Here is a 72,089-nt window from a genome sequence, read left to right as displayed (position 1 = left end):
CTCCCACTCACTCGTTCACCCTCCCACTCGCCCTCCTACTCACTCGTCCACCCACCCACTCACTCGTTCACCCTCCCACTCACTCGTTCACCCTAGCATACACTCGTTCACCCAAACACTCACCATTCAAATAACTCGTTCACCCACCCACTCACCCTCCCACACACTCGTTCACCCTCCCAATCCCACCTACTCACTCGTACACCATCTAACTCACTCGTTCAAGAATCCACTCCCTCACCCACCCACTCACTCGTTCACTCTCCCACTCACCCTTCCATCCATTAGTTCCCCAACCCACTCACTCGTTCACCCATCCACTCACCCTCCTACTCACTTGTACACCATCCAACTCACTCGTTCACGAATCCACTCACTCTTCCTCCCACTAACTCGTTCACCCTCCCACACACTCGTTCACCCAAACACTCACCCTCCTCTCACACGTTCACCTCCCACTCACCCTCCCACTCACCCTCCCACTCACTCGTTCACCCTCCCACTCACCCTTCCACTCACCTTCCCACTCACTCGTTCACCCACCCACTCACTCGTTCACCCTCCCACTCACCCTTCCACTCACCTTCCCACTCACTCGTTCACCCACCCACTCACCCTCCCAATCACTTGTTCACCCTCCCATTCACTCCTCCACCCAACGACTTACTCGTTCACCCTCCCACTCACCCTCCCACTCACCCTTCCATCCATTCGTTCCTCCACCCACTCACTCGTTCACCTACCCACTCACCCTCCTACTCACTCGTTCACCCTCCCACACATTCGTTCACCCTCCCATTTACTCACTCGTACACCATCCAACTCACTCGTTCACGAATCCACTCACTCACCCTCCCACTAACTCGTTCACCCTCGCACATACTCGTTCACCCTCGCACACACTCGTTCACCCTCGCACACACTCGTTCACCAATACACTCACCCTTCAAATAACTCGTTCAATATCCCACTCACCCTCCCACTCACTCGTTCACCCTCCCACTCGCCCTCCTACTCACTCGTCCACCCACCCACTCACTCGTTCACCCTCCCACTCACTCGTTCACCCTAGCATACACTCGTTCACCCAAACACTCACCATTCAAATAACTCGTTCACCCACCCACTCACCCTCCCACACACTTGTTCACTCTCCCAATCCCACCTACTCACTCGTACACCATCTAAGTCACTCGTTCAAGAATCCACTCCCTCACCCATCCACTCACTCGTTCACTCTCTCACTCACCCTTCCATCCATTAGTTCCAGAACCCACTCACTCGTTCACCCATCCACTCACCCTCCTACTCACTTGTACACCATCTAACTCACTCGTTCATGAATCCACTCACTCTTCCTCCCACTAACTCGTTCACCCTCCCACACACTCGTTCACCCAAACACTCACCCTCCTCTCACACGTTCACCTCCCACTCACCCTCCCACTCACCCTCCCACTCACTCGTTCACCCACCCACTCACTCGTTCACCCTCCCACTCACCCTTCCACTCACCTTCCCACTCACTCGTTCACCCACCCAGTCACCCTCCCAATCACTTGTTCACCCTCCCATTCACTCCTCCACCCAACGACTTACTCGTTCACCCTCCCACTCACCCTCCCACTCACACGTTCACCCACACACTCACTCGTTCACCCTCCCACTCACGCTCCCACTCACTCGTTCACTCACCCTCCTACTCACTCTTCCATCCACTCACTCGTTCACCCTCGCACACACTCCTTCACCCTCCCATTTACTCACTCGTACACCATCCAACTCTCTCATTCACGAATCCACTCACTCACACTCCCACTCACTCGTTCACCATCCCACACACTCGTTCAGCCAAACCCTCACCATCCAAATCACTCGTTCACCTGTCCACACCGTCCCACTCACCCTCCCACTCACTCGTTCACCCTCCCACTCACACTTCCACTCACCTTCCCACTCACTCGCTCACCCACCCACACACTCGTTCACCCTCCCGCTCACCCTTCCACTCACCTTCCCACTCACTCGTTCACCCACCCACTCACCCTCCCAATCACTTGTTCACCCTCCCATTCACTCCTCCACCCAACGACTTACTCGTTCACCCTCCCACTCACCCTCCCACTCACCCTTCCATCCATTCATTCCCCAACCCACTCACTCGTTCACCCTCCCACTCACCCTCCTACTCACTCGTCCACCCCTCCACCCACCCACTCGCTCGTTCACGAATCCACTCACTCACCCTCCCACTCACTCATTCACCCTTCCACACACTCGTTCACCCTCCCACACCGTCCCACTCACTCGTTCACTCACCCACTTACTAGTTCACTCACCCACTCACCCTCCCACTCACTCGTTTACCCTCCCACACACTCGTTCAGCCAAACACGCACCCTCCCACTCACACGTTCACCCACACACTCACTCGTTCACCCTCCCACTCACGCTCCCACTCACTCGTTCACTCACCCTCCTACTCACTCTTCCATCCACCCTCCCACTCACTCGGTCACCCTCGCACACACCCGTTGACCCTCCCATTTACTCACTCGTACACCATCCAACTCACTCGTTAACGAATCCACTCACTCACACTCCCACTCACTCGTTCACCATCCCACACACTCGTTCAGCCAAACCCTCACCATCCAAATCACTCGTTCACCCTTCCACACCGTCCCACTCACTCGTTCACCCTCCCACTCACCCTCCCACTCACCCTCCCACTCACACGTTCACCCACCCACTCACCCTCCCATTCACTCTTTCACCCTCGCACACACTCGTTCCCCCAAACACTCACCCTTCAAATATCTCGTTCTCCCTCCCACTCACCCTTGCACTCATTCGTTCACCCTCCCACTCACCCTCCTACTCACTCGTCCACCCACCCACTCACTCGTTCACCCTCCCAATCAAGCTCCCACTCACAGGTTCACCCTCCCACTCACCCTCCCACTCACTCGTTCACCCTCCCATTCACGCTCCCACTCACCCTTCCATCCATTCGTTCCCCAACCCACTCACTCGTTCACCCTCCCACTCACCCTCTTACTCACTCGTCCACTCAGCCTCCAACGCACTCGTCCACCCACCCACCCACTCACCCTCCCGCTCCCTCGTTCACCCACCCATTTACCCTCCCACTCACTCGTTCACCATCCGACTCGCGCTCCCACTCGCCCTTCCATCCATTCGTTCCTCCACCCACTCACTCCTTCACCTACCCACTCACCCTCCTACTCACTCGTTCACCCTCCCACACACTCGTTCACCAATACACTCACCCTTCAAATAACTCGTTCACTATCCCACTCACCCTCCCACTCACTCGTTCACCCTCCCACTCGTCCTCCTACTCACTCATCCACCCACCCACTCACTCGTTCACCCTGCCACTCACTCGTTCACCCTAGCATACACTCGTTCACCCAAACTCTCACCATTCAAATAACTCGTTCACCCACCCACTCACCCTCCCACACACTCGTTCACCCTCCCAATCCCACCTACTCACTCGTACACCATCTAACTCACTCGTTCAAGAATCCATTCCCTCACCCACCCACTCACTCGTTCACTCTCCCACTCACCCTTCCATCCATTAGTTCCCCAACCCACTCACTCGTTCACCCATCCACTCACCCTCCTACTCACTTGTACACCATCCAACTCACTCGTTCACGAATCCACTCACTCTTCCTCCCACTAACTCGTTCACCCTCCCACACACTCGTTCACCCAAACACTCACCCTCCTCTCACACGTTCAAATCCCACTCACCCTCCCACTCACCCTCCCACTCACTCGTTCACCCTCCCACTCACTCTCCTACTCACTCGTCCACCCACCCACTCACTCGTTCACCCTCCCACTCACCCTCCCACTCACCTTCCCACACACTCGTTCACCCTCCCAAACCCACCTAATCACTCGTACACCATCCAAGTCACTCGATCACCAATCCACTCACACACCCTCCCACTCACTCGTTCACCCTCCCACACAATCGTTCAGCCAAACACTCACACTCGCACTCACACGTTCACCCACCCACTCACCCTCCAAATCACTCGTTCACCCTCCCACACCGTCCCACTCACTCGTCCACCCACCCACTCACTCGTTCACCCTCCCACTCACCCTCCCACTCACCTTCCCACACACTCGTTCACCCTCCCAAACCCACCTACTCACTTGTACACCATCTAACTCACTCGTTCACGAATCCACCCACTCACTCTCCCACTCACTCGTTCACCCGCCCACACACTCGTTCAGCCAAACACTCACCCTCCCACTCACAGGTTCACCCTCCCACTCACCCTCCCACTCACTCGTTCACCCTCCCATTCACGCTCTCACTCACCCTTCCATCCATTCGTTCCCCAACCCACTCACTCGTTCACCCTCCCACTCACCCTCTTACTCACTCGTCCACTCAGCCTCCAACGCACTCGTCCACCCACCCACCCACTCACCCTCCCTCTCCCTCGTTCACCCACCCATTCACCCGCCCACTCACTTGTTCACCCACCCACTCACCCTCCGATTCACCCTTCCATCCATTCCTTCTCCAACCCACTCACACGTTCACCCTCCCACTCACCCTCCCATTCACTTGTTCACCCTCCCACTCACGCTCCCACTCACCCTTCCATCCATTCGTTCCCAACCCACTCACTCATTCACCCTCCCACTCACCCTCCTAGTCACTCGTCCACTCACCCTCCTACTCACTCGTCCATCCACCCACCCACTCACTCGTTCACCCACCCATTCACCCTCCTATTCACTCGTTCACCCTCCCACACACTCGTTCACCTTCCCATTTACTCACTCGTACACCAACCAACTCACTCGTTCACGAATCCACTCACTCCCCCTCCCACTCACTCGTTGACCCTCCCACACACTCGTTCAGCCAAACCATCACCCTACAAATCACTCGTTCACCCTTTCACACCGTCCTACTCACTCATTCACCCACCCACTTACTAGTTCACCCACCCACTCACCCTCCCATTCACACGTTCACCTCCCACTCACCCTCCCACTCACCATCCCACTCACTCGTTCACCCATCCACTCACCCTCCCACACATTCGTTCACCCACCCACTCACCCTCCCACTCCCTCACCCTTCCATCCATTCGTTCCTACACCAACTCACGTGTTCACCCTCCCACTCACCTTCCACTCACTCGTTCACCCACCCACTTACCCTACCACTTATACTCCTACCCTCTCACCTTGCCGCTCAGTCGTTCACCCACCAACTGACCCTCCCATTCACCCACCCACTCACCCTCCCATTCACCCTCCCACTTACCCTCCCACTCACCCTTCCACCCACTCACTCACCCTTCCACCCATTCGTTCGCCCTCCCACTCACCCTCCCACTCACCTTCCCACTCACTTGTTCACCCACCCAATCACCCTCCCACTCACTCGTTCACACACCCACTCACCCTCCCACTCACCTTCCTACTCACTCATTTGCAATAACAACATCAACCGTCATTCGCCACTAAGTGGCGAATGGCGCTGGCACGAGGTCATGTGACAGACCCAGGTTCCACGCGTCGACTGACTGAGATGAGCGCCTGATGCACCACCGGTGCCCCCTACTGTGTCAACTTGCTGTGCTTTAGACACCCGGCGCTCCGCTCGTTGTTGTGATCGTCGCCACTCTGCCCTCCGTTGTTGTTGGAGGGCGATTGCCTCTAACTGCCAGTAGCGTGCTTCACGAGCTTCCTCCACAGAGGCCGATCTTGAAGTCCACTCAGCTCCACATCCTCCTGTGTCATATCACTCCATCTCTTCCCTAGCCTGTCCCGCGTCCATTTAGCCCTCTCGATCCGGCCATTCAAAAGCTGTTTAGGCATGCGGTGGCTGGGCATGTGGGCTACATGACCCAGCCAATGCATCCTTGCCTGCCGGAGGAGCTCACCAATGAGACTTTGTCCAGATCTTTCAAGGATTTGTGAGCTCCTCACAATCCAGCCTGGTTACACACAGGATGAATCGTAGACAGGCCAGTCTAAATTTTTCTCTCCGGCGAAGATGTTCCATTAGGGGGCTCCACGTTTCGCAAGCGTTGAGAAGGGAGGAAATGACTGTGGCTGTAATGACCTGAAGCTTCGTGCGGAGCGACAGACCAGGTAGCTTCCACACAGCGTTATGCAACCGATGAACTCTCCACTCTCTCCACAACTGCCCCAACATCAATTGGGAGCTGTGCGGGTGGAGTGTCCGATGGTACAAAATACCCAGGCAGGTGCTTAGTTTTGGTGGAGCTGATGGTAAGGCCCCACCTCTTAGTGGAAAGCTCCAGGTTCAGCAGCAGGGCTTCTAACTCCTCCTCTGAGTTAGCAGCAATTCCCAGATCATCGTCATACATAACATGGTTGAGCAATAGACCTCCTTTGCCAGTGTAGTGGAGTAGGAAGGTGCGTAGTGCAAACAGTGTGATTGCATGGAAACAAAGACAGTACGGCTTATGTTGGGTCAGCCTGTTGCGAAGGCAAAGTCATTACGGGTCATGTTGGGTTCGCCTGTAGCGAAGGAAAATACAATATAGGTTATGTTTGGACAACTAAGCTGGGGGAGCCAAGGACGGCTGTGATTGGTTGGTGTTGTTGTCAAGGCTTGAAGTCTGGCGAGGTAACAGTTGCACGGGCACGCGGAGTGCCGTTGGGACGCGGGTTAATTAATTGGGGTGTAATGAGAGCGGGGATAAGGTCGGGAGTTGGAGTCGGGAGTGGGGAGTTGGAGTTGGGGGCTGGACGAGGCAAGACGTGGAGCAGCTGAAGAGACGAAGGGGAAGACGGAGTTCGTTGGGGAGTTGGTTGGTTGGAGAGTTTGGAGACAGAGTTGGAGACAGAGTTTGAGACAGAGTTTGGAGACGGAGTTGGAGACGGAGTTTGGAGACAGAGTTAGAACAAGAGAGAGCGTAACGATAGCGGAGCTGAAGAAGAGAAGCAGCTCGCAGTAGAGAGAGCGTGACGATAGCGGAGAGCAGAGACGAAATAGTTAGCAGTGGAGAGAGGATAGCGACGGTGATAGCGTAGAGTGGAGACGAAGAAGTTAGCGGTGGAGTAAGCGCAGTGATAGTGGGGAGTGGACAGACCAAGGTGGCGAGCGAGTCGAGTGAAGCACAGCGAGCGAGCCGTGGCGACATGGAAACTGGAATATTGAGGACATGCGGAGAGTTGTAAATAAAGCGGTGTTCGAAGAAAGACAAAAGTTGTCCAAGTGAAATCGAACACTACACCAGTACCAAAATGTAATAATAGGTTTTCCCCCTTTTTTCTGGCAACAAAACTTAAACCTTTTTACAAGGATTCATGTCTGCATTAACCAAAATACCTGCAGTCAAAATGCAAACAAAAAACATACTTTTGGCGTCATCTGGTCGAGCACCAATTGGGTCGAGGCTCAAAAGAAAGCCATCCTTTGGTGTGGACCAATCAGTTTCCATGAAAATGCATATATTATCATTGTATGTTTTTTCTTTGCATTTTGACTGCAGGTATTGTGGTTAATGCAGGCATGAATCCTTGTAAAAAGGTTTCAGTTTTGTTGCCAGAAAAAAGGAGAAAAACCCTATTATAATTATTTAATGCTTTGTGAACTACGTGAAATAGACGTTAAATAATGTGGGAGCCAGAGGACATCCCTGTCACACCCCAAGGTGTACAGGGAATGGCTCCGACTCCGACCACGTAGTTTTACCCGGACCCCCTCACCATCATGAAGGTCCTTAATGATCGAGAGCAGAGGGTCAGGGACTCTGAAAGCACGAAGAACAACCCAGAGCCCAGACCTACTATGGTATCATATGCCTTGTCCAGGTCAATAATGCAGATATATAGGTCTCGTTGTAGCAAACGGACAGAAAATATGGCATCTGTGCAGGACTGCCCTTTCCTGAAACCGCATTGGGGCTCCGCAAGCCTCTCCTCAGTGTGCCTAGCAAGGCGATGGTGAATAATCCTTTCCAGGAACTTTCCTGGTACACTTAGGAGTGAGCTGCCCCTGTAGTTGTTAGAGTCTGTGCAATCCCCCTTTTTAAAGAAGAGGACCACCAGGCCATCCTTCCAATCCTGCGGAACCCATCCAGTGGTCCAGACTGTTATTATGATGTAATGTAGGGCAGTCTGTGCACAGACGTTACCCTCCCTCAAGCATTTCGCTTGGGGGATCATCTTTGCCTGGTGCCTTTCCTCGTCTCAGACTCCGGATCATCTTCAGTACTTCCTTAACAGATGGCACCTCAGCCAGGGGGTGAATTCTTCTTCCAATATATGAGGCACTGCAGTCTCAGCAGGGTCATCCACACTTTGTCCCACGATGTTTTCCATTTGGAGGGATTTCCCCTGCCCCAGGACTTCACGGCAATGCTCAGCAAATCTGCGAATCTGTTCCTGGGGGTCGGAGATTGGATCACCGTTCTTTCTCCTGATGATGGTAATAGGTATGGTGCTGCAGGTTACTTTTTTGATGGCGTTAAAGAGCGATTTGTGATCGCGGGCAATTGAGGCAGAATTCATATCCTCAGCAACCCACGACCTCGACCAAACCCTGCAGTACCTCACGGCTCTCCGAACCTCCGAGGAAAGGCTGCGGTAAGCCTTATTCTCCGACGTGGGATGCTCTAGCCGATGAGAGTTGGCCTGGCGCTTTGTCTCACTCAGCCTGAACACCTCCTCTGTCAGCCAGGGTCTCTGGGGAGGTCTGGACCGTGTACCCAAAGCAGCCATTGCAGCTGCAAGAGCCACAGTCCTAAATATCGCTGATTTCCCCTCGACATCTGGAGAAGTGGGGGACGATGACAACCCCAGCTGCAAGTGATGATGGAATTCTTGCTTGCAACTTTCATCAGCTAGCTGAGACTATGCCACTATGGGTTTAAATGGGATCCTGGGTAGTATACCCACCAACGGAGTGGAAGAATGGCAGGCGCATCTTACAGATGACAAGTCGATGGTCAGAGGGCAGATAAGCTCCACGGTAGGTCCTGGTGTCAAGGACATGGGCCCGCATCCACTGTTCCGTCACTATGTAGTCCAGCAGATGTTCTTGCTTAGTCCCGGCATGCATCCATGATGTTGTGTGGATGCGCCGATGCTGGAACAGCATGTTGCTAATGACAAGCCCATGGGCTGCACAAAAATCTAGCCACTTCCTGCCATTGTTATTGTTCTGATCTGACCCATGCCTTCCAATCACTCCAGACCAGGTGCCAGCATCATGACCAACTCGGGCATTGAAGTCACCCAACAAGATGACTCTATCCTGAAGGGCCACTTTAGCTAGCACCGATGACAGGAGGTAATAGAAGGCATCTGACTCATCGGCCTTGCCTGCATTCCTCCACGGATGTTCGTCTTTGGGGTGGGGTATAAGTAACCACGACCACCACTCCTCACCTCTGGATGATGGAAGGCGAGCCCAAAGTAGCCTGGGGCTTACAGCTTCCCACACCTCAAGAAGAGCCACTTCCTGTTGTTTGACAGTCTCCTGCCCCAAGTAGAGGACTGTCCACCCCTCATAGTGGCAGGAGCCAGAGCTGGTCCACCGGACCTCCTGAATACCACAAAGATCCAGGCAAGGTGGTACTGGTCCAGCTCCTGACAGAGGAGTTGCAGCTTTTCCTCCGCAGTGAGCGTTTGAACATTCCACTTGGCCACCCGTAGTGGTTTTTTGTTGTTTCTGGAGAAGCCCCGAGGGTAAGGTTTCGGCCTCCTGGCTCCGCTAAATGGGGTTTGGCCAGGAGACAATCCCCATTCTGTCCACCTGGGCCTCCGGCACAAGCTTTTTAAGTGCATTTTTCAGTCGTGGTTTGGTGGTAATTAATTGAAGGTGGAGGGGTTACCAGCCACTCGCACCTGTCCAGAGCCCCCGTTTGGCCGCTGTGGTGGTTACAAACGCCATGAGGGGAATGGCCAATCTAATATTGGCCCTCCCCCTACGGCACTGCCCACCACAGCATTGCCGTCCGGCACCAACGAGGAGGTAGCGGGTTGTTTTTGCCGGATATTCACACTCAATCTCCCACTCACTTGTTCACCCTGCCAGGAACTCGTTCACTCTCCCACTCATTCGTTCACCCAAACACTCACCCTCCCACTCACACGTTCACCCACCCACTCACCCTCCCATTGACTCGGTCACCGACCCGCTCACCGTCCTACTCACCGTCCTACTCACTCATTCACTCTCAAAACTCACTCGTTCACCCACCAACTCATCCTCTCACTGACCTTCCTACTCACTCATTCACCCACCTACCCACTCACCCTCCCACATATACTTCCACCAACTCACCTTCCCGATCACTAACCCTACCATCCTTTCGTTCCTGCTGCCACTCTTTCACCCTCCCACTCACCCTCCTACTCACTCGTTTACACACCTACTTACTCGTTCACCCTCCCACACACCCACCCACTCACCCTCCTAATCTCTCGTTCACCCTCCCACTCGCTCATTCACCCTCCCACTCGCTCGTTCATCCTCCCACCCACCCACTCACTCTGCCACTCACTCATTCACCCACCCACTCACCCTCTTACTCACTCGTTCACCATCCCACTCACACCCACTCACTCGTTCAACCACCCACCCACTCACCCTCCTACTCACTCATTCACCCTCCCACTCACTCGTCCACCCACCCACTAACCCTCCCACTCACACGATCAACCCCCACTCACTCATTCAACCACAAACTCACCCTGCTACTCAATTGTTCACCCACCCACTCAGCCTCCCACTCACTCACTCCCAGTTACTTACTCTTTAAATAATTCGTTCCCCCACCTACTCACTCGTTCCCTCCCGCTTACTCCCTCACTCAACACCCCACTCACTCGCTCACCCTCCCACACCCTCCCACTCACCCTTCCTTCTCACTCTTTCACCCTGCCACCCACTTGTTTGCCCACCTACTCACCCTCCTACTCACCTTCCCACTCACTCGTTCACCGACCCACTAACCCTCCCACTCACTCGTTAACCCAACCACTCACCCTCACATTCATCTTCCCATCCACTCACCCTCCCGCTCACTCGTTCACACACCCACTCAGCATCCCACTCAATCGTTCACGCTCCCACTCACTTGTTCCCCCTCCCAAACCCTCCAAATCACACTCCTACTCACTCGTACGCCCTCCCATTCACCCTTCCACTCGCTTGTTCACCCTCCAACTCACCTGTTAACCCACCTACTTACCCTCCAACTCACAAGTTCACTTACCCTCCCACGCACTTGTTCACCCTCCCACTTACTCGTTCACCCTGCCACTCACACTCCTACTCGTTCACCCACCTAATCACTCTCCCACTTACTCGTTCACTCACTCTCCCACTCGGTGGTTCACGCTCCCACTCAACCTCCCACTGATCCTCCGACACATTCACCCTCTCACTCCATCACCCACCCACTCACCCTCCCACTCACTTGTTCACCCTCCCACTTACTCGTTCACCCAACCACTCACCCTCGTATTTCACGCTTCCAACCACTCGATCACCCTCCCGCTCACTTGTTCACCCATCAACTCACCCTCCCACTCATACGTTCAACCACCCACTCACCCTCCCCACTCACTCGTTCAACCACCCAGTCACTCTCCCACTCACTCGTTCACCCACCCACTCACCCTCCTACTCACTAATTCACCCTCCCACTCACTCGTTCACCCACCCAATAACCCTCCCTCTCACTCGTTCATCCTCCCACTCACTCGTTCAACCACAAACTCACTCTGCTACTCAATTGTTCACCCACCGACTCAGCCTCCCACTCACTCACTCACTCCCACTTACTTACTCTTTAATTAATTCGTTCCCCCACCTACTCACTCGTTCCCTCCCACTTACTCTCTCACGCAACACCCCACTCACTCGCTCGCCCTCCCACTCCCTCCCACTCACCCTCCTACTCACTCTTTCACCCTGCCACCCACTTGTTTGCCCACCTACTCACCCTCCTACTCACCTTCCCACTCACTCGTTCACCGACCCACTAGCCCTCCCACTCACTCGTTAACCCACCCACTCACCCTCACATTCATCTTCTCATCCACTCACCCTCCCGCTCACTCGTTCACACACCCACTCACCATCGCACTCAATCGTTCACCCTCCCACTCACTTGTTCACCCTCCCAAACCCTCCATATCACCCTCCCGCTCACTCGTTCACACACCCACTCACCATCCCACTCAATCGTTCACCCTTCCACTCGCTTGTTCACCCTCTCACTCACCTGTTAAATCACATACTCACCCTCCTCCTCACTCCTTCACGCTTCCACTCACTCGCTCACCCAGCCACTCACCTGCCCACTCGTTCACACACCCAATCACTCTCCCACTTACTCGTTCACTCACTTTCCCACTCAGTGGTTCACGCTCCCACTTTTCCTCCCACTCATCCTCCGACACATTCACCCTCCCACTCACTCGATCACCCACCCACTCACCTTCCCACTCACTTGTTCACCCTCCTCCCTTACTCGTTCACCCAACCACTCACCCTCCCACCCCCTTGTTCACCCACTCACTCACCCTCCCACTCACTCGTTCAATCTCCCACAATCTCCCACTCACTCGTTCACCTATCCACTAACCCACCCACTCACCATCCCACTCAATTCTTCACCCTCGCACTCACTTTTTCACCATCCCAAACCCTCCAAATCACACTCCTACTCACTCGTACGCCCTCCCACTCACCCTTCCACTCGCTTGTTCACCCTCCCACTCACCTGTTAACCCACCTACTTACCCTCCAACTCACAATTTCACTTACCCTCCCACTCACTTGTTCACCCTCTCACTTACTCGTTCACCCAGCCACTGACGCTCCCACTCGTTCACCCACCTAATCACTCTCCCACTTACTCGTTCACTCACTCTCCCACTCGGTGGTTGACGCTCCCACTCACCCTCCCACTGATCCTCCAACACATTCACCGTACCATTCACTCCATCACCCACCCACTCACCCTCCCACTCACTTGTTCACCCTCCCACTTACTCGTTCACCTAACTACTCACCCTCCTATTTCACGCTTCCACCCACTCAATCACCCTCCCGCTCACTTGTTCACCCACCAACTCACCCTCCCACTCACTCGTTCAACCACCCAGTCACTCTCCCACTCACTCGTTCACCCTGTTGTATATGTGGGTGTGTGAAAATTGATGAAAAATAATTAAAATAAAATGAAATTCGAAATTTGCATAATTAATCCAAAATTATGTTAATTCGTGTAATTATGCGTATAACTATGCTAATTAGAGAGGTCATCGTATTAATTTATACGAGTGGGTGTGGTTGTGTTAATGATAGCCTTTATGATAATCAGGCCCCGCCTCGTTGACGAGGTGGGGTTATCAATCAGGATAACGCAATCAATCGTGTGCAGTTACGCTAGTGTCAATTCGGCCTCGTTGTCTAACTTCGTATTATTGATCAGCATAATACAATGATTCTCGCTTTAACACTCCCCGAGTGTTCATATTTTAGGTCCCAAGTTCATATCATTCGCTTTAAAGTTTAATGAGTGTGGATTGGTGTGTTTATAGTTTAGGTTCCCGAGTTCATATCTCGTCGCAGGATACAGATTTATGCAAAATTTCCAGGAAAGAATCACACGACCACTTCTGTATTAATCAATTTATTTTCTAATTAAACCTTAACTATAATATGTATGTGAACTCTCAATCTCGGAACTTCAACACGGTCCCACACGGTATCAAGACAGTATCATCCACGACTGTACGACTTCACTTTGATAACACATGGACCCCGCATAAAGCGATTGCTATTAGTGAGAGAGAGAGTCAGAACATGCAAATGCTATGCTACACAAAAGCTTATACATTATATTATGAACGATCATTATGCTTGAAATGGTCAGCACATTATCACAGGCGATTGATTAACATGCAACGGTATTCATATAAAAAGACAATCAAACAGTTATTATTTCCAAAGGCATAAATGTAACAACAGATCCACCGGACAGAATATAAGATTACCGAAATGGCTTAGTGTGAGGGTATGCGGCGGAACGTGTTATCTCACGGGAGATTAATTAATTAATTCGTGAATAAGATTGTATGATCAGAAAATCGGTTTAGCACGATTCCTCCCCGGGAGCGTAGCTCCGGGGCGAAGGTGCCAAGGGTTAATTCGTATTGTTGGATCGGTTGGTAACTTATGCGATTAGAAGTACAGTCCAAAACAAAATATTAAAGAGGGAAATTATGAATATACTTTTAAATGTCAGACTGTTATCACACGATCGATGCTTCCACAGCCAGATGGTTCACGGACTTGAGTGTTCGCCTCTGGTTAAGGACCCATGTATGTTTGAGTGATATGAATTGTTTTGAATTGTCAGTGTTTGGAATTAATGCTTTGCGTTGCCATACGCTGAAGTTGGCATCACTTGTAGAAGTAGCCTCGCTCCCTTTAGAGCGGTGAGGTGTGTGGGAGTTGTGCATCATACGTATCGGCGTTCCCTCCTCCACACAGCAGCCAGCCTCTGTCCACGGGGGAGAGTTGCTTGATCGCTCTCAGTTCTGCTCAGTGGACACCTCTCTCCACTGCTGGATGAGATGCGCGATCACGCTCGTGCTGGTTCGCTGACAGCAGTTTCTCTCCGCTGTTGGATGAGCTGCATCGGCACGCTCCCTCTCTCTGGGTGGAGAACTCGAACGTGCTCTTTGCTGGTTTGCTGAAAGCAGGTTTTTCTCCACTGCTGGATGACTCAAGTCGCACGTGCTCTTGCTCTGGTTTGCAGAAGCTCTTGCTTGGTGCGTCAGTCGCTCTGCAGCTGGACTCAATGTAGAATAATGTTTCAGCAATACTCTGTCTTTCAGCTCTTGGAAATCACACTAGGTGACGCCTCACTACCCTGCGAGTCTTGCCAACGTCAGTGGGTAGCGACGGGGCCACTTTGGCTTCTGCTCGCCGCCCCCTGCTCTGCAGCTCGCCGGCTGGCGACCTGTTGCTCTCGTTCCCGATTGGAACGGCTCCTGAGCCGACCCACTGGTCGAACTCCCCGCGTTCCGACCTCCTCCGAGTCGAACTCCCCGAGTTCCGACCCCCCTGGTCGAACTCCCCGAGTTCCGACCCCTTCGAGTCGAACTGTCTCCCGAGAGTCGACCCCCCCCCGGTCGAACTCTTCCGAGTTGTTCCTCCGAGTCAAACTGTCTCCCGAGAGTCGACCCACCGGTCGACTCTGGTGAGCCGACCCCCCCCGGGTCGAACTCTGGTGAGCCGACCCACTCCTGTCGAACTGAGGTTTCAATGCTCAGGATCCTCTTTTTATGCCCAAAAATCCCTTCACTCGGATCCTGCCCACAAGGCGGGGTTTCTTTCGATGTTTGCTGTGTCAGGATTTGTTCGTATGTATCTGCGTCCATGTGTGTCCGTACGTGTGTCAGTGTGTGTCCTTGTGCATCACCGACGGTATATTCCGTTGTCATACTCCTACCATAAAACCCACAAGTAAAACAATCAAATGTTATAAATTGTCTCGAAGGCGCCTCTCTGTCTGGGTGCACAACCTGGAGGGAGGGGCGATATTCCCTCCGACTTTCTCCGACGCACAAAGAAATGGTTAAAAAGTTTTAAGTTAACATTTCATTTCATCAGGGTTCCACAGTTATGATTCTGTATTAATCCAAGATCTGGGTCAGCTCCCCGTTGTGGTGTTTGACTCGTGTTTCCCCGAGCGTATACACACTACTACCCCGCGCTGCAGGGATACAAAGACGGCCGGGATTTCTCTTTCTCTCCGACCCTGGGTTTAACATCGCCCTTTGCTTACGTTGCAGTTTTGATGTGCGCTTGCATTTCTTTTCCTCTCTACTCTCACTTTAACCCTGCTTATTATTTGCGTATGGGTGGAGGCTAGAGCATTTATGTTGACTTAGGAAAACCTGATTGTTATAGGCTTCGGGTCAAGTCGTATAGAAATTATTAAAACATGGAAATACATTTCATATTAAATTAATAGACGGGTGATGGTTACATTGACGTAGCTATTGGCAGGGTTCAATTGAAGTTGGTGTGAAGATCAATAACTTTAGCCTACCCTGTCGTTGAATTCCGATTTTAAGTTACTTTAATAGTAATGTAGAACCAATCAGCTTTTTGACTGAACTATATCTAGGCTAACGCAAACTCCCAGTGACCCTGGCTTGGTGTGTTTACGTCAGCCCCTGGCAATTCGCTGTGCTCTGCTCTCTATCTGCTCCCTCTGACCCTGGGAGGGCTCTTAATGTCAAAATCGTGTTAGTGGGTCATGGTAAAGATGACCTCCACATGCCATGCTGAGGCCTGGTTTGGTGTTTTTATTCATTATTAAAATTAAAAGAAACAATAGAAATATGTATCTATATGTATTGAAAAATTACTTGTTAATATTAAGATGGAAAGGGGGGCATATACAACAACCCACCCACCCACTCACCCTCCCACTCACTCGTTCACCCACCCAATAACCATCCCTCTCACTAGTTCATCCTCCCGCTCACTCGTTCACCCACCCACTCACCCTCCCACTCACACGATCACCCTCCCACTCACTCTTTCAACCACAAACTCACTCTGCTACTCAATTGTTCACCCACCGACTCAGCCTCCCACTCACTCACTCCCACTTACTTACTCTTTAATTAATTCGTTCCCCCACCTACTCACTCGTTCCCTCCCACTTACTCTCTCACTCAACACCCCACTCACTCGCTCACCCTCCCACTCCCTCCCACTCACCCTCCTACTCACTCTTTCACCCTGCAACCCACTTGTTTGCCCACATACTCACCCTCCTACTCACCTTCCCACTCACTCGTTCACCGACCCACTAGCCCTCCCACTCACTCGTTAACCCACCCACTCACCCTCACTTTCATCTTCTCATCCACTCACCCTCCCGCTCACTCGCTCACACACCCACTCACCATCCCACTCAATCGTTCACCCTCCCACTCACTTGTTCACCCTCCCAAACCCTCCAAATCACCCTCCCACTCACTCGTTCACCGACCCACTAACCCTCCCACTCACTCGTTAACCCACCCACTCACCCTCACATTCATCTTCCCATCCACTCACCCTCCCGCTCACTCGTTCACACACCTACTCACCATCCCACTCAATCGTTCACCCTTCCACTCGCTTGTTCACCCTCTCACTCAACTGTTAAATCACATACTCACCCTCCTCCTCACTCCTTCACGCTTCCACTCACTCGTTCAATCTCCCACAATCTCCCATTCATTCGTTCACCTATCCACTAACCCACCCACTCACCATCCCACTCAATTCTTCACCCTCCCACTCACATGTTAACCCCTCCTACTTACCCTTCCACTCGTTCACCCACCCAGTCACTCTCCCACTTACTCGTTCACTCACTCTCCCACTCGGTGGTTCACGCTCCCACTCACCCTCCCACTCATCCTCCGACACATTCACCCTCCCACTCACTCCATCACCCACCCACTCACCCTCCCACTCACTTGATCACCCTCCCACTTACTTGTTCACCCAACCACTCACCCTCCTATTTCACGCTTCCACCCACTCGATCACCCTCCCACTCACTTGTTCACCCACCAACTCACCCTCCCACTCACTTGTTCACCCAATCACTCACCCTCCCACTCACTCGTTCAATCTCCCACAACCTCCCACTCACTCGTTCCCTCACCCTCCCACTCACTCGTCCACCCTGCCACACCCTCCCACTCACCGTATCACTCACTAGTTCACACACCCACTCACCCTTCCACTTACTCGTTCACCCACCCACTCACCCTCCCACTCACTCGTTCACCCTACCACTCACTCTTTCACGTTCTACTCACTCGTTCACGCTACCACTCACTGATTCACCCTCCCAAACCCTCCAACCCACCTTTCTACTCACTCGTCTACCCTCCCACTGACCCTTACACTCACTTGTTCAACCTCCCACCAAACTGTTCACCAACCTACTCACCCTCCCACTCACGTGTTTACTTACCCTCCCACAGACTCGTTCACGCTCCCACTCAATTGTTCACCTTCCCACACCCTCCCACTCACTTCATCACCCTCCCACACCCTCATACTCACTCGCTCACTCTCCCACACTCACCCACCCACTCACCCTCCTACTCACTCGTTCACCCACCTACTCACCCTACCACTTACTCGTTCACCCACCAACTCATCCTCCCACTCACTCGTTCATCCACCCACTCACCTTCCTACTCACTTGTTCACCCTTCCATTCATTCGTTCCCCCACCCACTCAATCGTTCACCCTCCCTCTCACTCGTTCAATCTCCTACAACTTCCCACTCACCCGCCTAGTTACTCGTTCATCCTCCTGGTCACTCGTTCACCCACCCACTCACCCTCCCACTCTGTCGTTCGAAAATTTATAAAATTATGCAAATGTATGAAATTATAAATTTAAGCAAAAATTATAAAATAATGAAACGTATGTATTTCATGTTAATTGATGTTAATTTAGGGTAAGTGTGATGTGATCACTCGTATGTGTGATTAAACGTGTGTAAAATATCACGTGGAAAAGTAGGTATATGATCTATATGTGTGTGTTTCGGAGTATTATTAATGTGTGTCTGGCAAGAACAACCCCCTACCTCCTCGTTGGTGCCAGACGGCAACGCTTTGGTGGGTAGTGCCATGGGGGGAGGGCCTTTTTAGATTGTCCATTCCCCTCATGGCGGTTGTCACCAACTACAGCGGCCAATAGGGGGCTCTGGACGGGTGCGAGGGGCTGGTAACTTCTCCACCTTCAATTCATTACCCCAAAACAACGACTGAAATTTTTAATTAAAAAGCTTATGCCGGAGGCCCCGGGGGGACAGGCGTCTATGACGTCTCCTGACCAAACCCCATTTGGCAGAGCCAGGAGACTGAATCCTTACCCTCGGGCCTCCTCCAGAAACAACAAAAAACCACTACGTGTGGCCACGTGGAATGTTCAAACTCCCACTGCGGAGGAGAAGCTGCAACTCCTCTGTTGGGAGCTGGTCTGGTACCGCCTGGATCTCTGTGGTATTCTGGCGGTCCGGTGGGGCAGGAAACTGCCAACAAACAGGGATTGGCTCTTCTTCTGAACAAAATAATGAAGGGAGCGTGCCGGGGAGGTGTGCGAAGCTGTAAGCCCCAGGCTACATTGGGCTCGCCTTCCCATCAACCAGAAGTGAGGAGTGTTGGTCGTGGTTACTTATGCCCCCACCGAAGACGAACATCCGTGGAGGGATGCAGGCAAGGCCGATGAGTCAGATGCCTTCTATGACCTCCTGTAAAAGGTGCAAGCTAAAGTTGCCCCTTGGAAAAGAGTCATCTTGTTGGGTGACTTCAATGCCCGAGTTGGTCATGATGCTAGCACCTGGTCTGGAGTGATTAGAAGGCATGGGCCAGATCAGCTCGATAACAACGGCAGAAGGTGGCTAGATTTTTGTGCAGCCCAGGGGCTTGTAATTACCAACATGCTGTTCCGGCTTCGGCGTATCCACACAACATCATGGATGCATGCCGGGTCTAAGCAAGAACATCTGCTGGACTACATAGTCATGGAAAAGCGGTTGTGGGCCCATCTCCTTGACACCAGGACTTACCGTGGAGCTGATCTGCCCACTAACCATCGGCTTGTCATCTGTAAGATGACAAGTCGATGGTCAGCCAGCCCTGTGAGTGGCTGGCTGAGGTGCCATCTGTTGAGAAATTACCAAAGGCGATCCGGAGTCTGAGACCAGGAAAGGCACGGGGCAGAGCTGATCTCCCAAGCGAAATGCTGAGGGAGGGTGGCGTTTGTGCACATGGCACATGCCATATTTTCTGTCCGTCTGCTACAGCAAAGACGTAGGGAATTCCAACAAGACCTACATCTCTGCATTATTGCCCTGGTCAAGGTCTATGATACCATCAGGCCTGGGCTCTGGGTTGTTCTTCATGATTTCAGAGTTCCTGACCCTCTGCTCACGATCATTAAGGACCTTCATGATGGTGAGCGGGCCCGGGTAAAACTACATGGCCGAGAGTCGGAGCCTTTCCCTGTACACCTTGGGGTGTGACAGGGATGTCCTCTGGCTCTCACATTTTTTAGCATCTATTTCAACCACATAGTTCGTGAAGCCTTCAACAACTGTACCGGAGGAACTTCCATCTGGTACAGATACAATGGGAGGCTGATCGATGCCCGGGTGTGGTCAAGGGATGGCTCCCTATTGGTCAACCATGTTAGGTATGCTGCTGAACTGGAGCGTGCCACTAAGCAGTGGGGCCTTACCATCAGCTCCACCAAAACGAAGCACCTGTCTGGGTATTTTGTAGCATCGGACACTCCTCCCCCACAACTCTCAATTGGTGATGAGGCAGTTGTGGAGAGAGTGGAGAGTTTCCCATGTCTGGGCAGTGTGCTCATGACCGGCTCTGGTTTGACAGCAGAGGTCTCATTTCGAATCAGTCGAGCGGCATTATCTTTTCATCAGTTACTGTACATAACGCTGTGTGGAAGCTACCTGGTCTGTCGTCAATCCCCCTACTGGAACATCTTCGCTGGTTAGAAACATGTAGGCTGGCCTGCCTACGACCCATCCCCGGTTTATCCAGGCTGGCTTGTGAGGAGCTCACAAATCCTTGAAAGATCTGGACAAAGTCCATTGGTGAGCTCCTCCGGCAGGCAAGGCTGTGTTGGCTAGGTCATGTAGCCCGCCTGCCCAGCCACTGCGTGCCTAAACAGCTTTTGCTTGGCCGGATTAAGGGGGCTAAATGGGCGTGGCACGGGCTAGAGAAGAGATGAAGTGATGTGGTATAGGAGGATGTGGAGCTGAGTGGACTTGCCGATGACTGGATCCATCGGTGTCAAGATCGGGCTCTTTGGAGGAGGCTCGTGAAGGATGCTACTGGGCAATTGGAGGCAGTCGCCATCCAACAACAACGGAGGGCAGAGGAGCGACGCTCGCAACAAGGAGCTGAGCGCCGGGTGGCTAAAGCACAGCAATTTGGCACAGTAGTGGGCACAGATGGTGCATCAGCCAGTCTTTTTTAGAATGAATCATCAGCCAGTCATCTCAGTCAGTCGACCCCTGGCACCTGGGTCTGCCCCGCAACCTCCTGGCAGCAGGTGTTCGACACTTCACGTGGCCTCAACGTGTACATAGCCTGGCAAAGGTGTCGTGGTGACGTCACCGCCACTTAGTGGCGAATGGCGGTGTGTTAGTTTGTATTACGATCAATAGGTGTGTGTAGTTACATGTATTATTATTATTGGCTCTTTCGTTGTCTTGGGGGTGTATTATGTGTGTCGTTATTTGTAATTGATGTGTGATTGTGAGGGTGGGGCTAGGCTTCATTGTCTAGGGGCGTATTGTGTGTGTGTGATTAACCTGTGTATCTATGTGTAATGCTTACCATCGTTGTTTAGGGGTGTATTCACAATTTTGATAATACAATAATTTTCATTTTAACTTTTACTGATTATGATTCTCGCTTAAACATTTACTGATCATGATTTTGTGTATTTATGTCTGGTCTCAGGACTGAGATCTCGCCACAGGATCTTATAATTAAGATAATTACGCATGAACTTAGGAAGGAAGCACTCACGATCTTCTGTGTAAGCAACTTTTATATCCAGGAACACTCTAATGTGAACACACTTATGTAGGTGGTGATACAATCTTGATTTGAAGCTTTTGTGACTGCGGGAATCTATACTCTTTGATTATTTCGGTAAAGTCACGTAGGTAGAAATAAAATAAAACAAATCATGATGTTTCGATCGCAACAGAAGCAATCTTCATGAGGTGGAACAACCACAGCAAGAAAAATGCTGAAGTAGGCGAGAGAGCTGCCGTGGCAAGAGGTTTTATCAGTAAGAAAGGCGAGAAGGGCAAGGGGAGATAGAGAGAGGGGGGAGGGGGTGTGGAGCAGGGGAAGGGGGGCTGTGTGAGCGCTAGGGGGAGAAGCAGTGAGGCTGGGGGGGAAGTAGGCGGGGCTAGAAGTGGGAAGCTGAGTGTGGGACACGGGGGGAAAGTAACTCGGAAAAAATATACTAGTGTAGAGTAGGAGTTAGTGACGTCATGTCACGCTTGCCCTCTGGTACGATGACGTCACGGATGGTGACGTCATGCACAGGGGGCGGGACGGTGACGTTATGTCCCCCTCGGGGATTTAAGCCGGAACCCGTCACGGGTTCAGGGTCGTCTGGAGAGTCCGGGAACGTGTACTGCACAGTCGGGACCCAGGGGGGGGGCGGGGGGGGAATTGGCACCAGGCTAGGGTAGCCTGAGGGTGTGCTAGGGACCTCCCCAGTAACTTTCCCCTGGGGTGTGGAGTGTAGGCACTGAGTGTGCAGTACACGGAGTCGTGTGCGGAGAAGTCTTTAATAAAACAACTGGCGTAAGCCCTTAATAAAACTGGCGTGAGCCCCTACACGAAGATCTGCCTCGGAGTCATCATTTACGCCTCACCAACTGACGTCAGGAGTGGACTTTTTCAAGGCGATGCTCTTGAAAAAGCGGAACCCACTTGTTGCGTCTTCCAACGACGCAGAGGCGGCGACCCGGGACCGGACGATCCCGGGCTCCGTGGCCCCGGTTGTTGCGGCCACGGCTGGTGTGTCTACAGCACCAGTGAAGGACATCGGGCGCACTGGGGAGACGCCATTACAGGTCCTCTAGCGACCACGTGGCAGGCCGCCGCCATCTTGACCATCGCGGTGGAGAAGCGGGCGGGACCGGCCATTTTGGAGGTGTCACGTGGTGCGCAGCCTGCTGCTGAAGCAGCTGTGGCACGGGAAGGAGCCGCAAGGAGAGGACGCCGTCGTCGCTTCGGGGGCCTGGCGGAGGAGGCGCGGAGGGCATGCTGGGTCCGCGGTGGGGCCGCCATTTCGGCAGCTGGCCAGGATGCTGTTCCCGCCAAAATGCCGTTCCCGCCGACGTCAACACCTGTGGAGGCGGAGCTCCACACGTTCGGGTGGCGGCCCGACTTCTGCTCGAGCGCGGGTGGCGGCTGCAGTCGCAAGAGGAGTCCGTGGTCGGCGTGCAAGATTCTTCACAGCGCTCCACCCTGCCGTCCTCCGCTCGTCACAGCTTGTCAGGCGAGGTGTGACGCGACACACACCGGCCCCTGTTGACACCTCATCCATCTTGCGTGCGCCTGGTTGTGAGTTAATGTTATTTTTTATTGTTTTCCCGCCGGGATGCTGGGTGTCCAATCGCTTTTAATAATTTGCGTCTGTTCGTGGCGTTCATGTCGGGTGTCCGCATATACCATTTTTGTTCATTACGGCGTCGGGATTATCTTAAGGAGCCAGTTAATGATTAATTCGGCTAGGTGTGGGTCTCGCGCTCCGTTAAGATCCAGTGGATTGCCGGGTTTATGATTTGTTGACACTTGTTGGTTGCCGTTGCGGAGTCGCGATTGTTTTGGGTATACAGTATGGAGCTTCGCTTGTGAGTGTTGTCAACGTGTGACTGTGGAAAACCCTGTTCATCATTGTTAATGTATAGCTGTGCTGTGATTGTTCAGTGTATAGACTGTATGAAGCATTGCTCGAGATGGTTGGCTGTATGCAGAATGCATAGACTGCATATACTGTATTACCCCATTTGGCGATTATTAGGCATTTTGTGTATACATTATTTTTTGCTCCTCAAATTGGAGTCCCATGGTAAATGTTGAGGGGGGGTTTTGAAATGCAAGGTTCAAATTGTACGTGTTTGTGAGGGTGTGAGATTGCGATTGTGCGGGGGATGATTGCCTTGGTTTGTGGCTCTGCCGTCATTGGTACGGAGCATTTAAATTGAGACGGTGACATGCTGCCAGTGGTTGGAATTGTTGTGCTGGCTGTCAAATTTCTTGGGGCACAGATCCTGACCAGGAGGGTCCAGGGGGTGTTGCGTGCCTAACATGGCAGTTGTGGTCCCGTCATGCTATGGCTGACGGCTTGACCTGGCTGCCCGGAGATTGAAACACTCCGTGGTGTGGATAGCCTAGTGGGCTGGGCTCTCACATGGCTTGGAGAGTGGGGTCCTGTCATGCTACGGCTGACGGCTTGACCTGGCGGCCCGGAGGTTGAGACCCTCCGTGATGCATCTGGAGCTGGAGGCTCGCCCTGCCAGCCTGGAGATTGAGACACTCCGAGGCGCGTTGCAACAGAGGGCTGGTGATTCGTGGTGTTCGGGCGTTGTTGTCCAGTTGCGTTTAGACTGTATCCGTCAGTTGTTAGGGTGCATGTCGTGCAGTAAGTGAGCGCTAGGCAGTTCTTCCATCTTCGCTCTATCACAATCTGGTGGATGGAACGGGGGCTAGGGGTCGGGGAACCCTGCCACCCGTGTTGTGTGGGTGAAGGTGAACGTACAGTTGTACACCGGAGATCAAACTTGATTCGTTCCAACACCAATTTGTTCCACCACCAATTTGTTCGGGTTCTGGTGCATTCCATCTCCGAGGTTCTACTGTATTTGGGTTCATCGCGGCGTTGGTTGTGCATCCAAGGCGTCTGAATTTGTGTTATTTTGTTCTTCTCCTCTCTCGCGCTGGCCGGAATCCCCTCATCTCCACTACACAAGGGCCGGGTGTCTATTGTGTCCGCTGAGCCGGGCAGCACGAGTTGTGATGGCGCGAGCGATGCCGTGCCTTTGTGTGCGCCTGCAGAAGCCCCGCCAATAATTCCACCAGCGGCGCCTCACCTGGCGGATTGGCCGGCGGATTGGACACCTGCCAGCACACCGCCGATTCTGACGCCGACGCGCACGGAAGAACCGGCCGGCGTCACGCACATGCTCGCGGGGCAAGCGGATACGGTGATGGCCAGTGAGGCCGTTTCTTCATCCCCTGCCTTCGTCAGACACGTTCCGGTGTCCCGTGTGGGGAGTTGTCTTCCCATTCGGGTTGCCGGGCTCTGCTCTCGTGATGGTTGCAGCCGGGTCGACTGATTTTTTTCACGGGGGGGTGATGTAGAGTAGGAGTTAGTGACGTCATGTCACGCTCGCCCTCTGGTATGATGACGTCACGGATGGTGACGTCATGCAGAGGGGGCGGGACCGTGACATCATGTCCCCCTGGGGGATTTAAGCCGGAACCCGTCACGGGTTCAGGGTCGTCTGGAGAGTCCGGGAACGTGTACTGCACAGTCGGGACCTGGGGTAGGGAGAAATTGGCACCAGGCTAGGGTAGCCGTGGGTGTGCTAGGGACCTCCCCAGGACCTTTCCCCTGGGAGAGCGATGGGACCCTGGGGTAGGGGGAAATTGGCACCAGGCTAGGGTAGCCGTGGGTGTGCTAGGGACCTTCCAAGTAACTTTCCCCTGGGGTGTGGAGTGTCGGAGAGGTCTTTAATAAAATAACTGGCGTAAGCCCTTAATAAAACTGGCGTGAGCCCCTCCACGAAGATCTGCCTCGGGGTCATCACTTATGCCTCAACACTAGTACCCGGCAGGTATGATGGAAACAACCACAACCAGTTAAGGCTTTACCTGGTTAATAGCATTCTTCCAATGATTGCTCAATTTGTATCCATCTTCTCGGTTGAAGTTATGTCTATGTTTATTTATCTGGATGGCTTCATGAACAAACCTTTGCTCGTTGCCCGAAGGTTTGCAGATCACCTTGGTCTCGGAAAAAACAATATCATGTGAGCCCACAGCGTTATAACAATGGTCAGCCACGGCAGAGGTATTGGTTCTGCCGTGTTTCAGATCTGCCTTGTGTTCGCAAACATGGTCCGAGACATGTCGTTTCGTTTCCCGAATGTATCTGCTACCGCAGATACAACTCAGTTTGTAGACTCCAGGATATTGCATGTCAGGGATTTCCTCCTTCACATATGGGATTAGATCACAGATTTTGTATATTGCATTGAATCGGACCTGGATCTTGTGTTTGTTTAAGATTTTAGAAATATTTTTGGTAACACCTGTTATGTATGGTAAAGTGATGGTTTTGATTGGCTTCTAACGGGATTGATTCTCTATTATTGGAGAAACAGTTTTGCGAATAATGCCGTCCGGGTACCCATTCATCTTGAGGGCCTGGTGTACATGTTCCAGTTCAATGGCTAGCTGGTGTTGGTCGGAAATGCAGTGGACCCTATGTTGTAGTGTTTTGATTAGGGAATTCTTCTGTGCTGGATGGTGGTGGGAATCAGGTTTCAGATAGGAATGTGTGGGTGGCTTTCCTGTGGACAGACTGTCTGTTCTCAAACAAAACATCCAGGAATGGTAGCTTACCATCCTTCTCCACTTCCATGGTGAATTTTTTTCCATGAAAACATTTGCTATCACTGGTGATAAGAGGAACCCATGGGGGTACCTTCATTTTGTTTGTAGAAAGTACCATTCCAGGTGAAGAAAGTGTTGGTAAGGCAGTGCCTACTCATTGGTTTTCTCAGTAAAGTTACGTATGTAGAAATACAATAAAATTATATTAAAACAAAAAACAATCACGACGTTTCTATCACAACGCAAGCGATCTTCATCAGGTGTCAAGAACAAATCATGGAGGTAAATACAACAAAAAGATGAGAGACGAGAATTCAACAAACCTGAAAAAACATTATGTGAAGCACATCCAGTCAGGCCAACAACACAATTAGACACGTCCTGGCGGACCACGAATTTCAGAAGAGTGTAAAAATTAGTGTTTAACCTTTGGATTGCACATACCAGCATAGATAGAATGAAAAATACGAGGTACACGGTCAGTAGAAATACATATACAAGTCCACCAAGAGGTAAGGAGGGAGGAAAGATGGACAGGGAGGCAGAGAGATGTGGGGGGGGGGGGCGGAGGGATGAACAGAAGCTAAAATAGGAAATACGGTTGGAGGGGAGGAGGGGCCAGAGCGAGAGCGGCAGCTCAAACACGCACATCTTACGCATATAAAACGGCAGCTCAAAAAAGGACCACCTCCTGTAAATACAAAACGGCAGCTCAAAAAATGACCACCTCTTGTAAATACAAAACGGCAGCTCAAAAAGGGTACATCTTACACATAATTACAACGGTAACTTCCCCGTAGAAGTGTGATAATAAAGTATTAAAGCTTTCGTCACTGCATAAAATTACCCATTGTTTTTTTCATTAAAGTCACGTATGTAGAAATACAATAAAATTACATTTCGAACCAGTTAAGGCTTTGACTGGTTAATAACATCCTTCCAATGATCGAAACGTCGTGATTGTTTTTTGTTTTAACATAATTTTATTGTATTTTTACATACGTGACTTTACCGAAAAAACCAATGAGTAATTTTATGCAGTCACGAAAGCTTTAATACTTTATTATCACACTTCTACGGGGAAGTTACCGTTGTAATTATGTGTAAGATGTGCCCTTTTTGAGCTGCCGTTTTGTATTTACAAGAGGTGGTCCTTTTTTGAGCTGCCGTTTTGTATGTGAAAGATGTGCATGTTTGAGCTGCCCCTCTCGCTCTGGCCCCTCCCCCCCTCCAACCGTATTTCCTATTTAAGCTTCTGTTCATCCCTCCGCCCCCCCCCCTCTCTCTGCCTCCCTGTCCGTCTTTCCTCCCTCCTTACCTCTTGGTGGACTTGTATATGTATTTCTACTGACCGTGTACCTCGAATTTTTCATTCTATCTATGCTGGTATGTGCAATCCAAAGGTTTAACACGAAATTTAACACTCTTCTGAAATTCGTGGTCCGATTTTGAGTACGGTTTTGAATCTGACCTGGATCTTGTGTTTGTTTAAGATTTTAGAAATATTTTTGGTTAATCTTGCGATGTATGGTAGAGTTAATGGTTTTAAATGGCTTCTCAAGGGATTGTTTCTCCATGGTTGGAGAAACAGCTTTGCGAATAATGCGGTCCGAGTACCCATTCATTTTGAGGACCTGATGTACGTGTTCCAGTTCACTGGCTAGTTTGTGTTGGTCGGAAATGCAGTGGGCTCTATGGTGTAGTGTTTTGATGAGGGAATTCTTCTGGGCTTGATGGTGGTGAGAATCAGGTTTCAGATAGGATTGTATGTGGGTGGTGATGTTGATGGTGTTAATGGTGGTGTTGGTGGTCGAGTTGGTGGTGGTGTTAGTGGTGTTGATAGTGGTGTTGGTGGTATTGATGTTGGTCGTCGAGCTGGTGGTGATGTTACTGGTGTTCGTGGTGGTGTTGGTGTTGATGGTGATGTTGTTGGCGGTGGTGTTGGTGGTGGCGTTGTTGGTGGTGGCGTTGTTGGTGCTGGTGTTGCTGGTGGTAGTGATGTTGGTGGTAGTGTTGGTAGTGGTGGTGTTGTGGGTGGTGTTATTGGTGGTGTTGGTAGTGGTTCCTACGATCCATCCTGGGTTTAACCTAGCTGGATTGTGTGAGGAGCTCACAGATCCTTGAAAGATCTGGACACATTTCCACCAGTAAGCTCCTCCGGCAGGCAAGGCTGTGTTGGCTGGGTCTTGTAGCCCGCATACCCAAGCAGTTTTTTTTGGCCGCATAAAGAGGGCTAAACGGGTATGACATGGGCTGTAGAGTAGATGGACTCATGAAGTACGGGAGGTTGTGGAGCTGAGTGGATTTGCAGAAGACTGGTACCAGCGGTGTAAATATCGGTATCTGTAGAGGAAGCTCGTGAAGGATGCTACTGGGCAGTTGGAGGCAGTCGCCCTCCAACAACAACTGAGGGCAGAGGAGCGACATTCACAATGAGTGGAGCACTGGGTGGATAAAATTCAGCAAGTAGGCACTGTTAGGGGTGCAACTGGTGTATCTACCAGTCATCTCAGTTGGCCAACCTTTGAAACTCTGGGTCTGTCCTGTGATGTCTTGTTAGCGAGCCTTCGACACTTCACGTGGCCACAAAGTGCACCTGGCCTAGCACAGGCGCCGTGGTGACATCCCCGGTAATTAGTGGCGAATGTCGGTTCTTGTTTTTTTGTTTCGTGTTTTGGGTAAGTGGTGATGATGCGAGTTTGTGTTGATGATGTAGGTTCATGGTGTGAATGTGAATCCGCGTTGTGACTTGACTCGTGTTGAGACGCGGTGCTGTCACGCCCCCTCGACTCTGTGTGATCCTCGCCTTCGTCTCCTGCTCCGCATGCAGAGACGCTTGAAGTTCTGTGCACCCTGCTCTGCAAGTTGCCACGATGGAGGTACGTGTGGCTCCTCCACTCGTGTGGTGAATTATGGATGGACGTGTGCTCTCCACTTTCTGTTTACCTACCTGTCATCTATACATATACCTGCATGTGCATCTGCTTGCCCGCCAGAGTGTGTGTGCATCTATCAGAGTATCTCCCCGAGATCCTGTCTGTGTACCTGCCTGTCTACACGTGAATGTTCTACAGTACTTTTATCTATCCACCACTGGATGAAGGCCTCCTTCCCTGAGACCCTGCTACCCCGCACAATCCTGTGATGTAATAATCCACCAAGCACCGATTTCGTCGCTCCATCTTTCTGGCAGCTGTCCTCTCAGGCGTGTTCCGATACTTGGCTGCAGCTCCATTGTTGTTCTTAACCATTGGCCATCGTTGTTCCTCCTGGCCGTGGCACGTCCTGGCCCAGCCCCACTCCTCTTAACAGTTTGAAGGATCCAATAACCTGCGTGTGTCCTCTAAATCCACACGTGTCTCATTGTAAATCCAAGTGTGACATCTGATATTGGCCAAATATCCCAACGCTGAGAACTGACGAAATCTCGGAAGAACCATCCTGGAAGTCGTGCCCAGGATCTCAGACATCCTGGCTCAGTGCCAGCCTCCTGCACTTTTCCTAACATCTTGCTAAAGCCTATGTGGTGGACCTTTGTCTTTGTTTGTGTGGAGAGGCGAGGAGTAAGGGCGAATCTTGCACCACGTGGAGTGCGCTGTCCTCAGAGGACACCGCCTCCATCTGCAGCAAATTGCAGCAAGGTAAGAACAGTCATGTGGGATGTCACAGAAGGCCATGGTGAATGGTGGAACATCACGATGGCCATGTTACATGGGGAAGTCACAGTAGCCAAGTTGCATGGGGGACTTAATGGCAACCATGTTGCATGAGGGACTGCATCATGGTGGCCATGTTGTATGGGGATCATTATCTGTGCTCTAGCCTTAGGACATCACGCTTTCAGATGCACTTCCGATATTAGAAAGCCACTGGAGCTATACACTTTTAAATCATCTAGATTGAAGACTCATTTCTTTAGAACTTCTTTCATGTTTAGTTTATTGTCCTTTCCCCACATATCCATTTAGCACAATTGGCTATGTATGGTGCAAAATAAGCTCAACATATATACAGACATAACTGGGATTGGCCAAAACATCCCAATCATTAATATATTTTGCCTACAAATTGCTTCAATTTTGGATCAAACAGCTGTTGTTATTCTCATGTCTGCACAAATCCTGGCTCTCTTTGGCCCTCACTTAACCAACTGTGAGAAGCGGGAACTCGCAGCCATGCAGCAAGTGTGGTACTTTGCACTCTACAACAAATCCTAGGGTGTCAACTACGGACAAAATTCCACTCTGGTGAAGCTTGCCACAAAACACCGGCTGTGGGCGTGGTCACAGGGCCCATCGGTAGCAGGGCTTGTGGCCTCTTATTATTGCACCTGAAGTACCAAACAGGGCTATCACACACGCACACACCAACGCACTTCAGAATCCCCTGAAATACTACACATGACTTGCTGAAAAAGATTGGAGGTCAAGGCCAGGTGATCCAGTGCCTTTATCACAAAAGGAACACCCTTTGAGGCCGACGTCTGTGTTAAGTCCGTCTCCACGGGCGGCCGTGCAATGTAGTGGTGACACTCATGCTTCGCAGCGAGGAGGGGGGCCTGGGTTCGACTCCTGATTCAGGCGCCGTCTTGTATGGAGTTTGCATGTTCTACCTCTGTTCTGCATCATTTCCTTCTGGGTTTTCATATCTTTCCTCCCTAAAGCTTAAAATACACGCAGACAGTGTAAACTGGTATTGGGGCAAAACATCCCATTGCTGAAAGATTACCTGCACTGTGTGGTGCCCCCCCCCCCCCCCCCCCCACCTGTAACGTGGTTAACTAGCTTAACAACCTTTCATAATATTTTTTAAGTGACCTGGCCACAAATTAAAGCTTAACAAAGTAGCATGTTGATTTTAAATGTGGAGGGGAAAACCAGTGGACCCACAGAAAAATCCAAGTGACCACGGAGAGAACATGCAAACCCCAAATGTACAGGTGTCAGGATCAGGATCGAACCTACGACCTCCTTCATACCACGTGGGGGAGATAACATATCGCCACCGCAGCAAGTTACTTTTGAGACGCACACGCCACCCATGCATTGTAATACTGTGGAGCTGCCATGTGTCACGGGTTCATTGGAGGCCAATTATCTTTTCTCCATTAGCCCTGTTACTTTTACCGAGCCACACCTCGACTCAATCAGCAGGGTGGCTACATGGCAGTGGTGATGCTTGTGCCTCTCGGCGAGAATTCCGAGCTTTGGTTCTCAATTCGGGCGCCTTTCTCTTTGGAGTTTTTATCTTCTCCCAAACGATAACCCTCCACCATCCGGCAACAAAGCCAATGAAATCAAGTTGTCAAGTGAGCAGATGTGCCAACTGATTTGGTTTATCTGCAAACCAACGACCTCAACCCACACGGAACTATGACTCTTAATATTGGTTGTGAATGTGCACGTACAATATTAACATGATTATCGTTATCAGAATCAGTGCGGCATTGCAGGGGATGGCACTGACGCTGTGTTTTTGTTGCTGCTTCTGCCTCTCTCACAGGGAGAGCCTTCATGAAGTGATTAGAAAAGCGGGGCTCCGGCGGTTGGACATGGTGATGGTGAAAACCTACACCAGGGGCATCCTCAATTCTTGTGCCACATTAATTCCAGGAAAAACGTCCACGCAAACATCAAGCCAGTGAGTGGACACAGCGTTTAGCCTTTATTTTGGTGCATAGGTGTATCTTTATTGGGGACTCGTTCCACAGAAAAAACCGGCCACATTGGTCACAGGATCAATATGTTCGCTCTGCCCATCTCACTGGAAGGAGGCAGGGTCACGCTATTTTTGGTGCAGATTATCCGGTATGAATTAAACTATAGTGTTGAGTCGTGTCGCTCTTGGGGATTCACCAGAGAGAAAACCGGCAACGTTGATGAGCATTGCCCCAAACTTTGGGAAACACGAACCGGAGCCGAAAAGAACGCATTTCTAAACGTGCGAAACGCGCGTTTTAGCCTGACAACTGCCCGTTGTCGAATTCCAAACTGTAAATGGAAAACGTCCGAAGACAAACGCGCAGTGGAAAGCCTCACGGAATCTGCACGCTCTCTTGTGCATGGCTTGTCTGTAACTCGTTAAAGGGCACTCGTGCAGCTGTGAAGCTCCATACAGCTCTCGTCAGAGCAATGGCAATCGGTTGTCGATAGAGCCACCCCCTTTACTTTGATGGTGCCTGAGAGTGCTTTGAATGTGATATCCATCTACTCACATCGCCAATCTTGACGCATTTGAAAGGGGCACCCCCCAGTGACAACTGTCAGAAAACAGCGAATGTTGCACTTGACTGACGCTTGTTGACAGCCCTATGCCTCATCTAGTTCCCCTGTTTAGCATGTGTCGTGATACGTGATCGGTCCACTGCTGACTGAATTATATCAGCATAACCTCTGAGTTTGAATTCATTCTACTCCTCCTCCAGAAAAATGTTCTCGTCAAGCACACTGTGACTGACACTGTGAGGGTCACGGACTTTGGCACGAGCTTTTTTGTGGAAAGTCCACGTGAGTGACCTCACCTGGGTGTGTGGGTGCCTTCGTGTGGGTGTCTGTATGACTGTCTTTATGCATGGGTGTATCTGCGTCTGTCTGAGTGTCTGTAAGTGTCTGTGAGTTTGTCTGTGTGAGTATCTGAGCGTCTGTGTTGGTGTCTGTGTTGGTGTCATTGTGTATGGGTGTTTTGTGGGGGCTACCGTCCCCCGCCATCACCAAATTGTTGGGGCCGTTGCCCCCCGACTCCCCCGTTCCATTCATACCACTACCCCTCGGTTGTTCTGTGGGGTTCGGGTTAGCGACCTCCACCTCCTCACCTCCCGGGGCCCCTGACTTTGTTGCCGACTGCGTAGGCATGGCTCAATTAGTGGGGCCACCTGCTCTACGCTTACGACGCGCTACGTTGTTCCGTGGCGGCGTGCCGCGGTGAGCGCGCTCGCAAAGTAAAACCCCATCCCGCACGTGAACAAACAGGTATGGTGCGCCGACGTGTGATTCCCTCACACACACGCTCTACGCGCTCAGGCAATAACAAACACGACGCTGCTACCTGCCGAGCCCCGTGCACCAATCCCACGCGAGGGAGTGGGGGGTCGGGGGTGGGAGGCCAGGGGCGTCTGCCGTGCGCGTGCTGCTGATTGGAGGGGGTCACTTCGCTCCGATTTAAAGGGCCGTTCAAACAGCCGTGCGAATACGCGCACGCCAGGCGCTTAGCTCGCTACCTCGCTATAAACAATCGCGCAGGCACACGACCGCAACACAGTCACACAGGCATGCGAGCGCTAAGCACTACTGTAAACAATCGCACAGGTACGCGAGCGCTAAATACCACCGAAAACAGTCGCGTAGGCACGCGAGCGCTAAGCACTACTGTAAACAATCGCACAGGTATGCGAGCGCTAAACACTACCGTAAACAGTCGCGTAGGCACGCGCACGCGCACGCTGAATACTCCGCCTCGTGGTAAACAACCGCGCATGCACGCGAACACCAAGCACGCTCTAACCTCCTCTTCACACTCCCAAAGACCACACGACACAGTTTATCCCCCTACTAGCTATTTTATTTACCGCGAGTAACCCGTTAAACTATGCGTGATTGTGTGGGTCAGTGGATGCCAGCCTATTCCCCCTGGGCTCCTAGGCTCAATTTATCCTGCCTATCGCTCCGCTCTCTACCCTCGATTAAATAGCTCAAACTCACCGCTCTCTCACTTATGCCTACGTCCACTCTGCTGTGCTGGAAGCTGTAGAAGGGCGATGCTGTGGGTCGTCTCCGTAGAGGGTTGAGCCTGGCTGCGTTGAAGCTCGTCACACGGACGTCTCGAACGGCTGACGCTAACACCTCGCTGCTCTCGATCTCTTGAAGAACTCTCCTACTGTCTCAATCACCTGCCTTTTATCCTACCTATCACAAAAGGCATTTCCGCGGACCTTGCTTGCCCGTGCCCTTTTGTACATTCAGACGCCTGGTTATTCTTGTCCCTTTGTTATCTAGATCCCTAATCCTGCCTATAACAAAGGCGTTCCGCTGTTCCCACACCCCGTGCCGCCCTGTCCATTCAGATGTCGGAATGCTCCTGTCCCGTTGTTATTTGGATCCGTAATCTCAACTTTATAACAAAAGGCATTCAGATGCTTGCTTCCGCACCCGTGCCGCCCTGTCCATTCAGAGGCCTGGCTATTCTTGTCGATTTATTATCTAGATCCCTAATCCTAACAAAGGCATTCCGATCCGTACCCCTTTGGCCTCCGTACTCGTGCTTATGTGTGTGCGGTTTCACTCGCGGTGGCTCAACGGCTTCTGCCGTGACCACGTAACTTTAATATCAGGTCACGGCGCTGAGGTGCATGTCAGCCTCGGGGGTAGATCGCCCAATTGCCCGGCCGCAGGAAACCATGAAGCTTGATCCCATTAGGGGCTTCTGGATAAAAACCTGTCGGCCAGGTGACCTTCCCTCCCAGCTCTACGTGGGGTGTGCGTGCATTCATGTGGGGGGTGGGGGGGGGGGTAGGGGTAGCGAGGGGCGCGCCGCATTGGCGCCGTCACTCCCCGGTGGCGGTGTCATCGCGGTGGGCACGGCCCCAATGAAGCGGCTCCGCTGTGGCGGCACCACACAACCCCTCGAGGTGTCAGTCCCCGTCCCGAGTTGACTAGAGCACCTCGCCTGGGTTGCCCCTATGAGGTAGCGCCGCGGGGTCCGCGGGACTCGTCCGGCTCTCGTGGCTGGCCTCGGCGGTGGTGGCTCCGTCTCTCGGGGTTCTGGCGGCGGTCTCCTCCTCTACTCCAGTGGCTTTCTCCGGTCCTGGGTACCTGCGGGCTGGGAGACAAACTCGGGGGCGGTAGGGTTCAGGGGCCGTCGTCCCCGTCTCTCCTGCCTTGGGTCGGGACCCCCTGGAGCCCGGGGCTCCGTGGGGCCCATATACTGTGCGAGGCCCCCGGGTATGGGGGTGTGGGGACCCCGGGGTTTCGGGGTGCTCGAACGGCGGGGTTCTCCCTCGCTGGGGCCGTCCTCCATGGGTTTAGCTGCTGGACATTGACCACCATCTCCCGGCCCCTCTCTCCCCGCTGAATCAGTACAGTCCACGGGGGGATCTGTTGCCCCACGGTCCAGGGTCCCCGCCAGTAGGTGGTTAGCTTCCCCACCTGTCCGGCCCCAACGCGAGGGGTGTGCAGCCACACCTTAGAGCCCGCCGAGTAGAAGGGGGGCTCTATGCGGGGTCGGGCGCCCTGTTCCTGCCGCTGGTGTGCGGCCTCGCCTTGCGGGTATGCCCGGACCCTAGCTCCTCGTAGGGTCTCCATCAGGTGCTCCACGGGGCGGCTCCCTTCCTCCCGTTGTGGTGGAGGGACACCGAACAGTAGATCTGCGGGCAGGCGAGACTCGGGTCTGTCCTGTAGATGTGTGTACTGTGGTGGCGTAGGCGAACAGGGCATAGGGGAGGTGTTCGTCCCAGTCCCGTTGATTCGCGGCCGCCATGTGTTTAAGCTTCCCGGCTAGAGTCTGGTTCATCCTCTCTACCATCCCATTTGCCTGGGGGTGATACGCCGTAGTTCAGTCCTTCTGGATCCCGAACTCCCGGCACAGCGCCTGGAATAGCTCTGCCTTGAACTCACTACCCTGGTCGGTGATGACTCGTTCGGGGATCCCTTTCTTAAGTACGTAGTGTTCCACGAATACTCGGGCCACTACGAGGGCTGTCTTATCGGGAATGGCCACCGCTACGGGATAGCGTGTGAAGTACTCCACCGCTACGAGAATATATCAGTTGCCCCGGTGGGATCGCGGGAATGGCCCTTGCAGGTCAATCCCAACCAGCTGATTCGTTCGACTGACGCGGAACGGCTTCAGGGGTACCTGATATCGCGGTGGTTTTGGCCCGCATTGCTGACACACGTGGCAGCCCTGTACCCAGGCGGCCATGTCTTGTGCTAACTTGGGCCAGAGATATTGGCGATGCAGGATTTCCCGAGTGCGCCGTTCCCCGTCATGGCCCCCGAGCGGGTGGTCGTGCACCAGCCTTAGCAGCTGGGGTCGCACCTGGGCGGGAACACAGATGCACCCAGGCTGGCCGGCTTTGGTCAGCTCTCGTACCACCCCGTTCTGCACGCACAACCGGGCGTACAAACCACTCCAGGGTCCTGGTAAGGCGTCCTTCTTCTCCCGTAGGGCCGCTTCCACCACCGCCAGATCTGGATCCTGCAGCTGGGTCCGTCTCAGCTGCTCGTCGTCCAGGCCCGGGAAGGCGCAGCCGACGTCCTCTTGGATCTGATCGGGTGGGGTTGCGCGACCCGTCGGGCCCCGGGATGTGGGCTCCGTGCCCACCGGGTGGTCCTCTGGGTCCCTGATCTCTCCTGCCGGGGTCTCCGTGGCACATACTGCACTGTCTCTCATTGGAGGAGGGTTAGTCTTGGCGTGCTCCTGGGGGCCTGCCACCTGCTGGCAACGGCCCCCCGTGAAGCACGGGCAGACTTCCTCCGCCCTTGTTTCGGCGCACACCGCGGGTTGCCTCGACAAGGCGTTCGCGTTTGCGTGTGTACGCCCCGCTTGGTACTCGATTTGCAGGTTATACTCCTGCAACTGTGCCAACCATCGGGCCATCTGCCCCCGTGGTTCCTTGCTCGTAAGGAGGAACTGCAGGGCATAATGGTCAGTGCATGCCCGACATTTCCTGCTGTACAAATACGGTCATAACTGTTTACACGCGAAGATCACGGCATACAGTTCTTGACGGGTCACGCAATAATTCAGCTCGGCCCCACTCAGGGTCCGACTGGCGTATGCGATGACCCGCTCCATCCCACCCTGCACTTGTGACAGCACCGCGCCCAGCCCACTGCTGCAGCGTTGGTGTCTAAAATAAAATCAGTGGTGAAATCGGGGAAAGCTAGGGTGGGGGTGTGGGTGAGGTGGTCTTTGAGGGTGGTGAAGGCCGTCTGGCAGGCCTCCGTCTACTGATAAGGGTTCTTAGGGGAGGTGAGTTGGGTGAGGGGGCTTGCAACCTCGCTGAATCCCTTTACGAATCGGCGATAATAGGTGGCGAGCCCCAAGAATGATCTGATTTCCGTCAGGTTCCTTGGCCGTGGCCATTCCACTACGGCGCGCACCTTCTCTGGATCGGTGCGCACCCCTGCCTTGCTTACTCGGTGTCCGAGGTACCCCACCTCGCGCTGCGCAAGGTAACACTTACGCGGCTTGAGCTTGAGATGAGCTACTCGCAATCGTTGGACACCTCTCGCAGCCTAGACCAGTGCTCAGACAGAGAACTGCTGAACACTATCACGTCGTCCAGGTAAATCAGGCACTGTTCCCACTGCAAGCCCCGAATTACCAACTCGATCAACCGTTGGAACGTCGCGGGCGTGTTAGTGAGTCCGAACGGAAGCACTCGAAACTCGAACAGTCCCATCGGGGTGGTAAATGCGGTTTTTGGCCGATCCTCCTCCGCCATCTCCACCTGCCAGTACCCGGACGCCAGATAGAGGGTGGAAAAATACCGTGCTCCTGGGAGGCTGTCAAAGGTGTCATCGATGCGCGGTATGGGGAAGGCGTCGCCGAGGGTGACTGCGTTCAACTTTCGCTAATCAACGCAGAACCGGGTCGACCCATCCCTTTTCATCACTACCACCACTGGGGCAGACCAGGGGCTCGCCAAGGGCTGGATTATGTTATCACGTAGCACTATCCGCGACTGGCTCCTTGATCTGGGTCCGTTCAGGTGCGCCCACTCGGTATGCGGGGAGTTTGATAGGTCGGGTTTCACCTGTGTCAATTTGGTGTTTAACAAGGTCTGTCCGGCCTACATCTGAATCGTGCTCACCGAACACGTCGGCGTACTCCTGCAATAACCTGCGCAGCTGGTCGGCCTCCCCCTTAGGTAAATCTGCCCAAGGTACATGTAACGCATCATGTAGGGGGACGATCTCGGCTTGGGGAGTGGGGCTGACTCGCCAGGCCAGGTCCTGGTTGTCCTCGGGGCGGCCAGGGTCCTCTGCCCAGAGGGCAAACACCGAGTCGTTAGAGTGTCGTGCGTGCAGGGGGTGTATGGTAGCTACTGGGGTGCGTCGTCATAGCATCGCCGGGGTACTGTGTGGGTTAAACACCCGCATGAACAGTCGGCCCCCATCTGCGTTTACCAGCGTGGCTGACCCTACAACTCCGTACCGTGCTGCCAACTCCGAGTGAGGAGTTAGCATTACCTCGCCCGATCGTCGGTGTGTGGGGTCGGCGGAGGGGGTTGCCACTCGCACCAGCATCTCGGCGAGCGGCCCGATGGTGACGGCCGACACCAGTGTAGCGGCCACGGGTGTGAAGCGAGGGCGATTCGGCTCGGGTCCCAGGAACGGGATCCGCTCCCCACTGCCCTCCACGGTGGCGCATCGCTGGCGGGGCTGCACGTTGAGCCCCAGCTTTTCCAGCAGGTCCGTACCTGCAATACACTCGTGGCATAACACACTCGAGACATAGAATTCCTGTGTGCACACCTGGTGTCCGAAACGGACCTCGAGGGAGATCCTTCCCAGCAACCCCATCCCGGCTCCGCTCGCTGTGTGCAGCGGGCGATCCGGGGCCTGCAGGCGGCTCACGTCAACCCCGAGCACGCTGCAGTGTGCGGCGCTCACGAGTGAGGCTACGTCCCCCGTGTCCAGTAGGATCCGGGTGCGCTGCCCGTTCACCTGTCCTTCCACCAGCGACGTGGCCCCCGTGATTCCTGCCACCAGCTCCCGCAGCCAGTCGCCCGTCCTCACCGCATCCTTGGGTGTTGGGGTCGGAATCTGCGTGGGGGTCACTCGCTCACCATTATTATTATTATTACTCCTAGGTGGTCCACTCTCTAGGGGGCGTTGGCGCTTAACCCTGGCACGTTTCTAGCGTGGGTGATCTGAGAACAGTCTCTCACTAGATGTCCCCTGTGGTCGCACAGGTAACATGCCCGGGGGGCGGTTCCGTAGGAGGTCCCCTGTCCACCCCCTTTCCCCCTTCCCGTACGTAGCTGCCCAAGGTCGGCTTCTAACTGGGTCACCCGTCCGGCCAGTCCCCCTACTGTGGAGCGTAGCTCACCCATTTCGGATTGAATGGTTTTTACATTTTTGTTCGCTTCGTCCCGTATATCTTTTATACCCGTCTGTATCCCCGCTACCCAGCCCGGGGTTGTCTCGCAGGGCCCCGTAGACTCTCTTGCTCGACCCTTTATCGTGCGGGTGAGTCCCTCTTGCTCCTCCTCTTCCTTTTCCTCTGGGCCCAGGCTCGCGATGGCTCGCTCTCGTCCTGGGCCCCGGAGCTGCGCGCGTTGGCTGGAAAGTCTTTCACACTTACGCGCGCGCTCAACTAGGGCATTAAAGGAAAGGCGGATGCAGCTTAGATCGGGGTGCCACCATGAGGTGCGAGTCAAGTATTGTAGGATTTTCTCGGAGGCAAGGTCCTCAACTGCCTCCGCCGTGTACCCTGGGTGTGCGAGCTGCATTAGCGTACGCACGTCCTCGGCATAGTCACACAAATCCTCGTTGGGTTGGCGGCGGCGTGCCTCTAAGGCGGTCTTTGCCTCCTCCTCATTGCTCACGCCGAACCCAAGTCAAGTTGGCGCATTAGCTCTGCTAGCTGGGTTTGTGTGCTCGCGGGTAGGGTTTCTGTGAAGTCAGCCGCCCGTCCATCTAAGTGTATGGTTAGTTGCTCCTGTGCGTCTGTCCACCCATTATTTTTTTTAGCCCCTAAAACGTTGCGGGCAAACGCCTTCAATGACGGGGTCCCCTGCCCAGTAAATATATGCCTTATTTTTATGTGGGGTTACGCGGGGGTTCGTACCGCTTCTGACGCCAAACTGTGGGGGCTACTGTCCCCCGCCATCACCGAATTGTCGGGGCCGTTGCCCTCCGACTCCCCCGTTCCATTCATACCACTACCCGCCGGTTGTTCTGTGGGGTTCGGGTTAGCAACCTCCACCTCCTCACCCCCCCGGGGCCCCTGACTTTGTTGCCGACCGCTTAGGCATGGCTCAATTAGTGGGGCCGCCTGCTCTACGCTTATGATGCGCTATGTTGTTCAGTGGCGGCGTGCCGCGGTGAGCGCGCTCGCAAAGTAAAACCCCGTCCCGCACGTGAACAAACAGGTATGGTGCGCCGACGTGTGATTCCCTCACACACACGCTCAGGCAATAACAAACACGATGCTGCTACCTGCCGAGCCCCGTACACAAATCCCACGCGAGGGAGTGGGGGGTCAGAGGCGGGAGGCCAGGGGTGTCTGCCATGCGCGGGCTGCTGATTGGAGAGGGTCACTTCGCTCCGATTTAAAGGGTCGTTTAAACAGCCGCGCGAATACGCGCACGCCAGGCGCCTAGCTCGCTACCTCGCTATAAACAATCGCGCAGGCACGCGACCGCAACACAGTCACACAGGCATGCGAGCGCTAAGCACTACTGTAAACAATCGCACAGGTACGCGAGCACTAAACACCGCCGAAAACAGTCGCGCAGGCACGCGCACGCTGAACACTCCGCCTCGTGGTAAACAACCGCGCATGCACGCGAACACCAAGCGCGCTCTACCCTTCTCTTCACACTCCCAAAGACCACACGACACAGTTTATCCCCCTACTAGCTATTTTATTTACCGCGAGTAACCCGTTAAACTACGCGTGATTGTGTGGGTCAGTGGATGCCAGCCTATTCCCCCTGGGCTCCTAGGCTCAATTTATCCTGCCTATCGCTCTGCTCTCTTCCCTCGATTAAATAGCTCAAACTCACCGCTCTCTCACTTATGCCTACGTCCACTCTGCTGCGCTGGAAGCTGTAGAAGGGCGATGCTGTGGGTTATCTCCGTAGAGGGTTGTGCCTGGCTGCGTTGAAGCTCGTCACATGGACGTCTCGAATGGCTGACCCTAACACCTCGCTGCTCTCGATCTCTTGAAGAAGAACTCTCCTACTGTCTCAATCACCTGCCTTTTATCCTACCTATCACAAAAGGCATTTCCGCGGACCTTGTTTGTCCGTGCCCTTTTGTCCATTCAGAGGCCTGGTTATTCTTGTCCCTTCATGATCTAGATCCCTAATCTTGCCTATAACAAAGGCGTTCCGCTGTTCCCACACCCCGTGCCGCCCTGTCCATTCAGATGTCGGAATGCTCCTGTCCCGTTGTTATTTGGATCCGTAATCTCAACTTTATAACAAAAAGCATTCAGATGCTTCCGCACCCGTGCCGCCCTGTCCATTCAGAGGCCTGGCTATTCTTGTCCCTTTGTTATCTAGATCCCTAATCCTAACAAAGACATTCCGATCCATACTCGTGCTTGTGTGTGTGCGGTTTCATTCGCGGTGGCTCAACGGCCTCTGCCGTGACCACGTAACTTTAATATCAGGTCACGGCGCTGAGGTGCATGTCAGCCTCGGGGGTAGATCGCCCAATTGCCCGCCCGCAGGAAACCATGAAGCTTGATCCCATTAGGGGCTTCTGGATAAAAACCTGTCGGCCAGGTGACCTTCCCTCCCGGCTCTACGTGGGGTATGTGTGCAATCATGTGGGGCGGGGGGGAGAAGGGGCAGCGAGAGGCGCGCCGCGTCGGCGCTGTCACTCCCCGGTGGTGGTGTCACGGCGGTGGGCACAGCCCCGATGGAGCGGCTCCGCTGCGGCGGCACCACAGTCTCTGTGGCTGTGTGCAAGTATTCGTCTCTAAGTGTCCGTCTGACTGTCTCTGTGTATCTGAGTGTCTGTACTTGTGACTGTTTATGTGTGTAATGTTGATGCTGTTTAAGTCAGTGTGTTAACACACATATGTATGTTGTTCTTGTGATTATTGTGCAGCTATGGATGTTCATGGGACCCTGGAATACTTTTCTCCGGAACTGTTGCTGGGCTATAGCTTGACCTGTGGAGAGGATATGTGGGCACTGGGCTGCACGGTGGCGGAGTTGGCGACGGGCAGGGAATTTTTTTGGTCCGACAGCCACGTGATCCCCCTCTCTTTCCTTGGAGTCGTGGGCCATGGGGGGGGGGCGGGGGGGGGCGGGGGGGGCAGGAGGGTGGGTGGCCACTTTGTGATCTGTGAATAATGGCCGTCGTATGTTGCGTGTGGATGTGTGTACACGTGTGCATCTTGCATGTGTGGGGGTGCGGTAGTGTAGCGGTTAGCCTGCTGTGCTAGAAACTGAGTTCGAGTCCAGCTCATGGCCAACACCAGTGACGATGATCTAAAGTGGTCCTGGGCCTCCCCTAGTTCGAGTCAGTCTCAACTGAGTACCTGGTGGAGTGTGTGAAGTACCTTGGTCAACGTGGCCCGCCACCCCTGTCTTTGTGTGCTGCTGCTTTTGCTATTCAATACTAACAGCACTTGCCCCATACAGTGTGCCGAAGCTATACGGGTGACCTTTGTCTTCATATCAACTGTGTGCAGATTCTGGGGATGCCTCCAAGGTACATGGTGGATGCAGCTCCCAACAGAACGCAGTTCTTTGGTGAGTTGAAGGGTGGTGCGAGTGACGGACCGGATTCTGTTTTAGGGAGTGGCCTCGGTGTGTTATATTTTTTTGGAGGGAGCCTCTTTGTATTTTAAATTATTTGGGTGTGTGGGTGGGTAAATTAGTATGTGGGAAAGTGGGTGGTTATGTGGGTGAGTAGGCGAATAGGTTGGTGAGTGGGTGGGTCGGTGTGTGGATAGGCGGATAGGTGAGTGATTGGGTAGGTGGAAGAGTGGATGGGTGGGTGGGTAATGTGTATGCGTTGGTTGATGGATCGGTCAGTAAGTGTGTAGGTGGGTGACGTGGTGGTTGGTGACTTGGTCTCTCCCGCTGTGCATGGCTCCTGCAGACCATCGGGGGAAGATGTTCTGCCCAGGCAAGAAAAGGGTGCCGGGGTGCTTCCAACTTCACAGGGTGCTCAAAAGCGATGACCCGGAGTTTGTCGAATTCAACAGCTCATGGCTGCGGTAAGAACCACCTACCACTCCCACCACCTCCCCACTAAGTTTGCTCCCCTCCATGTGATCGCGACTGCTCTCCACCGATCACCAGAAAGATGTGGAGCCGAGTGGACCTGCCAATAAGCGGTACCACCGGCGTGAAGTTAGCCCTCTGTGGAGGAGTGGGAGGTTTGTGCAAGATGCTGCTGGGCATCAGAGGACTGCCACTGCTACTGCTGCTTCCGCTGCTGCTGTGCGTTCCTGGACCTCTTGGGAGAAGGGAAGGAACATCAAAGCTCTCACCATGACTCTCTAACCACGTGGCTGCGTGTGTCCCCCATGCGTATTTCAACAGATGGGATCCGAATTGTCGCATGACGCCAGCGCAGGTGCTGGCTCATAGCTGGCTCGGGACCGTGGCCACCAGCACCACCACCAGCAAAGCCACCACCACCACTGCTGCTGCTGGCAGTGTGAAGAGCTCTTGAGCTGCTGAGCCACGGTAAGCCACTACCTGCTTGTCTCGTGGTCAAGGAAGTCTATAGGGGCGTGCGGGGCCTGGGGCTAATCACAACGTGTGGGCCTTCGAATTGCGGATAAATCCTCTTTCGGTCTTAATTAGAATGATGCATGTGATGTCATTACTTGTGAGACATTCCGGTGCGATAGCCTACGTGTTAAACGGAAGTAATGTCTGACACTGTGACACCGAAGCGCAGGGCCCCCCAAAGCATGAGGCCCGGTGTAGTCGCCCCCATACACCGTACCTGGGGAACGACTCTGCTCCTGTGTGTGTGTTTAGTATCGATTTCTTTTTATGACTACGACTACGCCTATTTAGCCAGCACGAGCCTCACTCAGTCTCAAGAGTCTTTTTCAGGAGGGTCCTGCCAAGTTGTTTGCAGTACAGAACAAATTTACTGCTACTGCTGCTGTGTGATCCGAATTGAGTGATTTGAAGATTCAATTTCCAACATTGGCGGGGATGTCCATCCAACACTTGTTGCACAGCGTGTGTGTGAGGCTTCCACTGCCAAACCCAAAGGAATGGAAGTGAAATTTTAATGTGCAATTTTATTGATGGACTTTGTGTTGTCTTGGTGTGGTCTGGGGCAGTTTTTTATTGTTTTTTTTTTGCCTTACCCAAGCTTGCATTGAGTATTGAAAAACTGACAGGATTTGATTTAAACAATTTGTATTTATATGCTTTTATTTTTTGTGTGACTTCCTTACACTTTGCACTTCTTTTGGTTTTGTTTTGTTGTTGTAATCTGCTCAACACCCACTCACCAATCACTCTCACGCCTGCCTACCCACCCACTGACTCTCACACCCACCCACCCACCACTCACTCTCACACCCACCCACCACTCACTCTCACACGCATATACCCACTCTCACACACACCACTCACACCGACCCACCCACCATTCACTCTCACGCCCACCCACCACTCTCACGAATCACTCACGCACACCCGCCCACTCACTCACTCACACCCACTCACCACTAATTCACGACTCTCATGCCCACCCACTAACCCTCACCCACACCCACCCACCACTCACTCTAACACTCTCCCACCCACCCACCCACTCACTCTCACACCCACCCACCACTCACTCTCACAACCCACCCACCACTAACTCTCACACCCACCCACTCTCACGCCCGCCTACTCGCTCACCACTCACTCTCACATCCAGCCACCAAACACTCACCACTCACTCTCACGCCCACCCACCACTCACTCTCACACCCACCCACTCTCCCGCCCGCTCACTCACCACTCACTCTCACGCCCGTCCAATCACTCACCACTCACTCTCACACCCAGCCACCAAACACTCACCACTCATTCTCACACCCACCCACTCTCACGCCCGCTCACCCACCCGCCACTCATCCTCACACACACTCAACACTCATTCTCACACCCACCCGGTGTTTGCGGTCGCGTGCGTATTTACCGAGCGCGTTTTACGCAGGGGGTTTACGTGGCGGCGATCGCATTAAGGGTTCGGCGTGGTGCGTAATTCTGGCGTGTGTGCAAGTAAGGCTGCGCTGCGCACTAACTCATTACCTGCGCCAGCGCTCGCGCAGCAGCCGCGCTATTTTTAGCGCGTGCACGTGGTGGGCAGCAGGTCCGGTTGTGCGCGCGCCCGCAGCACCCGCAGCGTGAGTGGTGGTTTACGTGGGGGGTGGGAGGCAGAATAACGTGAGGCGGTGGAGAGCCAGCAACGAGCCATGCCCGACAGAGAGGATGCTGGTGCGGGGAGGCCGATGACTCGATCGGCGGCAGCCCGGCGTAAAAGAGAGGAGGTCCAAGGGGGAGAGGAGGAGGGGGGCATCAGCCCTTACACACCATCTAGCCATTTCTAGCGTATATACGGTGCTCAGCCGCCATCTTGTGTGGGGAAGGCGCCCAACCACCAGGCGGCCACCCACCATTATTTCACGTGGAAGGCGTCCAACCGCCATCTTACGTAGGAAAGGCGCACAAACGCCCTCTTAGGTAAGGAAGACGGCAAACCGCCATTGTGCGTGGGGAAGGTGCCCAACCGCCATTTTACGTTGGAAAGGTGGCCAATCGCCATCTTAGGTAGGGACTTTGCCCAACCACCATCTTGCGTGGGGAAGCCGCACAACCGCCATTTTACGTGGGGAAGGCGCCCAACCGCCATTATGCCCACCCTAGCTGGGCATTATGAACCCACTCTAGCTGGGCATTATAACCCCACAAACGCCCTCTTAGGTAAGGAAGACAGCAAACCGCCATTGTGCGTGGGAAAGGTGCCCAACCGCCATTTTACGTTGGGAAGGTGGCCAATCGCCATCTTAGGTAGGGACTTTGCCCAACCACCATCTTGCGTGGGGAAGCCGCACAACCGCCATTTCACGTGGGGAAGGCGCCCAACCGCCATTATGCCCACCCTAGCTGGGCATTATGAACCCACCCTAGCTGGGCATTATAACCCCACCCTTCCTGACCATTATAACCCACCTTACCTGGCCATTATAACCCCACTCTACCTGGCTATTATGACCCCACCCTACCTGACCATTATAACCCCACCCTTCCTGACCATTATAACCCACCTTACCTGGCCATTATAACCCCACCCTACCTGGACATTATGAACCCAGACCCCCACACGGCACTGACGATCGAAGGCACCAAACCCCACGAAAAAAAACGTCTGCAACGTTTTTCACATACTGGTGACTTCATATATAATTATAACAATCATATTTACAATAATAATATACAAAACTACACACGTACAATGCAATTTTAACACACCACGTGTTAGGGTTGTAGCCTGAGATAAGGGGGGCCCTGGGTAAGCTACTGGTGAGTGTGTGGTGGGGTGAGCGTGTGGTGAGTGCAGTGAGTGGCTGTGTCCAGTCCATGTCTGGCGGCCGCTCTTCAGTCGTCTTCCACAGCTGGTCTCCACGATAGTGAGTGTGGTGAGTGGGTGTGTGGGGTGAGTGAGTGTGGGTGGCTGGGTGTGTGTGGGGTGACTGTGTGTGGGTGGGTGGGTGGTGCGGTGCTGCTGCTCGTGGTGGTGGTGGTTGGCACCGACTCCACCACCACCCCCCCGCTACTCTGCCGTGGGCTGCCCACCACACAGCAGCAGGCGGCGGAAGATCGAGGAGAGCGCCCTGCCCATATGGGCCAGACCCCTTTGCTTCTTTTTCTTCTTCTTCTCCTGCTGCTGTTGCACCTCCTCCTCTTCCATCTGCTCATCCTCTTCTGTCTTCTCGTCCACTTCCATCTGCTCCTCGTCTTCTGTCTTCTCCTCCACTTCCATCTTCTCCTCTTCCTCTGTCTCATCCTCCGTCTGATCCTCGTTCTCCTCCTCCTCCACCTCCTCTGTCTCATCCTCATCCAGCGATGATGACAAGGATGATGATGATGATGGGGGCTTTTTCTCCGACTCAGCTCTGTGGAGAGAGAGGCAGCAGCACCACAGCAGCACATCATCATAATCATCGTCATGCTGGTACTACAGCCAGAGGTCGCGATCGGTCCCCACGGCCAGAAGTGGACCTGGCCATCACAAATGAAAGCAGCTCAACCAAGTGGCTGATGTCATCATCATCATCGTCACGTGGGGATTCATAGCGGCAGACCAAATACTAAATTCATATAGATGCATCGAGACCCATACTCAGAGACCCATACAGACTCACAACGACCCATACTCAGAGACCCTGCACTGAGCATACAGAGGGAGTCTCACCGTAGATCCGCAGCTCCAAAGGCCTCGCTGGTGATGGGGGTGGCCTCGATGGTGGTGGGGGTGGCCTCGCTGGTGGTGGGGGTGGCCTCGATGGTGGTGGGGGTGGCCTCGATGGTGGTGGCCTGGATGGTGGTGGGGGTGGCCTCGACGGTGGTGGGGGTGGCCTCGACGGTGGTGGGGGTGGCCTCGACGGTGGTGGGGGTGGCCTCGACGGTGGTGGGGGTGGCCTCGACGGTGGTGGGGGTGGCCTCGACGGTGGTGGGGGTGGCCTCGACGGTGGTGGGGGTGGCCTCGACGGTGGTGGGGGTGGCCTCGACGGTGGTGGGGGTGGCCTCGACGGTGGTGGGGGTGGCCTCGACGGTGGTGGGGGTGGCCTCGATGGTGGTGGGGGTGGCCTCGATGGTGGTGGCCTGGATGGTGGTGGGGGTGGCCTCGATGGTGGTGGCGGTGGCCTCGATGGTGGTGGGGGTGGCCTCGATGGTGGTGGGGGTGGCCTCGATGGTGGTGGGGGTGGCCTCGATGGTGGTGGGGGTGGCCTCGATGGTGGTGGGGGTGGCCTCGATGGTGATGGGGGTGGCCTCGATGGTGGTGGGGGTGGCCTCGATGGTGGTGGGGGTGGCCTCGATGGTGGTGGGGGTGGACTCGATGGTGGTGGGGGTGGCCTCGATGGTGGTGGGGGTGGCCTCGATGGTGGTGGGGGTGGCCTCGATGGTGGTGGGGGTAGCCTCGATGGTGGTGGGGGTGGCCTCGATGGTGGTGGGGGTGGCCTCGATGGTGGTGGGGGTGGCCTCGATGGTGGTGGGGGTGGCCTCGATGGTGGTGGGGGTGGCCTCGATGGTGGTGGCCTCGATGGTGGTGGCCTCGATGGTGGTGGGGGTGGCCTCCATGGTGGTGGGGGTGGCCTCCATGGTGGTGGGGGTGGCCTCCATGGTGGTTGGGGTGGCCTCCATGGTGGTGGGGGTGGCCTCCATGGTGGTTGGGGTGGCCTCCATGGTGGTTGGGGTGGCCTCCATGGTGGTGGGAGTGGCCTCGATGGTGGTGGACTCGATGGTGGTGGGGGTGGCCTCGATGGTGGTGGGCGTGGCCTCGATGGTGGTGGGGGTGGCCTCGATGGTGGTGGGGGTGGCCTCGATGGTGGTGGGGGTGGCCTCGATGGTGGTGGTCTCGTTCTGGAGCCAGCCGTGACTCAGCGCCTGCTCCGGTGTCATGCGGAGTTCTGGATCCCACCTGGGGAGGCGGGGGGGATGGAGACAGGGGAGGTGAGGATTTGACATTCCCATCTGTACGTGTGTGTGTACGTGTGTGTGTAATGGACAGCGGTGGTGTTATGAACCCGGCAGAAACCCGAGTTAGATTCCTGCACACGGCCAACACCAGTGACAGCAATTATATTATCTGAACTGGTCCTAGGCCTCCCCTAGGTCGACTCAGCCTCAAATGAGTACCTAGTGTAAACATCGCCACTGGGGAGACAAAGGTGGCCGGACGTGGTGGTGCTAGCCACCCACCTCCTCTGTGTGTGCCACAGTGCCGGAGGCCTTCATAGGCGGTGCTGCTACTCGCTACTACTAACAGCACTTGCCCCTACAATCTGCTAGAGTCTACACGGGGGATCTTTGTCTGTGTATAGGCGCTGCTACTCGCTAGTACTAACAGCACTTGCCCCTACAGTCGGCTTGAGGCTACACGAGCGGTATGTGTCTGTGTTCTTACTGCAAGCAGCTGCTAATGAAGGCCACAAGCTGAGCTCCACATCCCCGCAGCACCAAACGCAGGGGGACACTTGCCGGGAGTCGTTTCCTGGCCGGGCAGTGAGGCTGGCCGGCCTCATCTGTAGGACAGAGACAGAGAGAGATATACATACACACAGAGAGGGAGATAGAGACAGAGAGATACACAGAGAGACAAACAAAGAGGAAGAGAGACAGAGAGAGAGACACATACACAGACAGAGAGATGGAAAGAGAGACACACAGAGAGAGGCACGCACAGTGTCACCAACCACCTACCCACCTACCCACCCACTCACCACCACACCGCTACCCCTACAACACCACCACCTCACCCCCACACCACCTCCACTACCACCTCTACGCCACCACCAAAGCACGACCACCACCTCACCACCACACCACCACCACCTGACCACACCACCACTACCACCATACCACGACACCGCTACCCCTAGAACACCACCACACCACCACCATCGCCACCACCAACACCTCACCACCACTACCTCACCACTACCTCACCACAACCACACCAAAACCACACCACCACCTCACCACCACACCACCACCACCTCACCACCACACCACTACCCCTACAACACCACCTCACCACCACCACCACACCACCACTATCCATTGCCATACCACCACCTCACCAACACCACCACACCACCTCCACTACCCCATCTACACCACCATACCACCACCACCTCACCACCACCACCACCACACCATCACCACCTCACACCACACCGCTAGCCCTATACCACCACCACATGACCACTACTTCACCACCATTATTGCCACCTCTACACCACCACACCACCACTACCACCATACCACCACACTGCCACCTCTACACCACCACCACACCACCACCCCGCCACCACCACACCACCACTATCGCCACCACTAACACCTCACCACCACTACACCTCACGACCATCACACCACCACCTCACCACTATCCACTGCCACACAACCACCACACCATCACCTCACCACCACCTCACCACTTCCACTACCACCTCTACACCACTACCACCTCTACACCACCACCACCTCACCACCACCACCTCACCACCACCACCACCACCACACCATCACCACCTCACCACCACACCGCTAGCGTTACACCACCACCACCACCACCTCACCACTACCTCACCAGCACTTCACCACCACCACACCACCACCTCACCACCACCACACCACCATCACACCACCCTTCAACTCACCAAAGTATGCCGCTCTTTTGCGAGCTTTCTCCACCATTTCTTTTGGAGGCATGCCCAGGATCTGCGCAACCATTTCAAGACAGACACACAGAGGGACACACGCATGTTACACGAATGTTACACGCGTGTTACACACGGGGACCCATACAGAGACCCATAGAGATCCAGAGACTTATATAAAACCATAGGGACTCACAGAGACCCATATGGATCCACAGAGACCCATAGAGAGACCCATACGGACCGACAGAGACCCATACATAGACCCATAGAGGTCCAGAGACTCATATAAAACCATTGAGACTCAGAGGCCCACACTAAAACTGAACTATTTTGATTTCACCAGGGAAGGCCCCACTGAGCTACGTGGCTGTTTTTCATTGGCTGTACGACGAAAGACCTGAACGTGACATTATCGTTGTTGCTCAGCGCATCTAGCATCATGGGTGAGTAGGTGGGTGGGGGGAGGGTGAGTGGGTGGGTTAGTGGATAGGTAGGTGGGTGGGTGAGTGGGTAGGTAGGTGAGTGGGTGAATGGGTGGGTAGGTCGGTGGGTAAGTGGGTGGGTGAGTGGGTGAGTGGGTGAGTGGATGGGTGAGTGGGTGAGTGGATGGGTGGATAGGTCAGTGGGTGTGTAGGTGGGAGGGTTACTGGGTGGGTAGGTGGGTGAGTCAGTGAGTAGGTGGGTGGGTGAGGGGGTAGGTGGGTGGGTGAGGGGGTGGGCGAGTGGGTGGGTAGGTGGATGAGTGAGTGGGTGGGTAGGTAGGTAGGTGGGTGAGTGGGTGGTTACGTGGGTGTGTAGGTAGGTGGGTGGCTGGGTAAGTAGGTGGGTGAGTGTGCGGGTAAGTAGGTAGATGGGTGGGTGGGTAAATGTGTAGGTGAGTGAGAGGATGCGTAGGTAGGTGGGTGGGTAGGTGAGTGGGTGGGTGGTTGGGTGGCTGGTTGGGTGACTGGCTGACAGGGTTGGGTGACTGAGTGACTGGCTGGGTGACTGGCTGGCTGTGGGCCAGGTCGTCGCTCGAGGCCCCCCAGGGAGGCTCCCCAGTCACCTCGATGCAGCAAGCCAGGTGGTCGTCGCGGCTGAACGAGAGGAAGAGTTCCCTGTCGGTGGCCAGCTTGGCGACGGTGCAGCCCAGCGACCATGTGTCCACAGCGCAGGTCGCCGGGTAGCCGAGAAGCACCTCGGGGGCCACGTAGGCGAGGGTTCCTCCCACGTGCGAGGCTGTGCAGACGACAACAGCAGCGATGATGATGAAGATTGTAGACTAGGTACGTGTGTGTAGGTGGGTGGGTAGGTTGGGTGGCTGGGTTGGGTGGCTGGGTTGGGTGGCTGGGGCAGTGGCTGGGTGGGGGGTGGATGGTTAGGCGGGTGAGTGGGTGGGTGGATGGATACATGGATGGGTGAGTGGGTGGGCGGGTGGGTGAGTGGGTGGGCGGGTGGGTGAGTGGGTGGGTGGGTGGGTGGATTCATGGGTGGGTGACTGGATGGGCAGGTCAGTGGGTGAGTGGGTAGGTGGCTGGATGGGTCGGTGGGTGGGTGGGTGCATAGATGGATGGGTGGGTGGGTCAGTGGCTGGGCGGGTGGGTGGATGGCTGGGTGGGTGAGTGGGTGGGTGAGTGGGTGGATATCCGGCTGGGTGGGTGGGTGGGTGGCTTGATGGCTGGGTGGGTGGATGGCTGGGTGGGTGGGTAGATAGATGGATGGGTGGTTGAGTGGGTGTATGGGTGTATGGGTGGATGGGTGTGTGGGTGGGTCGCTGGATGGGGGGGGTCGGTGGGTGGGTGGGTGGATGGGTGGGTGGATGGGCGCGTGGGTGAGTGGGTGGATGGCTACCTGGCTGGGTGGATGAGTGGGTGGGTGGGTAAGTGGGTGGATGGCTGGCTGGCTGGCTGGGTGAGTGGGTGGGTGGGTGAGTGGGTGGATGGCTGGCTGGGTGGATGGGTGAGTAGGTCGCTGGATGGATGAGTGGGTGGGTGGATGGCCGGGTGGGTGGTTGGGTGAGTGGGTGGCTGGATGGCTGGGTGGAGGGGTGGATGGGTGGGTAGATGGATGGCTGGGTGGGTGGGTGGATGGCTGGGTGGGTGGATGTATGGATAGATGGATGGGTGGGTGGGTGAGTGGGTGGTTGGGTGAGTGGGTGGCTGGGTGAGTGGGTGGCTGGGTAGCTGAATCAGTGGGTGGGTGGGTGAGTGGGTGGATGGCTCGCTGGGTGGGTGCGTGGATCGCTCGGTGAGTGGGCGGGTGAGTTGGTGGCTGGATGGCTGGGTGGGTGGGTGTCTGGATGACTGGGTGGGTGGATGGATGGGTGGGTGAATGGCTGTGTGGGTGGGTGCATGGATGGATAGATGGATGGATAGATGGATGGGTGGGTGGGTGGGAGAGTGGGTGGGTGGGTGGGTGGATGGGTCGGTGGGTTGATGGGTTGATGGGTTGATGGGTGGATGGGTGAATGGATGTGTGGGTGGGTGGGTGAGCGGGTGGGTGGATGGGCTAGTGGGTGGATGGGTGGGTGGGTGGGTGGATGGGTGGGTGGGTGAGTGAGTGGGTGGCTGGATGGCTGGGTGGGTAGATGGATGGGTGGATGGCTGGGTGGGTGGGTAGGTGCATGGATGGATATATGGATGGGTGGGTGAGTGGGTTGGTGGATGGGTCAGTGGCTGGGTGGGTGAATGGGTAGGTGGGTGGCTGGGTGGGTGGATGGGTGGGTGGATGGATGGGTGGGTGGGTGGATGGGTCAATGGGTGGGTGGATAGGTGGGTGGATTGATGGGGGGGTCGGTGGGTGGCTTGATGGGTGGGGAAATGGATGGGTTGATGGCGAATGGATGTGTAGGTGGGTGGATGGGTGGGTAGATGGGTGTGTGGGGGTGTCAGTGGGTGGATGGGTGGGTGTGTGTGGGTGTCTCCACTCACTTTTGCCATCCACAAAGAAGCTTGAGGCGAAGTTCCTGACCCTGACGATGCCATCCGCGATGTTCGCCAACAGAACGTTGCTCTGGATGGGGAGTGAGCCGCAGGGAGGGAATTCACACCCAGCATGGTAAAGGCGGTGAGCGTCGTTTACGACCGAGCGTCTGTGCAGGGGGACTGCCTCCGCTCACAGACGTTCAACTTACGAAGTTTCAGAGATATGCGCAAAAAAACAGTGACATCTACATCTGCAGAACGTGAAGAACCTGTGGCATCTACATCAACAGAACATGAACAACCTGTGGCACCTACAGAACGGGAAGAACCAGTGGCATCTACATCAACAGAACATGGAAAACCAGTGGCATCTACAGAACGTGAAGAACCAGTGGGATCTACAGAGCATGAAGAACCAGTGACATCTTCATCTACATAACGTGACGGAACAGTGGCATCTATATTTACAGAACGTGAGGAACCAGTGGCATCTACATCTACAGAACGTGAAGAACCAGTGGCATCTACATCCGCAGAACATGAGGAACTATTTGCATCTACATCTGCAGAACATGAAGAACGAGTGACATCTACATCTGCAGAACGTGAAGAACGAGTGGCATCTGCATCTGCAGAACGTGAAAAACCAGTGGCATCTACATCTACAGGACGTGAAAAACCAGTGCCATCTACATCTACAGGACGTTAAGACATAGTGGCATCTACATTTGCAGAACGTGAAGAACCAGTGGTATCTACATCTGCAGAACATGAAGAACACCAGTGACATCTACATCTGCAGAACATGAATAATCAGTGGCATTTACATCTGCAGAGCGAGCACCAGCACCCCAGCGTGTACAACAACCGCCATTCGCCACTAAGTGGCGGTGACGTCACCTGGCTGATGCACCACCTGTGCCCCCTACTGTGCCAACCTGCTGTGCTTTAGCCACCCGGCGCTCCGCTCGTTATTGTGAGCGTCGCTCCTCCATCCTCCGTTGTTGTTGGAGGGCAACTGCCTCCAACTGCCCAGCAGCGTCCTTCACGAGCCTGCTCCACAGAGGCCGATCTTGACACCACTGGTACCAGTCATCGGCAAGTCCACTTAGCTCCACGTCCTTCTGTGCCACATCACTCCATCTCTTCTCTAGCCCGTGCCGCGCCCATTTAGCTCCCTAGATCCGGCCGAACAAAAGCTGTTTCGGCATGCGGTGGCTGGGCATGCAGGCTACATGACCCAGCCAACGCAGCCTTGCCTGCCGGAGGAGCTCACCGATGGAACCGTGCCAAGATCTTTGAAAGATTTGTGAGCTCCTCACACAATCCAGCCAGGTTAAACCCAGGATGGATCGTAGGCAGGCTAGCCTATATGTTTCTAACCGGCAAAGATGTTCCATTAGGGGGGTCCACGTTTCGCAAGCGTAGAGAAGGGAGGGAATAACCGTGGCCGAGAAGACCTGAAGCTTAGTGCGGAGCGACAGACCAGGTAGCTTCCACACAGCGTTACGCAACCAATGAAAAGATATTGCCACTCGACTGATTCGGAGTGAGACCTCTGCTGTTAAACTGCAGCCGGTCATAAGCACACTGCCCAGGTATGGGAAACTCTCCACTCTCTCCACAACTGCCCAATCACCGATTGAGAGTTGTGGGGGTGGAGTGTCCAATGGTACAAAATACCCAGGCAGGTGCTTAGTTTTGGTGGGGCTGATGGTAAGGCCCCATCTCTTAGTGGCACGCTCCAGTCTCAGCAGCAGCATCTCCAACTCCTCCTCTGAATGAGCAGCTATTACCAAATCATCGGCATACATAACGTGGTTGAGCAATAGGGAGCCATCCCTTGACCGCACCCGGGCATCGATCAGCCCCTCATTATATCTGTACCAAATGGAGATTCCCCCGGTACAGCTATTGAAGGCTTAACGAACTACGTAGTCAAAATTGATGTGAAATAATGTGGGAGCCAGAGGACATCCCTGTCGCACCCCAAGGTGTACAGGTAATGGCTCTGACTCCCGGCCACGTAGTTTTACCCGGGCCGGCTCACCATCATGAAGGTCCTTAATGATCGTGAGCAGAGGGTCAGGGACTCCAAAAGCACGAAGATCAAGGTCAATAAAGCAGAGATGTAGGTCTTGTTGGAATTCCCTACACCTCTGCTGTAGCAGACGGACAGAAAATATGGCATCTGTGCAGGACCGCCCTTTCCTGAAACCACATTGGGGCTCCGCAAGCCTCTCCTCAGCGTGCCTGGCAAGGCGATGTTGAATAATCCTTGCCAGGACCTTTCCCGGCACACTGAGGAGTGAGATGCCCCTGTAGTTGTTACAGTTTTTGCGGTCCCCCTTCTGCCAATCCTGCGGAACCCATCCAGTGGTCCAGACTGTTGTTATGAAGTCATATAGGGCAGTCTGTGCACAAACGCCACCCTCCCTCAGCATTTCGCTTGGGAGATCATCTCTACCCGGTGCCTTTCCTGGTCTCAGACTCCGGATCACCTTCAGTACTTCCTCAACAGATGGCACCTCAGCCAGCCACTCACAGGGGGTGACTTCTTCCAATATTTGAGGCACTGCAGCCTCAGCAGGATCATCCCCACTTTGTGCCACGATGTTTTCCTGGCTGATGGATTTCCCCTCCCCCAGGACCTCACAGAAATGCTCAGCAAATCTGCAAACCTGTTCCTGGGGGTCAGAGATTGGATCACCGTTTTTTCCCCTAATGATGGTAATAGGTGTGGCGCTGCAGGTTACTTTTTTGATGGAGTTAAATAGAGATTTGTGATCGCGGGCCACTGAGGCAGACTCCATCTCCTCAGCAACCTGCGACCACCACCCATCATTGCAGCGCCTCACGGCTCTCCAAACCTTCGAGCGAAGGCTGTGGTAAGCCTCCTCATTCTCTGACGTGGGATTCTGTAGCCAATGACAGTGGGCCTGTCGCTTTTTCTCAACCAACCTCAACACCTCCTCTGTCAGTCAGGGTCTCTGGGGAGGTCTGGACCACGTACCCAAAGCAGCCATTGCAGCTGCATGAGTCACAGTCCTAAACCTCGCCCATTTACCCTCGACATCAGGAGGAGTGGGGGACAATGCCAACCCCAGCCACAAGCGATGATGAAATTCTCACTTGCAACTTTCATCAGATAACTGAGACCAGGCCACTTTAGGTTGGAATGGGGTCCTGGGTGTACACCCAACACCGGAGTGGAAGAATGGCAGGTGCATCTTACAGATGACTAGTCGATGGTCAGAGGGCAGATCAGCTCCACGGTAGGTCCTGGTGTCAAGGACATGGGCTCGCATCCTCTAGTCCGTCACTATGTAGTCCAGCAGATGTTCTTGCTTGGACCCGGCATGCATCCATGATGTTGTGTGGATGCGCCGATGCCGGAACAGCGTGTTGGTAATTACAAGCCCATGGGTTGCACAAAAATCTAGCAGCCTCCTACCGTTGTTATTGAGCTGATCTGGCCCATGCCCTCCAATCACTCCAGACCAGGTGCCAGCATCATGACCAACTCGGGTATTGAAGTCACCCAACAAGATGACTCTATCCTGAGGGGCCACTTTAGCCAGCACCTGTGGCACGAGGTCATAGAAGGCATCTGACTCATCGGCTTTGCCTGCATCCCTCCACGGATGTTCGTCTTCGGAGGGGGCATAAATAACCACGAACACCACTCCTCTCCTCCGGTTGATGGGAAGGCGAGCCCAAAGTAGCCTGGGGCTTACAGCTTCCCACACCTCACCGCCACGCTCCCACGCCCCCTTCATTCTTTTGTTCAAAAGAAGAGCCACATCCTGTTGTTTGGCAGTCTGTTGCCCCGAGTAGAGGACTGTCCACCCCTCATGGTGGCAGGAGCCAGAACCGGTCCACCGGACCTCCTGAATGCCACAGAGATCCAGGCGGTACCGGTCCAGCTCCCGACAGAGGAGTGGCAGCCTCTCCTCCGCAGTGAGCGTTCGAACATTCCACGTGGCCACACGAAGTGGCTTTTCGTTGTTTCTGGAGGAGCCCCGAGTGTAGAGATTCAATCTCCTGGCTCCGCCAATTGGAGTTTGGCCAGGAGACGTCAAAAATGCTTGTCCCCCTGGGGCCTCCGGCACAAGCTTATTAGTTACATATTTCAGTCGTGGTTTAGTGGTAAAATTTTGAAGGTGGAGGGGTTACCAGCCCCTCGCACCCATCCAGAGCCCCCCGTTTAGCCACTGTGGTGGTCACAGACGCCATGAGGGGAGTAGCCAATCGGAATTGGCCCTCCCCCCACAGCACTGTCCACGACAGAGTTGCCCATCCGGCACTGCGAGGAGTTAGCGGGTTGTTTTACCGTGTACTCACCCACACACGCAGACACACCCACACACAGACACTCACACACACACACTCACACACAGACACCCACACACATATACACCCACACACACAGACACCATTACACAGCATGCACTCCACTCACGGGCTTGATGTCCCCGTGTACGATGCCCCGGGACTTGGTGTGGGCCAGGAAGTGGAGGATGGCCCTAGTGTACGACCTCACCGCATCCTCGTGACTTTGCCACAGCGTCATCTGTCTGAGCACGCAATGGAGTTTCGCCCTGCCACGCGGAGAGACAGCGACCATGTCAGTCACATCAGCGACGACGTCAGCGACGACGTCAGTGACATCAGCGGTTAGCGTGCTGCGCTGCGAACCTGGCGAACTGGGCTCGGTTCCCGCTCATGGCCAACACCCAGTGACGATTATCTGAACCGGTCCTGGGTCTACCCTAGGTCGACTCAGCCTCAAATGAGTACCTGGTGCGATGTGTAAACATCGCCACTGGGGAGACAAAGGCGGCCGCGCGTGGTGTTGGCCACCCACCCCCTCGTGTGCCGTGCCGGCCTTTAAAGGTGCTCGCTAACAGCACTTGCCACTACAGTCTGTTAAGGCTATATGGGGGATCTTTGATCTTTGTGTGCGTATGTTGAAATTCATTCACACCGTACGTAGCCAAGCATGCTAATGTGTGGGTCTCTATGGGTGTCTGTGTGGGTGTCTCTGTGGGTCTCTATGTGTCTCTGTGGGTCTGGGGGTCTGTGGGTCTCTGTGTGTGAATGTATGCAGAACTTCTTTTGCACCATACATAGCCAACCGTACTAATGTATGGGTATGGGTGTCTCTATGGGTCTGTATGGGTGGTGGTGGTGTTGTGGTGGTGGTGTTTGGTGGTGGTGGTGTTTGGTGGTGGTGTTTGGTGGTGGTGGGTGCTGGTGGGTGATGGTGGATGGGTGGTGGGTGGGTGGTTATGGTGGGTGGTTGGGTGAGGGGTTGTGCTGGTGATGGTGGGTGGTTGAGTGGGTGGTGTGGTGGTGATGGTGGGTGGGTGGTGGAGGGTGAGTGGGTGAGTGGTGTGGTGGTGAGTGAGTGAGTGGGTAAGTGGTGGTGGTGAGTGAGTGAGTGGGTGAGTGGTGGTGGTGGTGGGTGAGTGGTGGTGGTGGTGATGGTGAGTTAGTCGGTGGTGGTGGTGAGTGAGTGGGTGGTGGGTGAGTGAGTGAACGAGTGAGTGGGTGAGTGAATGTTGGTGGTGAGTTAATGAGTGAGTGAGTGGTGGTAGTGGTGCTGGTGGTGTGCGTACTTCAACAGCTCCATGACAAGGCATTTGTGGCCTCGAAAGTAGAAAGTCTCCAGGACCCTGACTACGTTGTAGTCCACGTTGCTACGGTCGCTCTGGAGCTCCATGGACATTAGCAGCTCTGTTCTCTGGTGCTTTTCTTCCCTGGAGCTGCGAGCGAGTGAGCAAGTTCACAGAACGAGAGAGAGAAAGAAAGAGAGACAGATAGAGAGAAAGAGACATAAAGAAACAGAGATCAAGACAGAGACAGACAGAGAGAGACAGAGACAGAGAGTTTAGACTTTAATATACAGTGGGTCTGTGTGTGGAACACTGAGTAGTAGTAGTGGGTCTGTGTGTGGAACACTGAGTAGTAATAGTGGGTCTGTGTGTGGAACACTGAGTAGTAGTAGTGGGTCTGTGTGTGTAACACAGAGTAGTAGTAGTGGGTCTGTGTGTGTAACACTGAGTAGAAGTCGTATTGGATCTGTGTGTGTAACACTGTGTAGTAGTAGTGGGTCTGTGTGTGTAACACTGAATAGTAGTAGTGGGTCTGTGTGTGTAACACTGAGTAGAAGTCGTATTGGATCTGTGTGTGTAACACTGTGTAGTAGTAGTGGGTCTATGTGTGTAACACTGAGTAGTAGTAGTGGGTCTGTGTGTGTAACACTGAGTAGTAGTGGGTCTGTGTGTGTAACACTGAGTAGTAGTAATGGGTCTGTGTGTGTAACACTGAGTAGTAGTAGTGGGTCTGTGTGTGTAACACTGAGTAGTAGTAGTGGGTCTGTGTGTGTAACAGTGAGTAGTAGTAATGTGTCTGTGTGTGTAACACTGAGTAGTAGTAGTGGGTCTATGTGTGTAACACTGATTAGTAGTAGTGGGTCTGTGTCTGTAACACTGAGTAGTAGTAATGGGTAATGCGTAGTTGGTCTGTCGCTATCAATATTATCCACAATAGAGGTGAGTTTGGGTTATATGACGTAAATATAAATGTTGTGTCATTAAACCCGCCACACTGACACACGCCCAATTGGTTGAGGTGGTTTGTCACCTAAACACAAAACGCTTGGCCAGCTCGTTACTTGCTCAGCACTTAACTGGTTGTTGTGTTGGAAAGTGTCAAAGTCAATTGTCAGTGTTGTGGTGGGGTTCGTCTCCAACACACAACCAGTGGTGGCGGTGGTGGTGAGGGTGGTGGGGAGGTGGTGGTGGGGTGGGAGTGTCGCTGTGGAGGTGGTGGTGGGGAGGTGGTGGTTGAGCGATGGAGATTCAAGTAAAGGATGTTCAGTCATTGTTTGTTGTTGTGGTTCACAGCCAGCAGCAGTCCCATAGTGTGTGTTTGTTTATTGTTCTTGTTATTGGTGGTGTTATTGTTGTTGTTGACTGCACTGCTGCGCCAGGGCCCACTCACGTGGAGGGCGAGGCGAGGATCTTGAGAGCCACCATCGTCCGAGTCTTGTGGTCCAGACACCTCACCACCACGCTCTGCCCACCCTGCCCAATCTTCCTGTCCAGCTGGAAGCGGTAGTAGAAGTGCTCGTTCTGGACCTGCAGGGGTCACGGGAGGTCAGGGTGGGGGTCACGAGGAGGTCACATGTAGCCAACAGTGCTAATCTGTGGGTCACTGTGGGTGTCTGTGGGTGTCTCTGTGCATCTCTATGTGTCTGGGTGTCTCTGTATGTGTGTATGTTGAACTTCTTTCGCACTGTACGTAGCCAACCGTGCTAATCTGTGGTGCTTTATGGGTATCAGTGTCTCTGTGTGGGCCTTCATGATAGTGAACAGGCCCGGGTAAAACTACGTGGCCGGGAGTCAGAGCCATTCCCTGTACACCTTGGGGTGTGACAGGGATGTCCTCTGGCTCCCATATTATTTAACATCTATTTTGACCACGTAGTTCGTGAAGCCTTCAATAGCTGTACCGGGGGAATCTCCATTTGGTACAGATATAATGGGAGGCTGATCGATGCCCGGGTGCGGTCAACGGATGGCTCCCTATTGCTCAACCACGTTATGTATGCCGATGATTTGGTAATAGCTGCTCATTCAGAGGAGGAGTTGGAGACGCTGCTGCTGAGACTGGAGTGTGCCACTAAGAGATGGGGCCTTACCATCAGCCCCACCAAAACTAAGCACCTGCCTGGGTATTTTGTACCATCGGATACTCCACCCCCACAACTCCCAATCGGTGATGGGGCAATTGTGGAGAGAGTGGAGAGTTTCCCATACCTGGGCAGTGTGCTTATGACCAGCTACAGTTTAACAGCAGAGGTCTCACTCAGAATCAGTCGGGCGGCAATATATTTTCATCGGTTGTGTAACGCTGTGTGGAAGCTACCTGGTCTGTCGCTCCGCACTAAGCTTCAGGTCTTCTCGGCCACGGTCATTCCCTCCCTTCTCTACACTTGCGAAACGTGGACCCCCCAAATGGAACATCTTCGCCGGCTAGAAACATTTAGGCTAGCCTGCCTACGATCCATCATGGGTTTAACCAGGCTGGATTGTGTGAGGAGCTCACAAATCTTTGAAAGATCTGGGCAAGGTCCCATCGGTGAGCTCCTCCGGCAGGCAAGGCTGCGTTGGATGGGTCATGTAGCCCGCATGCCCAGCCAACGCATGCCGAAACAGATTTTATTCGGCCGGATCAAGGGGGCTAAACGGGCGCAGCACGGGCTAGAGAAGAGATGGAGTGATGTGGTACAGGAGGATGCGGTGTCAAGATCAGCCTCTGTGGAGGAGGCTCGTGAAGGACGCTACTGGGAAGTTGGAGGCAGCCGCCCTCCAACAACAACGGAGGGCGGAGGAGCGACGGTCACAACAATGAGCGGAGCGCCGGGTGGCTAAAGCACAGCAGGATGGCACAGTAGGGGGCACAGGTGGTGCATCAGCCAGTCATCTCAGACAGTCGTCCCGTGGCACCTGGGTCTACCCCGTGACCTCCTGGCAGCGGGCGTTCAACACTTCACGTGGCCTCAAGGTGCACCTCGCCTGGCACAAGCGTTGTGGTGACGTCACCGCCACTTAGTGGCGAATGGCGGTTGTTGTTGTTGTGTCTGTGTCTTTGTGTGTGTCTGAGTCTCACAAGGATGTAGTTGTTGTCGTCGTCGTCAAATTCTCCGTTCTTCACTCCCCCTCGTGAGCTTCCTTCCCCGTCCAGAGTGAAGAACCAAACTTCCTGCATGGTGGCCAGCTCCAGCTTCTGGCGCTCAGTCAAGTGAGGCTTGAAGAGACTCAGGATCGCTGCACACGTGACAACAATAACAACTTAAACTATAAACTAATTTTATTTACGCACACACCGGGTTAAGCCCCCCACCGAAGTGACTGGTATCATCATCCTAATCGTCGTCATCATCGTCATCATCATTATCATCATTGTCATCATCGTCGTCGTCATCATTATCATTGTCATCATCGTCGTCATCGTCATCATCGTCGTCATCGTCATCATCATCGTCGTCATCTTCATTATCATCATCGTCATCATCATCGTTGTCATCGTCGTCATCATCGTCATCATCATCGTCGTCATCATCATCGTCGTCATCATCATCATCATCGTCAACATCGTCATCAACGTCATCGTCGTCGTCATCATCACCGTCATCATCATCGTCACCATCGTCGTCATCACCATGTGGGAGCCATTTGCTCTAAGTGCACGTTGATACAGACTTATAGAGACTCATAGAGAACCACAGAGATCCTCAGAGACCCACAAAGAACCATACTCATATAGAACCATAGAGACCCAAGGAGACCCATAGAGCCCCACAGAGATGCACAGAGACCCTCATAGACCCACAGAGACCCATACTCATATAGAACCAGAGACCCACAGAGACCCACTCATATAGACCATAGAGCCCCACAGAGATGCATAGAGACCCTCATAGACCCATACTCATATAGAACCAGAGACCCACAGAGACCCATATTCATATAGAACCATGGAGACCCACAGAGACCCACACAGAACCATACTCATATAGAACCATAGAGACCCAAGGATACCCATAGAGCTCCACAGAGACGCAGAGACCCTCAGAGACCCACTGAGACCCATATTCATATAGAACTAGAGACCCACAGAGACCCATACTTATATAGAACCATAGAGCCCCACAGAGACGCACAGAGACCCTCATAGACCCACAGAGACCCATACTCATATAGAACCATAGAGACCCACAGAGACTGCCACTCATATAGAACCAGAGACCCACAAAGACCTATACTCATATAGAACCATATAGACCCACAGAGACCGATACTCAGAGACCCACGGAGCGGTACAGGGTGCGTGTACGGATGATGAACTTCGTTCGCACTGCACGTAGCTAACCGTGCTAAGGTATGGGTCTCTGTGGGTGTCTATGGGTGTCTCTGTGGATCTATGGTTCTTTGTGGGGTGTATCTGTGTGTTTATGGGTCTCTATGGGTGTCTCTATGTGTCTTCGGAGTCTCTTTGGGTATCTCTGTGTGTCTATGGGTCTCTATGGGTGTCTCTATGTGTCTATTGGTATATCTGTGAGTCTCTATGTGTCTATAGGTGTCTCTGTGGGTCTAAGGGTCTCTATGGGTGTCTCTGTGGGTGGCTGGGTGTCTGTGGGTCTCTATGTGTGTCTCTGTGGGTCTCCGTGGTGGTCACTGCGTGGATTTGTTCCCCTTCACATTTTGAGGAATCACCATCGTCACGCTTTTATCAAAGTGTTTTTTCGCTGCTGCTGTGCATTTCCAGGCGATGACAATGATGATGATTTGATGATATCAGGCCACTTGGTTGAGCTGCTGCTATTTGAGCTGCTATCATTCTTAGACTTTGATGATTTTCCTGCTCATCTCTCTCTCTCTCTAACCTTTGGGTGATTTGCTGCGGATTAATCCGGTGCCGGAGGTGAACGCACTCCACGTGGTGATAGACGGAGGCTGCCTCCCACTCGGTCCAGCTCGACTTGTCTACACACACACATAAACACACACACGTACAAAGACAAAGATCCCCCGTATAGCTTGTAACAGACTGTTGGGGAAAGTGCTGATAGCGAGCCCCTATGAAGCCCAGCATGGCACACGAGGGGGTAGGTGGGCAGCACCATGCCCGGCCGCCTTTGTTTCCACAGTGGCGATGTTTACACACCACACCAGGTACTCATTTGAGGCTGAGTCGACCTACGGGAGGCCCAGGACCGGTTCAAATAATCGTCACTGGTGTTGGCCATAAGCGGGAATCGAACCCGGGTTGCCAGGTTCGTGGCAGTGTGCAAACTGCTACACTACCGCTCCCCACATACACATAAATAAAAAATAAAGATCCCCCATATAGCCTTAACAGACTGTAGGGGGCAAGTGCTGTTAGCGAGCACCTATGAAGGCCGGAACGGTACACGAGGGGGTGGGTGGCCAGCACCACGCCCGACCGCCTTTTTCTCCCTAGTGGCGATGTTTACACACCGCACCAGGTACTCATTTGAGGCTGAGTCGACCTAGGGGAGGCCCGGGACCGGTTCAGATAATCGTCACTGGTGTCGGCCGTGAGCGGGAATCGAACCCGGGTCGCCAGGTTCATAGCGCAGCGCGCAAACCGCTACACTATCGCTACACACATACACACACACATAGACAAAGGTGCAGTAGACTCGTCAACACACACACACAAAGACAACGGTCCCCTTGAGGCTGTAACAAAACTGTGTTCAAAGGTGTGGGTGTTTGTAAGTGTGGGTGTTCATGAGTGTGGGTGGTGTTCGTAATTGTGGGTGTTCGTAGGTGGGTAGTGTTCGTAAGTGTGGATCTTTGTAAGTGTGGGTGGTGTTCGTAAGTGTGGGTGTTCGTAGGTGGGTAGTGTTCGCAAGTGTGGATCTTTGTAAGTGTGGGTGGTGTTCGTAAGTGTGGGTGTTCATAGGTGTGGGTGGTGTTCGTAAGTGAGGATGTTCCTCAGTGAGGGTGTTCGTCAGTGAGGGTGTTGGTGTGGTGTTTGTAAGTGAGGGTGTTCATCAGTGTGGGTGGTGTTTTGTAAGTCCTGGTGTGGTTCATATGTCGAGCAAAAGGGGTCACGCATACCATGGCGCTAATTCTGAGAGTAGCGTTGTTGTGCTCCGTAAATATCTCGGTGTCTCTGCGTGGAGAGTGGAGGGGGGGGGAAGGAGGAGAGAGTCAGTGGAGGGCGAGGTCACCGCGATCACAAGTGGACTCACATCGTCAACACGGACTCACACATTCATCACAAATTCACATCCTCACCACGAACCCGCATCCTCACTACGGACTCACACCCTCACCAATAACCCACAATACAAACCCCATTCACCAAGAACCCACAACAGGGATCCACACTCACCAAGAACCCACAAAACAGACAAACACACTCTTACCACGAGCCCACAACACGGACCCACACACTCACGACGAACCCACAACACGGACCCACACACTCACCACGAACCCGCAACACGGACCCACACACTTCCCACGAACCCACAACACGGACCCACACACTTACCACGAACCCACAACACGGACCCTTACACTCACCAAGAACCCACAACACAGACAAACACACTCTTACCACGAACCCGCAATACGGACCCACACTCTCACCACGAACCCACAATACAAACCCACAATACAAACCCACACTCACCAAGAACCCACAATACGGATCCACACACTCACCAAGAACCCACAACACAGACCAATACATTCACCACGAACCCGCAACACGGACCCACACACTCACCACGAACCCACAACACGGACCCACACACTCACCATGAACCCACAACACGGACCCACACACTCACCACGAACCCACAACACGGACCCACACACTCACCACGAACCCACAACACGGACCCACACACTCACCACGAACCCACAACATGGACCCACACACTCACGACGAACCCACAACACAGACCAACACACTCACCAGGAACCCGCAATACGGACCCACACTCTTACCACGAACCCACAACACGGACCCACACACTCACCACGAACCCACAACACGAACCCACACTCTCACCACGAACCCACAATACAAACCCACACTCACCAAGAACCCACAACACGGACCCACACACTCACCAAAAACCCACAACACAGACCAATACATTCACCACGAACCCGCAACACGGACACACACACTCACCACGAACCCACAACACGGACCCACACACTCACCACAAACTCGCAACATGGACCCACACACTTCCCACGAACCCACAACACGGACCCACACACTCAACACGAACCCACGACACGGACCCACACACTCACCACGAACCCACAACACGGACCCACGCACTCACCACGAACCCACAACACGGACCCACACACTCACCACGAACCCACAACACAGACCAACACACTTACCAGGAACCCGCAATACGGACCCACACTCTTCCCACGAACCCACAACACGGACCCACGCACTCACCACGAACCCACAACACAGACCAACATACTCACCACGAACCTGCAACATGGGCCCACACACTCACCACGAACCCACAACACGGACTCATACACTCACCACGAACCCACAACACGGACCCACACACTCACCTCGAGCCCACAACACGGACCCACACACTCACCACGAACCCGCAACACGGACCCACACACTTCCCACGAACCCACAACACGGACCCACACACTCACCACGAACCCACAACACGAACCCACACACTTAACACGAACCCACAACACGGACCCTTACACTCACCAAGAACCCACAACACAGACAAAGACACTCTTACCACGAACCCGCAATACGGACCCACACTCTCACCACGAACCCACAATACAAACCCACAATACAAACCCACACTCACCAAGAACCCACAATACGGATCCACACACTCACCAAGAACCCACAACACAGACCAATACATTCACCACGAATCCGCAACACGGACCCACACACTCACCACGAACCCACAACACGGACCCACACACTCACCATGAACCCACAACACGGACCCACACACTCACCACGAACCCACAACACGGACCCACACACTCACCACGAACCCACAACACGGACCCACACACTCACCACGAACCCACAACATGGACCCACACACTCACCACGAACCCACAACACAGACCAACACACTCACCAGGAACCCGCAATACGGACCCACACTCTTACCACGAACCCACAACACGGACCCACACACTCACCACGAACCCACAACACGGACCCACACTCTCACCACGAACCCACAATACAAACCCACACTCACCAAGAACCCACAACACGGACCCACACACTCACCAAAAACCCACAACACAGACCAATACATTCACCACGAACCCGCAACACGGACACACACACTCACCACGAACCCACAACACGGACCCACACACTCACCACGAACTCGCAACATGGACCCACACACTTCCCACGAACCCACAACACGGACCCACACACTCAACACGAACCCACGACACGGACCCACACACTCACCACGAACCCACAACACGGACCCACGCACTCACCACGAACCCACAACACGGACCCACACACTCACCACGAACCCACAACACAGACCAACACACTTACCAGGAACCCGCAATACGGACCCACACTCTTCCCACGAACCCACAACACGGACCCACGCACTCACCACGAACCCACAACACAGACCAACATACTCACCACGAACCTGCAACATGGGCCCACACACTCACCACGAACCCACAACACGGACTCATACACTCACCACGAACCCACAACACGGACCCACACACTCACCTCGAGCCCACAACACGGACCCACACACTCACCACGAACCCGCAACACGGACCCACACACTTCCCACGAACCCACAACACGGACCCACACACTCACCACGAACCCACAACACGAACCCACACACTTAACACGAACCCACAACACGGACCCTTACACTCACCAAGAACCCACAACACAGACAAAGACACTCTTACCACGAACCCGCAATACGGACCCACACTCTCACCACGAACCCACAATACAAACCCACAATACAAACCCACACTCACCAAGAACCCACAATACGGATCCACACACTCACCAAGAACCCACAACACAGACCAATACATTCACCACGAATCCGCAACACGGACCCACACACTCACCACGAACCCACAACACGGACCCACACACTCACCATGAACCCACAACACGGACCCACACACTCACCATGAACCCACAACACGGACCCACACACTCACCACGAACCCACAACACGGACCCACACACTCACCACGAACCCACAACACGGACCCACACACTCACCACGAACCCACAACATGGACCCACACACTCACCACGAACCCACAACACAGACCAACACACTCACCAGGAACCCGCAATACGGACCCACACTCTTACCACGAACCCACAACACGGACCCACACACTCACCACGAACCCACAACACGGACCCACACTCTCACCACGAACCCACAATACAAACCCACACTCACCAAGAACCCACAACACGGACCCACACACTCACCAAAAACCCACAACACAGACCAAAACATTCACCACGGACCCGCAACACGGACACACACACTCACCACGAACCCACAACACGGACCCACACACTCACCACGAACCCACAACATGGACCCACACACTTCCCACGAACCCACAACACGGACCCACACACTCAACACGAACCCACAACACGGACCCACACACTCACCACGAACCCACAACACGGACCCACGCACTCACCACGAACCCACAACACGGACCCACACACTCACCACGAACCCACAACACAGACCAACACACTCACCAGGAACCCGCAATACGGACCCACACTCTTCCGACGAACCCACAACACGGACCCACGCACTCACCACGAACCCACAACACAGACCAACATACTCACCACGAACCTGCAACATGGGCCCACACACTCACCACGAACCCACAACACGGACTCATACACTCACCACGAACCCACAAAACGGACCCACACACTCACCACGAACCCACAATACAAACCCACACTCACCAAGAACCCACAACACGGATCCACCCACTCACCAAGAACCCACAACACAGACCAATACATTCACCACGAACCCACAACACGGACCCACACTCTCACCACGAACCCACAATACAAACCCACACTCACCAAGAACCCACAACACGGACCCACACACTCACCAAAAACCCACAACATGGACCAATACATTCACCACGAACCCGCAACACGGACACACACACTCACCACGAACCCACAACACGGACCCACACACTCACCACGAACTCGCAACATGGACCCACACACTTCCCACGAACCCACAACACGGACCCACACACTCAACACGAACCCACAACACGGACCCACACACTCACCACGAACCCACAACACGGACCCACGCACTCACCACGAACCCACAACACGGACCCACACTCACCACGAACCCACAACACAGACCAACACACTTACCAGGAACCCGCAATACGGACCCACACTCTTCCCACGAACCCACAACACGGACCCACGCACTCACCACGAACCCACAACACAGACCAACATACTCACCACGAACCTGCAACATGGGCCCACACACTCACCACGAACCCACAACACGGACCCATACACTCACCACGAACCCACAACACGGACCCACACACTCACCACGAGCCCACAACATGGACCCACACACTCACCACGAACCCGCAACACGGATCCACACACTTCCCACGAACCCACAACACGGACCCACACACTCACCAAGAACCCACAACACGAACCCACACACTTAACACGAACCCACAACACGGACCCTTACACTCACCACGAACCCACAATACAAACCCACAATACAAACCCACACTCACCAAGAACCCACAATACGGATCCACACACTCACCAAGAACCCACAACACAGACCAATACATTCACCTCGAACCCGCAACACGGACCCACACACTCACCACGAACCCACAACACGGACCCACACACTCACCATGAACCCACAACACGGACCCACACACTCACCACGAACCCACAACACGGACCCACACACTCACCACGAACCCACAACACGGACCCACACTCTCACCACGAACCCACAATACAAACCCACACTCACCAAGAACCCACAACACGGACCCACACACTCAGCAAAAACCCACAACACAGACCAATACATTCACCACGAACCCGCAACACGGACACACACACTCACCACGAACCCACAACACGGACCCACACACTCACCACGAACTCGCAACATGGACCCACACACTTCCCACGAACCCACAACACGGACCCACACACTCAACACGAACCCACGACACGGACCCACACACTCACCACGAACCCACAACACGGACCCACGCACTCACCACGAACCCACAACACGGACCCACACACTCACCACGAACCCACAACACAGACCAACACACTTACCAGGAACCCGCAATACGGACCCACACTCTTCCCACGAACCCACAACACGGACCCACGCACTCACCACGAACCCACAACACAGACCAACATACTCACCACGAACCTGCAACATGGGCCCACACACTCACCACGAACCCACAACACGGACTCATACACTCACCACGAACCCACAACACGGACCCACACACTCACCTCGAGCCCACAACACGGACCCACACACTCACCACGAACCCGCAACACGGACCCACACACTTCCCACGAACCCACAACACGGACCCACACACTCACCACGAACCCACAACACGAACCCACACACTTAACACGAACCCACAACACGGACCCTTACACTCACCAAGAACCCACAACACAGACAAAGACACTCTTACCACGAACCCGCAATACGGACCCACACTCTCACCACGAACCCACAATACAAACCCACAATACAAACCCACACTCACCAAGAACCCACAATACGGATCCACACACTCACCAAGAACCCACAACACAGACCAATACATTCACCACGAATCCGCAACACGGACCCACACACTCACCACGAACCCACAACACGGACCCACACACTCACCATGAACCCACAACACGGACCCACACACTCACCATGAACCCACAACACGGACCCACACACTCACCACGAACCCACAACACGGACCCACACACTCACCACGAACCCACAACACGGACCCACACACTCACCACGAACCCACAACATGGACCCACACACTCACCACGAACCCACAACACAGACCAACACACTCACCAGGAACCCGCAATACGGACCCACACTCTTACCACGAACCCACAACACGGACCCACACACTCACCACGAACCCACAACACGGACCCACACTCTCACCACGAACCCACAATACAAACCCACACTCACCAAGAACCCACAACACGGACCCACACACTCACCAAAAACCCACAACACAGACCAAAACATTCACCACGGACCCGCAACACGGACACACACACTCACCACGAACCCACAACACGGACCCACACACTCACCACGAACCCACAACATGGACCCACACACTTCCCACGAACCCACAACACGGACCCACACACTCAACACGAACCCACAACACGGACCCACACACTCACCACGAACCCACAACACGGACCCACGCACTCACCACGAACCCACAACACGGACCCACACACTCACCACGAACCCACAACACAGACCAACACACTCACCAGGAACCCGCAATACGGACCCACACTCTTCCGACGAACCCACAACACGGACCCACGCACTCACCACGAACCCACAACACAGACCAACATACTCACCACGAACCTGCAACATGGGCCCACACACTCACCACGAACCCACAACACGGACTCATACACTCACCACGAACCCACAAAACGGACCCACACACTCACCACGAACCCACAATACAAACCCACACTCACCAAGAACCCACAACACGGATCCACCCACTCACCAAGAACCCACAACACAGACCAATACATTCACCACGAACCCACAACACGGACCCACACTCTCACCACGAACCCACAATACAAACCCACACTCACCAAGAACCCACAACACGGACCCACACACTCACCAAAAACCCACAACATGGACCAATACATTCACCACGAACCCGCAACACGGACACACACACTCACCACGAACCCACAACACGGACCCACACACTCACCACGAACTCGCAACATGGACCCACACACTTCCCACGAACCCACAACACGGACCCACACACTCA

General features: G+C 54.0%; 1 protein-coding gene across 1 annotated transcript; it reads right to left on the bottom strand.

Moving 5' to 3' along the window:
* Positions 1 to 39,178: 39,178 nt before the first annotated feature.
* Positions 39,179 to 65,030, bottom strand: LOC116937287 (uncharacterized). Its single transcript, XM_076066004.1, has 15 exons — positions 64,953 to 65,030; positions 63,749 to 63,848; positions 61,972 to 62,129; positions 60,301 to 60,437; positions 58,914 to 59,060; positions 57,755 to 57,893; positions 53,299 to 53,380; positions 51,435 to 51,607; positions 50,387 to 50,447; positions 49,129 to 49,246; positions 47,628 to 48,642; positions 47,366 to 47,391; positions 46,897 to 47,116; positions 39,401 to 39,737; positions 39,179 to 39,189 (listed from the first exon to the last, which is right to left on the bottom strand). Exons 1-15 carry the CDS (start codon positions 64,953 to 64,955, stop codon positions 39,179 to 39,181), a joined length of 2,727 nt encoding a protein of 908 aa, XP_075922119.1. The 5' UTR covers positions 64,956 to 65,030.
* Between the last annotated feature and the right edge of the window lie 7,059 nt (positions 65,031 to 72,089).

This window comes from Petromyzon marinus, chromosome 10, assembly GCF_048934315.1.
Source record: "Petromyzon marinus isolate PM22_M1 ecotype Great Lakes invasive population chromosome 10, UKy_Petmar_22M1.pri1.0, whole genome shotgun sequence".
Lineage (NCBI taxonomy): Eukaryota > Metazoa > Chordata > Hyperoartia > Petromyzontiformes > Petromyzontidae > Petromyzon > Petromyzon marinus.
The sequence above is the reverse complement of the archived record's forward strand: the minus strand, read 5'-3'. Positions and strand labels throughout refer to the sequence as shown.

Coding starts and splice junctions, on each gene's coding strand:
- LOC116937287 (XM_076066004.1), bottom strand. Junction 51,608..53,298: donor CTTCTTTGTGGATGGCAAAA/GTGAGTGGAGAC, acceptor TCGTCTGCACAG/CCTCGCACGTGGGAGGAACC. Junction 39,738..46,896: donor AGCAGATGGAAGAGGAGGAG/GTGCAACAGCAG, acceptor ACGCTAATGCAG/CTCGCACACCCAGGGTACAC.